Source organism: Cariama cristata, unplaced genomic scaffold, assembly GCF_000690535.1.
Source record: "Cariama cristata isolate BGI_N322 unplaced genomic scaffold, ASM69053v1 scaffold21475, whole genome shotgun sequence".
NCBI lineage: Eukaryota > Metazoa > Chordata > Aves > Cariamiformes > Cariamidae > Cariama > Cariama cristata.
In genome coordinates, this window is record NW_009616094.1 from 6,188 (window position 1) to 65,382 (window position 59,195).

The following is a 59,195-nucleotide window of genomic DNA, read 5'->3' on the forward strand; positions in this document are numbered from 1 at the left end:
CTCCGAGCCCCACAGGAACAACAGCCTGAATACACCAGCACCAATGCAAAGTTAAAACCGGAGCAAAGTCCCGAGGCAATGCTGCAGATAAAAAAAAGAAAAGACTCGAAAGGCAGAAAGAAGGGAAAAATATGTTAATGTTTATCAAAATGTGTTTTAATCATCTTTCTCTTACGGTTGGCTGTTGGAGCGAGGCCAGCCAAACTGCTCATCACTGTCATCAGAAGACCAGGAGTCACCGACTGGGTGCAAGGGCTGAGACGCAGCAAGCAGAAAAACTATTAGAAGAGATTCAGTTATAAACTCTGAAAATCAGTAACTTGGTTGCCACATTTTGGGGGAAAAAGGCATGTTGGGGGGGTGGGTGGGGGAATACCTGGCTCCTCCAGGGCTTACTTTGCAGCTCTGGGCACAGGAGCATCGTCGCTGGCTTGGCCGCTGCAGCTCTCCCCAGCCTATGCATGCTGCCAACCCGGGCAGCAGCTTTCAAAAAATGCTATTTAAAAAGGGAATTTGGCCACGGTTACTCAAGTTATGTGGCCACTGTGGAGCTTCATGCAAAATGTTTTTATAAACATTTAAACCGTTTGTAAACGAGGTTTTGTAACTTGGCAGTTGGACTCAATTTTTGTTGTTTTTCACCCAGAGCACGCTGCGGTGCTGGGAGCTGCCTTTTGTCTCCATCTCTCACACAGCATAGGCCAAGTGGGACCGTAAGCATTTTCTAGTCTGAAACTTCATAAAGGAGGAAGATGTGCACAAGCCCAATGCTGTTGTCAGTCGAATTCACATTTATTTCTTCTCTGCCCACTGTGTTTTATTAGGGATCAGGAAGCCCATTTTTTACTAAGTCAAAGAAGGCAGAAGTTTGCCAAGTAAAAGAGAGTTTCAAAGTGTTGATAACTTCTCTTTGGATTTCCTAAGAGCCTATTATAAGACAGAGCCTAAATAAAACAGAAATAAATGTTAGACCAACGTGACTCTGACAGAGAGATGCAAAGCAAAAGGACGTTTGCATTGACGAGGTTTACTAGAAATGACACCTGGGGACATGCTTCTTGGAGCTTTGCAGCAAAGGTGCTGCCTGGCCTGAAACAAAGGGCAAAATCCGCTGCTGACCGCAGACCCGCTGGGACTTTGCCCTGAGACACAACCTCAATGCAGCATCTGAAAAGGCAGGTGAAAACCAAGCGTGAGCTGCAGACCTCCAGCCCAGCAGCAGCAGCAAGCAAGCTCGCCCAGCCTGGCCCACAGGTCAGGGCCTCTGCCCTCGCCCTCGTCCCCTCTGGAAGGCTCTGGGCACCCATGGGTGCTGTGCCACGAGGCTGGCACCCCTGGGAGCTGCCTGGCTCCAACACCACCCTCCAGCAGCAGCTCAGCATCCTGCCAGCTGGCCCTCTGCTCCCATCCCTTCCCATCCTATCCCCGCAGCGGCAGTCGCCCAGGTCCTCGTTCCTCTCCCCTTTTCCCTTGGTTTAGTTCTTCACCTGCATCCTTCACACTTTCCACTCACCAGCTGCACCCAGCAGATATTCGATACATCTGAGAACAGGTCACTAAATGTTACTACTTATTACAAATACTGTAACAGAACCACTGTGAGCTAAGCTGAATGTTGCCAGTACTTTGTGATGTTCTTGGTTTTCTGTAGTACCTTGCCCAACTTTTACGTAATATTTTTGTTTTCATCCCCCACTTGTGTTTTCTTAAATTGCTGTATTGCTGTATTAGTCCACATAGCCAGGTGTGAACAGTCATGATTTCAACCAGAAACCAGGGCACACCTTCAGTCATTTATCTCACAAAATACAACGGCAAGCCCCCAGACCTAAATGCCAAATGAAGGACAGATTACAATCCCATGGTACTTTCAGAAATATATCTTTTCCTGCCACCTCCCCGAATTTGTCATGGCATTAGCATCCTCTACTTGGGTATTAAATAAAAAGAAACAGCGTTTAGGTCTTACCTGTTGCTTTGCCATCAGAAGGCAAAGCCCCTGGGGAAGGGCTCAGGAGCTTCTCGTTCTCCTCCGCCTGCTCCAAGGAGAGGTGTCTCGGGGCAAAACTTGGGATGGGGGCTCTGTGCTGTGCAGGGGCCGTGGGGGCCCATGGGGCTGCCCAGGGAGATGGTGGAGTCCCCATCCCTGGAGGTGTTTAAGAAAAGACTGCACATCGCACTTAGTGGTATGGTCTAGTTGACATGGTGGTGTTAGGGCAAAGGTTGGACTTGATGATCCCAGAGGACTCTTCCAGCCAAATTGATTCGGTGATTCTGTTTGCCCTTAGCTGGGCTGTGCTGGCACATGCTGCATCCCCTCCTGCTGCTGCATGCTGGACCAGGGCATGGCAGGTTGAGCAGAGCATGGGCTCATGGTTCAGGTCAAGGTGCAGGATGAGGCATGAGTGAAGACCAGGCAGCAGCCAAGCATCAGGGGGAGAGACCTGTGGCCCCTCCAGGTTTGGAGGAGATGATTGCAGGAGCAGCCGCAGGCTCTCACACTGGCCCAGAGGACTGGCAGGTGTAACCCCCATAACTCAGCAGGTAAGGAGGAAAAAGGGGTCACAAATAAACCCCCCAGGCTTGGGGCAGTGCCCAGAGGGGAGCAGAGCAAAACCTGCTGTAACCAGGGGCAGGAAGGAATTACACACTTACTGTGCATGCATGCTGCCACTGGCTTCATTCAAGTTCTCAAGCAGATTTAAGCAACATATTTTCTTTTAAACAACAGTCCTTTAGGGAATGATTAATGCAAAACTACCTCTTTCTTTTTATTAACTTGTAGTAGTCACAGTTAGAGATGGGGAGTACTAAATCCTGCAAAACCCATCCTGAGGTTTCAGGTGGCCATGGGGGTGCATCCCTGCAGCTGGCATGGCCTCGGCCCTTCATGCTGCCCCTGGGAGAGCTGCTGCTCTTGAGGCATTCACCCACCGGTGGGTTGGACATCTCGGGGACAGGAGACACCAGTGGGACATTGGAACCACACTGCTCCAACCCACTGTGCAATCCGGCCAGCTCCCAAGGGAGGCCAGGCTTCCCCAGGAGAAGGAGGCAGCAGATGCTGGAGATCTCGCCTCACCCCAGGGCTGCGCATCTGCCAGTGCCTGCCTGCGCGCTCTTACCCAGCGGTTAAGTGTGACTGGACTCCGCTCTTATTGTTTTATGGGCTTTCTCTGCAATAAAAAGAATTATACAGACTTTCACTGAGGGAGCTGTAATCTGCCTCAGGTCTGGATAATTACACTTTTAAGCACTGACTGCATTGAAAAAGGTGCCCACGATCTCACTTTTCATCTCTTCACAGCGCAGCAGCAATGGCTGCACTGTCCCATTCCCATTCCAGGCGCTAGGGCTCCATCCTCATGAGGGGTCGTCAGAACCTTTTACTGACCGGTGTAGGAGCAGCCCCTGGAGCCGTCGGCCGCTGCAGGACTCGGCTGGTTGCAGGGCTTTCCACAACCCTGAAAAACTCACCCCTTCAAGAATTTTTAGTGATGATCTGGAACATAACGCAGCGGCTGCTCGCTCGCTCTCTCTCAGGCAGGCTTACACCCCCCCGGCCCGTGACGCAGCCATCCAGCGACACAACCACGGCCTTAAATAGCACAACTGCCAGCACAGGAAAGAAAATGGTCGCGGCTTTTCCTCGCCCCCGCTGCTTGCCATCCCCGCTGGGAGGGGGCTGTGTGGCCACTTACCATCTGGCAGATCACTTCAATCTCATTCTCCTCTGTCCATAACATAACATTGTGCTTAACGTGCGAGAGCCGAGAACAAAAAACACTCTGGGATGCCTGTGCTGGGCTCCCCCTTGACAGACACCTCCTGGCCCCTAAATCGTCTCTGCTGTCAGTAGTTCCCCACCTGCCTGTGTTTAAGGACTCACTGAAGACTGGATGTAAAAAATGCACTAAAAGTGATCGACTGTGGCACGCATAGATCATTATTAGTTGTTAACAACAGAGTTAAACAATTAGTGAGGCCAGCCCAGGGAGGAGCTTTGATGCTTTAGTTGCTTGCAAGCGAGCAGGAAGCAGGGCTCTGTCCTCAGCTGACAGCTAAGCCCATTGGCATGGGATGGATGGTGGCCACGTGTCCCCACCCAAACGGCCGATTCTCCCAGTTTAACTCTTGTCTTGGAGGTGGATAATGAGATACTGGTCACACAGGCAGCATTTCTTTACTGAGAGGGTAGGCAAACCCTGGAACCGGCATCCTGGAGAGGTGGTCAATGCCCCAAGCCTGTCAGTGTTCAAGAGGTGTTTGGACAATGCGCTTAATACCATGCTTTAATTTTTGGTCAGCCCTGAGGTGGTCACGCAGTTGGACTAAGTCCAACTGTAGGTCCCTTCCAACTGGAATATTCTGTTCTATTCTATTTTATCCTATTCTGTCCTATCCTATCTAAGCTGAGAGATCTGAGGGCCATCATCTTTACTGCTATCACTTTTCACTTTAGAAAAAAAAGACTCACTTCTCGTAGAGCCCTTTGGCCTTCAAAAATAACAACAAGCCCCCTCACCTATTCCAGATGCTGCACCCACAAGGGCGTGCTTAGATGTGAAGACCTTCTGTAGGGCAAGGAGCCTGCTTCAGCCTCCACGCTCGGTGCCCGAGACCTTCTTCTGGGTCCTTAACAGCAAACTTTCAGGCTACACATAAAAAGCCTAACACCCCATTTCACCCCAACAACAGGCACGCTGCAGCCCCCGCACTTCCTGATACCAGCATGGACTGGCAGCAGAGAGAGGACCACCAGCAAACCACAAGTCAGCAGCATCAAGACCTCCATGCTCAGGGTTGAGCTGCTGTCAAACAGCCGTTACAGGAGATGCAGGCAACCTGTCTATACACGGGTAATAGATTATTAAAAAATGTTACCTATTTGAATTAGTACATTAGAAAGGTCCATGTAACATAGTGCCTAACAGAATATACTTGCTGAAGTATAAACTCACGTGTGAAAGGCGTTCTTCAGGAGCAAGCCCAGGCAATAGCTGGTCATTCCATCGGATCACCAATTCGTCAGTTTAACTCTTTGGAAGAGGACTAAATTAATTCAAAATACATCTTATTTCCTGCAGAAAGCTACTCAGGACAGGAGGGAAGACAGGCAGCCCCTTGCTTGCCCCCGAGAGGTGCAGATTCACAGAATATGGCTCAGTTCCCCACAGCCTGCCAGCCTCTGCTCAGCCCCTGCTCAGCCCCAGAGCACCCATCGCCGCACCACCCAAACCTTCCGCTGCTGAACAACGTGCACTCATCACAGAGGGCAAAAAAATAAAGCTAGTGTTGGTTCTGGCTTTGACACCGATGTTCCCAGTCAGGGAAGCAGGGAGCTCTGATTGCCCCAGCGCAGTTTCTGCCTAAAGAGCCGCATTTCAGCATCTCCAGGGCAATGGCGGGGGTTTAAATGGGCCATGAGGAAAACAGGCGCTGCAGGTCAAGTACACATATGTCACACAAGCCAAACTTTTTCACCATAATTTCTGGAAAAAGTAAATGCAGCACCTTACATTCGGGCCAGTGAACTAGTTAATTTGCTGTACTTGTACATCCTAATTTTAGTCACACTTGTATGGATAGCTTGTCACACTTTGGCTGCCCAGGAAAAAACATTGGTGGCATAGTTACATTGAGGAAAGGAATGAAGTCATGAGGCTTGCGGTACCTGGCACATTGGTGAAATCTCCCATGCATGTTTATTTTTGTTGATACCGTTTATTCTGTGCCAGCGACCAGGTTACACTATAAAAGTGAAACTGCTGGGAAAGAGGGCAGTTGGTGCCTTGAGCCTTCACTGGAACAAGAGGTTGAGTAATTTTCCAGAATAGAAAAGCTCTAACATGGGGTGAACAACATCGCATTGGTGCAGGGTAGGAAGGGACACGATCCCACCAGAGTTCAACAGCGGGATGGCCCGGTGGCAGGAGAGGGGAAGACTGATTGCCCTCATTTGCCCAAAACCCCAGCTGCACTGCTACGATCTACATCCACACCCGGAGCGCGGAGCTGTTAGTGCTACTCATGTAGACACAACACAAGATTGAAACCGCTCAGGGCGAACCTGTTTTTCACAATGTGTGTCAGGCATCGGAGTACACAGCTGAACATTCAGACAGAGACAGCAGACAATAAGGGCCTGCCTAGACAAAAAAGCTCTCCTGCTGTCAACCAAGGTATAAATTTATAACTCCTCACATTAGGTCAGTATGATCCATGGTGTAGAGAAAACTCCCACCTAACGGAATTGTCTGTTCTGAGCTCCCAGGGCCTGGGATACAGGCATCTTACATTTCAAACCCTGCAAGCACCTTTAAACAACTGCCTCTGTTATTTCTGTCTTATTTGCACCTCATTGACCACCTCGCATCTAAACGTGCACACCTGAAGCAGCTGCATCAGCTAAAATGGAAGAAGCATTACTCCCGCCAAGTGCAGTATCCCCTGGCAGCGGAAGCGCATAAAGGTTGTGTTCTCCGTCTTTTGGGAGGACATAATGTAGTCTGCTAACTCACTCACTTTATTTGGGCATAGGAAAACTTTTATTTACAACATGTTAATTAAAAAAATACTTGACAAAAAAGGCATACAGTATTTTATACTAAAAGAATAAAGATTTTTATTAAGCACTGTAAGTTGCATTCAATAGCCTTCAAATACACCACACCACAATCCATCTACAACCAATCAAACCCAACAGTAGTTCATTCTTGCACAATCCATGAGTTGGGGCAGAACTCCCTTCAACTTACATTAAGATACCTACTTAGCTCTTGCGGGCAGGGAATGGGGAATTACACCTCATTTCTGATCACTAATGTGTGATGAAGAGCATCAGGAGAATTATATGAAAACGAATATAAAGAAATGATTCTGATTTTGAAGTACAATAAGTTTGGAAACACTAACAAAAACATCAAAATGATACAGGTATATTTGCTTATACTAAATTCTTGATGGGAAAGTTCTCAAGAACAAGCCATTTGTTTCCTGCTACAGAAGGGGGGTACTTTTTTTTTTGAAGATCAAAGCTTTTTTTTTTTGTTTTTCACAGAATTTCATATTTGCTAATATGAAGGCATAAAACAGCAACAGAGAACAATAATGCATACAGCAATGAGTACACCAGGGTAACGTTGATATTCAAAACGGCTAGATAATTTTTTTTTTTAGGTTTTAGAATAAATGCAACAGAGGTCAATAATCACAAAATTTTAAGGTTAGAGCAAGATCAGTCAATGACTAAACATAGTTAACATCTTTTATAGGACTATTACTGATTATTAGCTTTTTGTTTTGCAAATGGGCACAGTACTTGTAAGAATGGAAGAAAGAGGACAATAACATGCATAATATTAACTACACACTTTAAAAATTATGAACCATGCAGAAGTTTAGCTCAAATAGTAGTACTAATGGTCTACGTCTGATTCAAAACCACATAGTTCATTGATCACGGATGCATGGTATTAGTCACAAAAAGTTTCAGAACACATTGTGTTTGTTTTGAAAGGTCATTTGCATCTTCTATGATTTCAAGTTTATCTCCATTTAACTTGCTTGTAAAGTATGTATGATGTATATTTAAAATCAGCAGAACTGCAATATTACTCTATAATTTTTAGTTTCGATAGTTTGCACATTTTAACACAAAAGAACCACATCAACGGTGATGAAATTTAAGAAAGAAAAAACTGTGGTTGTGCCTTTTTCCCCCCATAATTATGAAATCAAAGCCTTAAAGAAAGCTTTATTGTGACACAGTAATGCAAAATCAAATATAATGGCATACATATGGTGCCAAGTACTAAAAATTATATTTTAAGCTATATATACTTAAAGACTGCCAAAATTTGTTTTCTTTATATTTCAAAAAACAAAACTACAAGCTTTTGTCATAACCAGTTTAAACTTTATGTATACTTCATTTTAAGTGCGGGAGTCAAATGCTCTTCATTCTCTTTCTTTTTTGTTTTATTGTAGCATTTTGACTACAACTGGTTAAAACTAAAAATGTGTTGTTTAAATCTCTGACATCAAAGAGGGATCCGAATTTCCAAAGTCCTCATTTTTCTCTTACGGAAAGGAAAAAATGTACGTAACTGTAGGCTCTCTTTCTTTCCAGATATTCCTAATCCTGACCCTTCCCAACATCCTTCACCCTCTATAAAAAATAAGTTTACTCTTCTTTTTTTAAGACAGTGGCCTCAAGAGTATCATCTTTATGGCAAACACTGTCTGCATTTAGTGCATTTAAGTGAGGATTTGTATTGCACATTTTAGAGTCATTACTCAAGGCACTTTCAGACTGATTGGAAGCCCTGATGTCTCCTGTACTCCCATTCATCTGGGAAGCTGGTTTTTCCTCATTCACAACTCCATTTTCAGCCAGGGATCCATCTGAAGACACAAGTGAGGATTTAGATTCCTCTGATTTTGACTTAAGTTCTTTGGCTACTTCTTCTGCTGAAGCAGCATAAGGAGGTTTGCCCTATTTTTTAAAAAAAGAAGAAAATTACTGAAGAGCCATGGCTATATACTTACAATCTGTTACAATGACACTATTAATAGGCAGCATGCAGTGTGCAGAAGTATCACAAGCGAATATCGAATATTATGTACTGCTGAAATAAGAAGTGGCATTCAAAATAAACAGCCCAGCACAGATCAGAAAGAATTTTCAGTGTTTCTGAGTGCCTTCTAGCCATGCCTTCTGATGCTCCTGTGGTAAAATGCCCTTTCTAACTTTGATGCTTCAGTTACTGCAAAATGTAAGAGCTACGTAAACATCTGGAAACACCAAAACTGAGAATCAATATACAGCTTAACTCTGCTTCTTGGTTCATATACAGTATAATTTAATGATATGATTACATGTTATTCAAATACAAACCAAAACTTTTTTCAGACAAGTTTTTAAAGAAGTGCAAAAGTACCATGCAACATTATCTATACTAGTCTATATGCTTCAGAGATTAGGAAAGTGACTTCATACAAAAAGCATATAGTAGAATCTTACAAGACTGAGTATAGCAATAAAAAACAGATTTATGCAGCATTAGAATATATATTTAGTTCTTAATTATCTGCAACAATGAGTCTGAGCCTTCCAGAAACATAATAGGCTTTAAACAGCAAAACAAAATAAGTAGGTTGGGTTGCTAAGAAGCAACATATTTATCTGTCACACTGTCAACAAAGTACTAAGAAATGACTTAAGATATGGACATCTTATACACCTCAAACAACAGCAAACAGTTTCATAGTGTAATAATCTTAATTTTTACCCACTAGAAACAGCATGGTTAGTACTTTTCTGAATTGCTGAAAGATTTTGCAGGTGAGTAAGAACTGTTGTTCTCTAGCATCGAGATCACAAACCTTGTTATCTGGCAAAATGACAAAAAATTCTGCAGTAACATTGCACAGGTATATGACTGGCATATGAAGACAATGAATATGCATAAATATACTTCTTTAAAGGCTTTACTAAGTGTTAAATTTTAGATTAAATACATACTTTTGTTTCTTTCCAGATCAAAAATGAAAGGTCTCTTCTTGTGAAAAAAATAGGCATGTCTTCTATGTTTGATAAATACAAGTTGCTTATTTGAAGTCAGATTCTCCAACCTGTCTTCATATTGCCTCATAATGAGTATCAATAAAGCCACTGCGGGGAGGATCTTACTTGGTGTAACTACACATCTGCATCTGGCCCTGCACAGGCCCTCTTTCCTTAATTGCCAAGGTCTGTGAGACAGGGAAGTACACTGTTGCCAGTTAGTCTTAACTGGGTATCAAGATCTACTTGTTAGGCATTAAGTTTCCCAAGTTCTCACTGCCATATGCATTTTAATTCACCTTTTTTCTTTTCCTGTAAAAGGAGCATATACTGGAGCATAGTGACCTGATGACTGTAAGTTTCAATAAGCTCAGGATGAGTCAATAGGAAATGTCATTTATCCTTCTTCTCCCTATCACAGGCACAATTTTAGACCCAGATCCTTGTGATCACAAGCATTTACTGTCCAAATTACATACCATTAATAAAAATGTGAAGACCCAGACTTGCCGACTGTCTGTCAAGACTATCTACTATCCACCTACAGGTACTATCTAAACTACATTTGCATATGTAAACCTGTAGCAAGCCCGGAATATTTGGGAGCTCCTTTTCAGGGCTTCCTTTATTTCATAGGTTAAGGTACTTGGAAATTACATACTATATAATTAACATAGTAGTTTCTCTTCTATTTAAAGTAAAAGATGTAAAGCTTCAAATACATAGGTACATTTGTAGACATATATAATCTGTGTACACAGAAATATAACAAGGAAGAGGAGTGTTTGAGTTTTTACACCTAGAACACAGCAAATTTTACTTGAAGTTAATAGTTGCTTTGTTATCGACTGGAGAACATTCCTTCTCTTACTGTCTGATACCTGCAAACACACCGCTACTCTCATATACCAATGTCTCCATGACAAATTGCACATCCATCTGATATACTTCTCATGAAAGTTTTCCACCTATTTACTACCCAATCATCCATTACCATTGGGACTTGCATCAACATTCAAAACTGCAGAGCAGCAAGAACAATGGAAAAGGGAGGGAAACGTAACTCTGAAGCAATTGGCATTTAATACAAAAGAGTAGTTTGCTTCAGCCATATTTAAAAGATCCGTGGAAAAGACAAAATCCATGATCCACAGACGCTTCATACATTGTCGACAAAAATGAAACTGTTGCTCATGGGGGCAAAGACTGGTCTGTTATTTCCTAGAAGTTTAGAGTAAGTTCTCTCATTTGGAGCCATGCAGCAGCAAAGATCCTTCTACTGCTACTAAATTTTCTTCATGAGGTTGGATTGTGGTCCCAGAAAAGAAACTGGGAAAGAATGGGGGTGGGAACAGAAACAGCTGATTTGTTTCAGCTTTGTATTTTGCCCGTTTTCCTAAATTTTCTTCTACTCCCACGGCTGGTTAGAGCTGTGTAGGCACAGCCTTCATATCAAAATACATTTTTCCACGTCTGTCTTTATAACCAAAGTTTGCTTATAATTGAGATGCAACACTAGCCTGTCATCCATCACTGATAGTGTGGCTTACAGCTTCAACACGTAGGCAAGACCACTGTAAGAAACACTTTTATCTTTTAAAGTTGTGCTTGTCAATATTAGCTGGTCTGGAAGTCCATACCATACTGGCCTGTAAACTAGAGTGTTGTGAAGTCAGGCGCATGGCTTTATTACCTGAATTGCTCCCTGGCTTTTATAACCTCTCCCATAGTACCTTCCGCCTCTTCCAAACGTTCTTATCACTGGAGTGGAAATAACTCCTCTAGGACGCCTGTAAGTTTTGAGGAAAAGGAAGAAAGAAAAAAATACATAAGCTTCATTTAAAACTACTTCAAATTCTATTTTGCTGGAAGATTTTTTTTTCCTAGCTTTACTGTCTAGTGACTAACATTTACATTTCTTTAAAGAAGCAATATGCCCAACTAATTCAGAATTACAGGTTTCTAACTGCTTGCAAGTGTATGAAACCTAACAAACCTTTTGTTTTTGTGGCAATAAAATGACTATTTCCATATTTCACTTCTAGAGAAACAATAAATGAGTACTTTCAAGCTTTGCAGAAACGTATTCAAAGTGTCAAATTATCCTTACAGCGCTTTAAAAACAGAGCTCAAAATACTTTCACCTTAAAAAAACACACAAGCAATTTGAACCACTTATAAGGCCATTTCTCCCATTTAGTAACACTTTCCATGTATAAGCATGTTAGACAGATGAAATCAGATAAAAGGAAGGCAGGCAAAACACAAAATTGCTTCCATTTTGATCAGAGAATACAAAATTATTTAAGAACCTGAGGGGAAAAAAAGAGGCTTCAGCCGTATCTGACACGTAGCAATTTATCAAGTTTGGATGCTTTCAAATGGAGGCTTCCAACCAGGACAGATCAGGCAGTGGCTTTTTGATTTCATTCAATAAAGATTAGCTCAGATCAAAACAAACTTTCACCCCAGTTAAAACTATTTTAATGCCATCAATTGCAGAAACTCAACTTCCTTATCATTATGTCAAGGACTACTTCTCACCTAAAAATTCTTTTTGCTTGCTCTACCAGAAATACACGATAGCTCTACTTTTCCTCCAAATCCACTGCCTGATACCAGGAGGTCCCAGCATGAAGACTGACTCCTCTAAAGCCGGTGCAGAGCAGCCAGGGGCTGCACCCAGCCCAGTTTCTAAGTTGCGTGGGCTGCAACTGCCCAGTTTGCCGTTCTGGCAACAAGTGACAGCTGCCATTCAACTCTATCTCATTTTCCATATACCTGACAATTCCTGTATGCCAGCAAGCTCTCTGTGAGGTGTACTAAAAACCACCTCAAGAGCAGGTAAGCTTTTCTGTAGCGCTCCTACTTCCTCTGCTGCACTGCAAAAACTAAGTTATGCTGAACTGACATGGTGGAGAAAATCTGTGCCTTGCAAGTCTTTTCACACACACTGCAAATTCCCACATTGAGCAAGAAGAAATTAAATACTGGGATTTAAAAGCAACAGCAAAGAATAAAGAGGAAAGAACCTTGTTTTACATTTGAGTAACTCTCACTGCATCCTTTCCAAAGATTTTAACAGGGCTTACCTATCCCATTTGCTATTTTTTTAACAAGGTGAAAGTGTGCCCTTCAAGGAGCTGAGTAAGATTTTTCCTACTTGGAAAATTACACTAAATATATTGATGGCTCAAAGCCAATAAAAAGCAGTTGGTATAATTTTACACAGTAAGAACAACATCCAAGTTCGGTGTTGCACAGAGACATGAGACAATGGTGTAAACAAGCCTGACATGATCCCATCCCCTCTGCTGAAACACATAAAAAATGAAATAGAAGCGTGCAGGACTAGGTGATAAATCGCAGACAGTATACCATGCAGTTTCTTAGTATTGTTCTTTAGTAGGAAAAAGCATCTGCCAACAAGGACCCTAATCTTTAAAATGCCTGTCTTTAGAGAGAACACTAACATTAGTGTGTTTTCCTACTAGGTTTTATTTTTAGTATCAACTGACACAACAAACAGATAAGCTGCCTGCAGTAGTTTCCCCGCCCCTTTGACTAATTCTAGTAACATGTAAAGAATTTAACATCAGTTATAATATGATGGAGACGGGAAGATCCGGTATTGACAGTTTTCCTGTCTTTTTGAGGTGACAGCTTGCACCCAAACCTAACTGCCCAAAAATAGTACCTCCGACAGAAAAAAAAAAGTCTGATATTTTATCTTCTAACTCAAAAGCTACTATCAGAGAATACTATCGGAGTATCGGACAGGGAGGAATTCATGCAGTTCAGACTTATTCTTTCAAACTGCTGCTTCCTAGCTCAAGATGGCATAAATACACCTACTTTACTGCATTCCTTTAACACAGTTAAAGACAGACATAATACATAAATCACATTACTTTGGGACAGTCTCCTGTAATAGATACAATCTTCGTGAAAGATGGTAAGACAGTTCTGTAAGGCACAGAACAATTAAGCCTATGGAAAAAAAAATAATCTTAAAAGTAAGGGACTAGTTATTTTTGTCACAAAGTATTTATTTTTCAGAAATGCTGTGCACCTGTAATTTCAGCTGTAGTGAAATGAAGTGGAAGAACTGAAGAAATTAATATTCTTTGAAGCACATCTCCCATCATGACTGTAGCAGAGAACTATTAAACCTAGAAATGTCCTTCAGGTCTTTTCTGCTTCACAGAAGAATTACATAATGAAGTTATTAAAAAATTTATCAAACTTCTTAATAAATGTTCTACCATGACAAAGAAAGTAACCAAGTGCTGTGATGTATTTTATCGGATATAATGTATTTATTGATTTCATGTAAGATAAAGCCCGCAACTCATTTCCTCATGCAAAACAATCCAGCGTGTGTGTGTGTATATACCTATCTATATATCAGATTCGGAGTATGAATTTTATTTGCACATAAAAATGCTTATACTCATCTGAATAACTGATTAAAAACATCTTAAAATGAATGTAAATGCTTTTCTTGAATACTCAGGGGGTATAATTTACCTAATACATCCTAAAAATGTGTTGTATGCAACTTCTAATGCCTCCAACTTCTCCCCGTTTTACGTTTTCCCTAATCATTGAATTGCATATGAAAAGTACGTTCCACAAGATTGCACTTACCCTCTTGCTGGTCCTCCCACAGAAACAACCTGCAGAGGGAATGGCCCTCTACCCCCTCGTCCACGTCTGCTTCCAGCCCAATGGCCGACTACAGTGCCGGCAATTTCAAGTTTCCCTCCCTGAGAAGGAATAGGTTGGACTCCTGCACATAAAAGCAAAACCAAACCTTGATCTTCACAATCATAACATTAAAGTTACGAATGAATGGGAAACTGGTTTGCCCAGATTTTATCACATAAACAGTTTCCTCTTTTGATACTGGGAGATTATTTCTTATTTTGTGGTCTTTCAGAAGTGTTATCACTCCATGAGTCTTTCTTTTCCCCCCTTTTAAAAAATAGATATGAATTCTGAAAGGAAAAATGATCTTACATGAGTACTTCAGTTTCAGTAATTAAAAATATACTTTAGATAAGCATTGAGAAACTGAAGTGAAATCTTACAACCTATCTGAAGATTTTTTTTTTTCTGCATTCCTAAGGTGATTTTTGGAAGTTTAAAGGCACTTTCTAGTGAACACCAAGTATCAGCATAAGACATGCAGATTACAATTGCTATGAACAATCTACTAAGCAGAATTGTCTGTACTAACATGAAGTTGTTATAAAAATACAGCATTTAAACTGATTTGGGTGTAAAAGGAAGGTTAATCGTTCCCCTACCAAGAAAGCACCTAAAATTGCAATTGTCTAAAATATGAATATATGTTCTATTCAAGTTGCTCATACTTCTATACCTGTGTTTTGCCCTTAAAAAGTCAACTCTGGGGCATAACATATATTTCAAGGAATCTACATAAGTGCAACCGAGCCAGATGTTACTGGCAAGACCATCAGCACTGAACAGGTTACAAACCACAGCATTTATGCAGCTGTGATTAGTCTTCAAACATTAATATGCTAGGAACTAAACTACTTATTAAATTCAAAAAGGTTCATACTTCCCTGCGCAAATCTTTCAGCTTCAAATGCACATTGTTTACAGGGGCAACGTTATTCACACAATGAAGCATTAAAGGTATGCTCGCTCTAAGGATAAAAGCTCAGAAGCCAGAAAGAAGAGCTAAATATGTGGAAAAATTTTACCCTAAATAGGGGATTGGAATTAACAGGTTTCCACCGTCCCACCTCATACAGGAGACGAGTAACGGGCACACAGGTAGGTAAGTAAATCTCATGCCTGTGTCCACGCCAATGACAGCGAAGAACGGGTTAGCAGTAACACTGAAGCCAGTCGTTTCTAAGTTGCAATGTTTTTACAAAAAGCTCAACTGCCCCCGAATTTTAGAAAATAACTGTTAATACAGTCAAGGAAAGTTCAGCTGATTATAGGTTCCACTCTCGCACTTTGAAGCGCGGGAGACGGACCGTCCTGTTAGGTTTCACGGCTATTCTGTGTTTGGAGGAGGGTTTCTAGGCGTGAGAGAGGCTGGCACCGAGGGGGCTTGCGGCAGGGACCTGGGGAGAGCGCCTGGGAGAGCAGAGCAGACAGCAGCCTGGGCAGGCTCTAGAGAGGGAGAGCTGAGACAGTTAGGGAGAAAGGGAGACCGGCAGTCAGTAGGAAAGCCTCAGACCAAACCGTACAGTGAAGGAAGCCATTGCCAGAAGCTCTAAGAAAAGGGTTTTGGGTATAATTACCGCCCTGAAACTTGCTAGTCCTGTTGCTGTCATTGCCAGAGAAGGCTCCGGAGTGTCCTGCTGCTGCCGCCACCCGGAAGGCCCGGTAAGCGCCTGTGGCTACTGTTTCCCCATAAGGGCCTCCGAAGCCATAGACTCCTGTTAGACCCAGGGTAAAGAAAGACAGGGGAAAAGCTGTGAGGGGGCCAGGCATCCGGGAAGGCCCCTAGCAGAGATGCTGCTGCCTCCTTCCACCCTTCTGGAGTCAGCAGGGAGGACCGTGCTCCTGCAGGCTGGGCTCCTGCGGGCGATGCTGTGTGGATGCAAAGCCACCACCGCCAAGGAAGCCTTGGCCAAAGATGTCCTGCTGTCTCAGTGAGCACGGGGTCTCTTATCCAAATAGCAGGCCTTTCACCTGGGTTTGGAATGGGCATCCCAACTTGTACGGCATAATGAGCATTGTAAAGGCTTGCGACAATTATTTGGCAATGAGCTCCGACGGCTACAGTTGTGGTACCCCAAGAACGTCTTACTCCCAATGTCCAGTATTAATACACCTATGGGCCTTGGTACCAGAGAGATTCTGAGAAAGGGAATAATGCTAGAAACAGCCTGGAATGGTTATACCAGTATTTACACTCAAGGATGCCAATGGTTAAATGACTGTAGCAAAACACAGAGGGGTGGGCAGGAGGAAAGGTTGTCTTCAACCCTGACAGTTAAACTGTGTCCATTAATTTAGGCACTCTTAATAGTTATAAATGTTTTGAAGGAATGTACAGTGCAAATAAGAGTCTTTTCATATCATCCAATCCATTCCTCTTTTTTCTATTTCATACAGTAGTGGTAAAAATATTTTGATCAGGCATAGTTATTAAAAATCCCAGTGGAAATACACAGCAATACAATACGTTCCATATTGCTAGGCTATGGCTAATAAAAGCAACAAGAAAATACAGTGATTGGCACATGACAACACATGCCAACCACCTGCTTTTATGTATTTTTCCTATGAAATTGAATGGGCAAATCAGTTTGTAGTTTTGGGAATGTGAAAGGCAAGGTAATGCTTCACACCAACATGTTTTGCACCACTGTCCCCTCACTTACCAGCAAAGCCTCTCCCCCTGCCCTGAGGTGGTGGGACTGGCCCAAAGTGTCGAGGATACATAGAAGCTGGATAGAAAGGCATGGCAGGTGGAGGTGGGAAAGGGAGAGGATGGTTCTGCCTGGAGAAATTTAATCCTTCTAGGATGCTCTGACGCATCTTTTCAACCTTGGCTGCCTGCTCAGCCTATGAGTAAAGAGAAGGTCACAAAGAGATATTAAAATTCTGATTTCAATTGTATAAAGCTACATTTCCACAACAAATTCAAAGAAGAAAGCAAAATAATAGAAGAGTAGATAACCACTGCAAACAAATTCCATAAAGCTAGCTAGAAAATTACAATAAACTGTCTTCCATACCTACTAATAGTTCAACGATATTTGAATTGTTCACAAGAAAATCTTTATCTATCGGTAGAGAGATGAGAGTCTAAACACTGAGACAGTTTAGAAGTCGGTAACACAGAAACAGTTTACAAGTTAAAAAGGGTTTTCCAGAAAGGAACTGAGAAACCTCTGTCTATAGCCCCCTGAACACTGAATGCAGCCCTTTAAACAGAATAATCATCATAAACCTGAACTGCAAAACAAAGCCTATGTAAACAGGCTAAAGCATGCTTGCAAGCTAACAAGCCTGAGGGACCACAGCCATCAACAATATTTAAGCTACGATCAGTTTCCCTTGAGTCAGAAATAAGAAGAGGTAAGCTGTTTTGTTAAGATTTCATACCTCCCAAAAAGTTAAAATAAAAAAGTTTTGGTCATTCAGTAAACTGTTGATTTTTATCAGTTTCCTGTTTTTATAGTTAGATAATAACTTTGCATGATTTGGATACAACAAAGAACTAATTCATTTGTATTTTAAGATGGACAAAAGAAACATGAAAAGATTTACAGCTTAAGGACCACAAGAAGGACTTCACAGTCTGTAAAGTGTTAGAAATCACAAATTTTGTTTCACTGTAAAACCGTTGAAGCTTAGTCCTTTGCAACTGTTTTGCTAGCTTGACCCACAAAGACAGTACTTGAACAAATGAGTAGAGATAGTTTTCAACTCAGTCATTCATTACATCACAATTGCATTCAAGTTTCAGTTTCCAGAGAGAAAAAAATGAAAATAAAAATTTATGCCAGTTTACCTTTTCCAAATCTACCCAAATGCCACCTCAATCATCACGAGGTGGGAGAGTAAACAGAGGTGAAAAGTACTTATTACTTTTAAAAGAGAAATATGAGGTGAATGGCTAGAGAGATGACACGTGAAGTAACTGGCTGATAAACCAACCACATCTAACATTTCTGAAAATCTGGCACACCTGATACTCTGTCACACTTCTGAAACTACACACCTGACCATCACAGAGGTCAATGAGCGGAACTTTCTCCCGGCTTGCTTTGATGAGCTTGGTCTGGAATAATTTTCCATCAAAATACATCCATGGACAGCAGTGCTCCCATGGAATTGGCTGTCCGCAAGCATCGTTTGCAAAAAGCGCCATATCGACACCACTCATAAATAAAGCAGACAGCTGAATTCCTCGGGGATCGAGATTCTCAATCTGTTTTAAAAAAATGGTAAATTTAGTAAGATAATAATGAGATGTACTTCAAGGTTATTCCAATAGTTACATTATTTTCAAAACTCTTGAAAACAGGGTGATTTTAAAAGGTCATCCAGACTTCTCACACTTATTTGCCAATTTGACTAGAAGAATGGACCAGAATCTACCACCTGTATCTGCAAAACTGCAATACTCAGGAAGGCTGCTGTTCCCATCCATCCGCTCTAGAGGTGAGACATAAACCGAAAACACTCTATTTTCTCAACCACAAAGCACAGGAAACTATTTCTAATATTTTAATGTTTTAACTCAATTCATTATCAAAAAGTCAGTAAGAAGTTTTAAGTAAAATACTCATCTTTAATCTGTGGCATATGGTGTCTAAAACATGTAAGATGCATACACTAGCTGTATTAAGATCATTGATAAATATGCAGTACCGAGTTTTTGAAACAATGTTAAAGCATGTTATAGGAAAAAGGAAAAAGCTTTAAAGACATTTATAGGAAATTAGCAGTAGAAAATGTCATAAAAAATTTATTTCAAATAATCTTCTGAGATATTTTGTAGAAAGTTTCAGGAATGAGGTCAATGTTAGCATTTGATTTTTCTTCCCACATACCACATTTCCCTTCCAACTCCTTTATAACAGATTTTCTATTAGCTTGATTCAAGATTTTGCTGTTACAATGTTCCTCTTATTAATGAAGTAATGTTTATGCATACAACAGCTTTCTTTAAGATACAGGATAGATACACAAAGGTAGAATTAAATAGTGAATAATAGCTGGTGGTGGAAGCAAAAAGGATTTGCTTGCAGCAGACAAGCAGTCGTGCATGAACTCATCAGGTGTTCATTATAGCTGTCTTTGTCCTGTGTTTGTTCACATCTTTTTCAGCAAGGAGAGAAAGGCCACATAAATGTCTTCCTGTTGGATTTTGTTCTTTAGTATATGGGAAGAGGATTTTGTTTTTCTGTTAACTCTGCCATTATGATTGCTAACATATGAATTCCCTACTTGCTGGGTGACAATTTCAAATAGATTCTGAAGTGGATTCAGTTGTTTTCTTCCCCTTACATTTATTAGTACTTCTGTGGCTAAGCGCTGGGTTTCCACAAGCAAACTGATTTGGTTTGTAGATTGAGACTGAGAAGTCCTTGCTAGGGTGCTACAAATCCAGATTCTCTTCTCCTTGCTGATTTACCTAAAGCCAGCACGTATCCAGGCACTGCTAGGGGCAGAACTGGTCAGCAGACTTTCCTGACTTGAGCCCTACGGTACCCGAAAGACTCTCTGAAATGACTTCTTCAACACAAAGTTGAATGATGAAGTGGCAACCAGCATCTCACCTCCTTTGCTATATTGATTGTCAATGCAGACAGGAGATAAAATGGATCACTTCCAGTTGTGCATTCCCTATACATCCTAATACCTCACACAGCTTCCAGTTATCAAATACACTATTGGGCTTAAGATACATTATGTAGAAAAAAGTGTCTAAAATTATTTCCATTCAGAAAATTATTTGCTTAAAAAAAAAAAACAAACCCCACAAACTGAGTTTTACCATTTTATTCAGAGAACTTCATACTGGTTCTGAACAAGTTCTGAAGAGCAAACAAGGTAAAACCAAAAAACAAATCTTGTATATTATAGCCTAAAGGCTAGAAGAGGAAATTTCACTGTGAGCATATGAAGGTTGAACAGAGAAATCCCCCAGAGTAAGACAATGTTGCACAGATTAACAGGCATTCTGTATTTACAATAAGGATACCACATTAAACAACTCTATCAATTAGCTGGCAGTATTTATGTCATATAATTTAGAAAAAAATAGAAACTTTGAAATCTTAACTTATAAAATCCTCAAAACAATTATTTCTACAATTCTGTGAGTATTAATAAACTGTTTTCCCTTTTTTTCTCCTGCATTTTTCCATTCAAGATTATGCAAGTCTCTCTCCTTTTCTACACTTAGCTGCAAAAATCTTTTGAATGCTAAATCATGAAAAAATACCCAGGTTAGTATTTAAAAACAGCCAGAGAAGGAAGAAATCCTTTTTTTTTTTTAAAATCTTTTCAATGGAAGCACATTTTTTTCAAACTTCCAAGTGACAATTACTTAAGAAATTGTGAGAAAAGGTTCTGCAGTATAGAATATGTTTAAGATTTTAGTTATCTATCCAACCAGTGAAATAGAACCGATTATCAATCTTTGCAACACTTTAAAATGCTAAGATTAATATTTTGGAAAGTATAGGTAATTATGCAAGGCTTTTAGTGAGACAGGCACATACACACCACTTGCTACAGTTAACAATATGGATCAGCTGGGAATAAGTCTCTTAAATTATGAAAATTATAGTTAAGAATTACCTTGAGTTCCTGAAGCTGGTCAGGTTCATAGAGCTTTGGAGACAATGCTTGGGCAAGAAAAGCATCAAGTTCCTGGCGACGAAGTATACGAACCCCCGGCCACTGTACCATATACCTACAGAGGAAGCTCATAATTATTCAGAAGCTTCCTTTAACAGGTAAATCAAGTGGTATTTTACATGATCAGAAGTCACCAGAATGCAACAACAACAACAAAATCTTTTTTGTTGTCTAGACTTGAATAGTTAAAAACGCCAAAATACTAAATAGATTTGAAGTTTAAATTTGTTTAAATTCACATGGAAGAGCTACTGGCTGTGAATCAGTTGTGCAAATCCTGCTTCCAGTGAAGAAAGGGAGGATAGGCTGCCAAAACAGAATTTAAAACATAAGTGGATTCTGATACATCTAAAAAGAAAATAATATAAAGATTAATGGTCTTTATAAAAAAAGACTATAATGATAAAAGGACCTTGTGAACATGTTTTCCAGAAAACACATTACTCGGAAATTATTTAGTCAGTGAATTTTATGCTCATCAGGTCTTAATGAACAACCATTTATATATGCCACATGTCACAGCAGAGAAACATGCTGTCCAAATGAAATGAGGAGCTCTGCTTTAAGATAGCATTTGCACTATTTTTTTGTACACTTACTATTCTATAAGGAGAAAAAGAAAGGAGTTTTAGTGCTCAAAAGGCAAGACAAAGTTCAAAAGAACTGAAGAGAAGTTTACATTTATCATGCTCAAAAATGGCTTAAAATTTTTCATGTGCAACATGCTAACCTTGGATTCTGCCAGATTTATAAGCTAGTGGTATTGAAATAATCACCCCTTTCAAAAAGGTAAGTGTCTCTTAATTCTTCAGTCAATTTTCAAGCTGAAAATTAAACAGGTAAGTATTTTGGACCTTGTGACTTTCTCTTGGAAAAGCTGAAGTATCAAATTAATACTTCAACGGTTGGTTATCATCGTCTCAACCAGATGAGCAGTTTTAGCACAGGGAATCTAACACATCATAGGCAGAGTATCATTCATGTGAAATTTCCATCCTGATAAGCTGCTGTGCAGCTGTTGTCTGAAGAACTCTCTGTTTTGCTTTACAACTTCACCAACACAGCCTCCAAGACCCCAAATGTTATTGTTTAGTAAGCTGAAGCCTAGAGTATAGTAAGGGTAAACTAATTCAAATGCTACAGTGGCATCTTTGCAACACAAGATTTTTTTTCCTCTTCCCTTCAGTCCTCTAGAGACTGAAGAAAGCAATGTTGAATATACAGCATGCTTTTAAAACTCACAGCAGCAATGTTCTAAAAACAAAACAACCCCCTTCTCCTAGTGATGTTGCAAATATGAATTAATATTTTCTATACTCATGGTTTAATACAAAGTTAAGTATGTCAGAGAGATTATGCAGTAAAGCCTTTCCTTCATTCTGTTTTACCTTAAGGTAGCACTGACCTTAGTACACAACAGAGCACCATAAGATGAGTGGGCACATTAGTTGGATTGAGCATTGCTGGTGTATCTGATCTCATACAGGCCAAAAACGCCCTCATTCTTCGGTTCTTGTCTTCTACTGCTTTTCCCAGCCACAGCTTCTTCAGGTTAGGACAGGTCCATTCCCTGAATGCAAGTGCTTCCACCAGCTCAGGGGTTTGAGGAGATTTTCCTTTGTAAGCAGCCCATTCTTTAATTATCACTGGTGAAACTACAAAATGGCAACAGTTGAAAGAAAACATTCCAAGTTAAAAAACAGTTTATATTTAAAACTTCGTATGCAAGAGGTTTTGATTCAAAAAGTATCACTTTGGGACTGTAATAGATACTGTTCTGGATTACATTGCCAAATTGGTAATTTAGACTCTGTATGGACCACCTGTCAATTGTGATCACTTACAAATTATGTGCATGTAACTAAGTGTACATTAGGAATGCAACATTAATATTTTCAAATTAACATACAAGATAAAGGAACTACATACATTTTTTTAAAACAAACAGCATAATTTGAAAATGCGATTTTCCCCTAAAATATCTGTGTCATTGATCAAAAACCTACAGTGATAAATAAAAATAGTATATAAATACAAATATATTCCAAACGTAGTCTTTTAAGAACAATATGATCCTAGTGATTTTATTCAAATCAGATTTTAAACTTTGTTATACTTGTTTGTAGTTGTTCAACTACGGCAATGGAATGAGATCTCAAACATGGGTGGGTTTGGGTCTGGTTTGGTTTTTTTTTTTTTCCCTAAAAATTTTACAAAACATTACCTTACATAAGCCTTTCAATTTACTGCACTGCATTCTATTAAGAGGTTAGTATTTTCGTGTCTGCTATGCTCCCTTTCATCCACACCAAAATGAAGACTGTTCAATTCCATATTGCTGCTAAATCATCTCCCTTTTTAAGTTTGAAGGCAACCAAAACAGAACACAAGTTTTAAAAAAGAAAAAAAAAAAAAAAAGTCAAGACTGAAAAATGATAAGTTTGGCCTTGGAATGACCTGAAGTTTGACAGAGCTCAAAATTTGTTTGCACCCTTCTTAACTCAGAGCCCAGTTATGCAGTGTGGAAAGACTCAAGGAGCTTGTTAGCGAAGCTTCAGGTTACAGCCCAGAGAGATCCACTGTAGGAGCACAGACCTGCTCTTTCTGCTTGAAATCTTTGTGTTACAGATGGAGAAGAGAGTGCTGCTGGTGCCAGGCTAGCCCTTACAGCTACAAAGTCTCCTTCAGCAATCAGACATCAGCCTTACAAGTAATTTTGCAGTTAGGGGCAGGCAAACCATCGCAGAGGTGATGATAGGGAGTAAAAAAAGAACCTCCAGAACATCCCAAAGCACTCTCATGCTTTTCTGGAATAAAACTAGTCTAGCATTATAGCTACGTTTCAAAAAGCTCAGGATAAGTTTTACAAAGATAACATGCAGCAATGAAAATAAATATTCTATTTAGTTGGTAGCCTTACTACAAAATCATGTTCTATTTTGGTTGCTACCAGTTTTCATATGCCATCAAGCTATACAAGATGGGCTTTAACAGCCAGCAGAGCTACTCTGTTATTTGTGCATACTTTATCACAGCAGTTTTCGCTTCTTGTCTAGGCCTGGGAGAGTAAACATGAACAAGTAAAAGGATGTATTTCATGTCAGCTTTCAAAGACTTCTTTAATTCCTTTAGGTCTCAGAAGCAAGAGATACTTTTGGACCAAAAGTTCTTAGCTCTCTCAGCAAACAGACAAGAAACACGAGGCTACTATGCAGAACAGTTTAATCTGTTAGCAGTAAAAAAACGCCAAGCTGTTGACAATTGACATAAAATAGTTGTTTGTGTTTCAGAGTTCCTTTTTCTTTCCTCCAACCTTCTTTTGACAATGGAGGTGATATTCCTAGCTACACTCAATTTCTCGGTTTGGATGCCCCTCCAGAGGCAAGCAGATGCAAATTCTATATGCACATAACATTTAAGGGCCCTCAGATGACTATGTCCTCTACAACTCCTGTCACAGCAGACAACAGCAAGGAAATGGAGCTGAACACAACACAAATGTTTCACTATTGTTTCACTTCTACTTCCCATATAAAGACCTCAAGCATAGAAGAAGGGAATATTTTATGTCCATGTTTTCTAGCTGCAATCTTATGTTTCAACATTCAGATTTGGTTTAAAGCTTTTAATCTGGGGATAACAACTTCCATGACCCTATGAGGTTAAGGCCTCAGGAAGAGTACCTCAGTTTGCTCTCAACACATACTGTCTGCAGTAACATGCCTCCTTGTAGAGGTCACACTAGAGATCCACCCTGGCTTCAAAATTTTGCAAAGTAATGGTTATTATGGGAAAGGTAACCATGCTTCCTGCAGAATAGCTTAATATGAAGGACACTCTAGTGGACTGACAAACAGTATCCTCCCTGAATGATGGGGACAAGGAATTATAGGTGTATCAATTGACAAGTAACTGTACCACCATTCACCCAAATTTAGCATTTAACGTAACAGATGAACCAAGGACTTGCCCATATTCACTTATTTCTCAATTCTCATTTCTTACACCTTTGACAACTCTGTACTGGGACTGCTGCCAAAAAGACTGTCTTCCTCAGCTGCCGAGGATCTCTGTCCTCAGAGGAACATTTTGTGTCTTCCTCCCAGCACTTCCACTTGGAGATAAGCCATGTCTACCCTGAAGACTACATTAGCTACAATGAACACTCAGGATCAGAGTGTGTTCAGCCACATCACAGTGCTAATTATACTGGTTTTCATACTAAACTTCCTCCTGCAGCTGATCAACAGATTTGATTACTCAAAGTAGTCTAAGCAACTGCACAATATAATGACATCTGCTTTGAACATTACCCGCATGACACTTTAAGGTCAATCCAAATAAAAAGGGTCAGCATCAATCTGCATTAGGGTAACCTGCTTGATAAACATGTGAATGCTTTTACAGGCTCTAAAGTCATTAGCAACAGCATCCCGCACGCTCAAGCTGTCTGTTAGAGCCCTTGCTGCTAACTATACAGCTCAGGAGGTTTTGTATTCTCCTTGCATTTTTTTTCATGAACTGAATGTGAGGTGTGAGGTACCCAATACCACTAGGCGATGAACTAGCTAACGTGGATTAGTCAAGCCTCATTTTTAACCTTATAAGCTTTACTGACAGCACAGCTTGAGCTAAGCATGCTTGATTTTGCAAAAGGGCTGCTGCCCAAAAGGTACGGCTTTCCTTTTGGAAGAAATAGCATCAGCTGAATACATCCTTGATGGAGAACAGTACATCATAAGGTGGCTAGGCTTAAAATAAAAACCTTTGGATCCAACCAGGAGTTATGACAGCTTGCACAAGTGTGCATTTTTCTACAGAGTGGAAAGGGCATATGGTTTCATCTACAGATACGTATTTATCAGAACACGGGAAATAACCCATTTCAGAGCTTGAAAAGAAGGGCAAGCCAGACACTTGGTTTCCATCTCCTCCGAAGGAAGGGCAATGCAGCCAATCCTGTGCCCTTGGCAGCAAAAAAGCACAGTCAAGAACTTTATGATTCAGCTTTTCATATCCTCTTGGAGCAGACATGAGGACATGTACAGCAAAGGCACTACTTAGCAGACAATTATCACTGAAGAACCTCACTGACTACCTCTTCGAACAGATCTGTTGTTTTTCATTGGCTTTTCAGCTACATAAAAATAATAGTGATTCAAAAGACAGGAAGTCTTCCATTTTATGAAAGATCCATTATCCTGCTGTCTTTATATTTAGTAATAACACCAACATGTCAGTTTATTATGTATTTTTCATGCCCTCCTATAACCCTCACATGCAATATACTTGCATATTATTCATGCACAATTATTATGTTGCCAGTGTTATGGTTTGTAAAACAAAGATGACAGGATTTTAGATATTAAAGTATTCATTACCTCTCTGTATAAATCTTAAGGACAATATATGTTTCTTTAGAAATTAATTTCTTAATTCTCTTAACATTTCTTAATTCTTAAATTTTCTCTTAATTGTCTTAATTGCTGTGTTTCATAACTTACTAATTTTTGAGAGCAGAAAAAAAGTTAAGACACTAAAGGAGAATCAGCATCACTAGTTCATTATAGCCTGGGTCCTCAGAAAAGTTAGCAAGGGCTAACAAGCATGACTAACTGATTTGAGACACCTGCTCCTGCCACTTAAGACACTATTCTCTTTGCACCTTGCACAGCCTGCCCGCTACTTTGTGAGAGGTGACTAAAATAAACATGTTCCTGCAACATAGTCCTTTCAAACCACACACTTGCATCTTAGCTCAAATCCCTCTTTACTAGCACTGTTAGCTTTGCAGTGAAGCAACTAACTTTTAGGCAGATGTTCAAATTTTTTTTATTATTTTTTAAGCACATGGTCAGTCCTAAGATAGAAGTAGGTCAGTAGCTGAATGCGTCCTGCAGCAAGATTTGCTGGAGCCCCTGTAACTAAACCAAGTCAGCAGTAGCGTTCTTAGCCTCCATTGAGAATAAACCTCTGAAAAGCAGTATAAATGAAGAGAAAATAGAGATTATATAGGTTTCCCCAGTAGCCTACAGAGAACATTCCAGGTTTACGAGATCAAAACTTTCTGAAAACTGAAGCAGACCTTCAGCACTCAGCTACTTCACCACTACAAGTGCTGTAGTACACTTTTAAGGGCAGAAGCCTAACGAAGATAAATGAATGCTGCAAATAACATCACTATTTTAATCCTCAAATAACCTTGTAACCTGAAATACTACTATGTTGCATGAGTTTAAAAAATTAAAAGTTCGTGACAATATGAGTGAGTGTTGAGATATTATTCAAGCAGGGCAAATATTAAATTCCCACAAAATAACTGGCTAAGACAAAACGTTTTTCAAACATCGTTGGAAGATTATAATCTTCACTATGAATGTACAAAAACATTTCACAATTGAAAATGGAAAGAGAAAAGGGAATGAACATAAAGTTTACAACTGGTTCTTATTTTTATCCTTTTACACATGAAGACTGTGAATGATACTTTCATACATTCTAAATATCTGATTCTTAAATTTAGTCTAGCAACAGCAGACTCCTATATATAAATATTTCTGCTGCTTCTGTCATTCACTTAATGCTTTAGCATTCCTTTAACCTTTATAATGCTACTGTAAAGTTCAATCATTTCCTTGTATGCATTTCATTCTAAGAAAAATACTATAGAATGAGGAGGTTGAATTTTCTGGAATGACAGTAATTCCTGGAAGCAGAAGACTCAAAAAGACAACTTCCAGATTAATATGAAGATTAACATTCATCCCTCTGAATTAGCAAAAGGATCTTTTGACAAGTCTGTCTGCAAAAATTTAGTCTGTCTTCACCCAGGTCTACCTTTACTTACATTACATCCAACTTCTGCAATTTTTAAACCAAGTTTTTATATGCCAATACCTAAAAGATACTAGAGACTTGGAAATTTCACTGAAGTACATTTAATTACACATTTGGGAAGACAGGGTAAGTCAACATAGGCACCTCTCATTTTTGAAAAAACTATGCAAATTTGTACACATATGCACAGAACAGAAGTTTCCTATAATCAAGTTCTGCCATATACTTTGAAAATTACATCACAAACTGACATTACTTGCTGCAAGCCTGACAGCAGCTTGAGCATACATTTTAAAAAACAAACCCCAGAGCTTGCTTAGAAATGCTAGCATTTATAGTTCTTAAACTGCTACAAGAAATAAAATTTCAAATTAACAACATCTTTTTCTATTATCCATTGGCTCAAACAAGCCATAAATTCCTCCAGCATCAGCTACATCAATGAAATCTTAGAAATTATTCAAGTCATGGTACAAATGGATATAAAAACAGAGCAAAGAGAAGAGAAATAAAGAATGGATTTTACAGTACATACATTCTGGTGGAAGTCTGTTCTTTCTAAAAGCAAGTCTTTCAGTTTTCTTTCTGCTTTCTGCCAAACTAAACAGGACTCCGTAAACATACTGACGAACTGGCCTATAAAGGAGAGCAGCAGGAGGCAGGTCTTTGTTGGCTTCATCTTCTATAGAAACAGCAATTTTGATTTCACCCTTTTGCATGAAAGAGCAAAAAAATATGACATGTTATAGTGAACAGAAAGTATTTAGGTATGCGTGGTAACTCAATCCAGCTCTAAATTAACTCTCATCTAGTCAAGAAAAATGTAATTCAGTAGTAATGTGGATCTTAGGTATGTGAAGGTAACACTAGAGGACAGGATCACCTTACAATCTATCTGCTTTCCTCCAATAAGTCTCCAGGCTCTGATTATCCCTGTTGCTTTCCTCTTTCTCTTCTCCATCACACCCCCCCCTTTTTTTTTTTGTCAGGACTATCTGCAGGTGAGGATTACCTAAATACTAATCTTCAAATACAGATACTCTGAAGAGTGAAATAGTACAAACAAAAAAACAGTAATGCACTTTTAGACAGTTCAAAGCACATTTGAAGCTGAGCTAGATTTCAGACAGTGATTTTAAAAAAAGATTCATGCTGTCTAAAAACACGAGTCTAACTTTTTGGCGCAAGGATCTGAAACAGTATTGGGGACTAACTGAAAAACAACATTATGAGAAGACCTGGTCAAAAAACCATAACTGGGAATTATATAAGTAAGGTTGTTTTTGAATGTAGATAACTAAAGCTTTAGCATTTTATACTTTTTCAGAAAAAAGCATTAAAGAACCTTCCAACATTCTTTCTCAAAACAGCAGCAACATTCTATGTTTTCCGTGTCTGCACACCCAACCATGTTAAGATTTTCTTGCAAAACGACTGACTTCACTGCATTGCTCCCAAATAGCAGCCTTTATTTTCAACACTGACAAGCAAGTACTCCATTTTGCTACTTCCACTTAAAAAGACATTTAAACTGTCCCAGTAAGGAATACTGTAGGTGACATTTGGAGTGATTACATTAGGATATTGTCAGGTTTAACTCAGACAATGCTACTTTAGGTATAAGGTATGTCTAAAAGGTCTCTCTCTATACATAATAGCAACATAACTTGGAACACCTCTAGGTGCCAATTTCTGAAGAACCCCATAATTATACAACAAGGTATCTGTCAGCGTACCCATGGTATGCCTTAGGTCCCCTGCGCATGCTTGTTCAAAAGCATTTCAGATAGTGGGGAAAGAAAAAGTCTTAAATAGTACTGATTTATTTTTTATGCGGCCATCTCTAGATTGACTTTTTTCGCTCTGTTAGGAGAGGACTTCTCAAATGCAGACATTTAATTTGTTTCTTCCCATTGTGAGATATGATACACCACGTTGGGCAAGAGTGTTGATCTGCCGGAGTGTAGGAAGGCTCTACAGAGGGATCTGGACAGGCTGGATCGATGGGCCGAGGCCAACTGTATGAGATTCAACAAGGCCAAGTGCCGAGTCCTGCACTTGGGTCACAACAACCCCATGCAACGTTACAGGCTTGGGGAAGAGGGCTGGAAAGCTGACTGGTGGAGAAAGACTTGGGGGCATTGGTCGACAGCCGGCTGAACATGAGCCAGCCGTGTGCCCAGGTGGCCAAGAAGGCCAACAGGATCCTGGTTTGTATCACCAATAGCACAGCCAGCAGGACCAGGGCAGTAATGGTCCCCCTGTACTCGGCACTGGTGAGGCCACACCTCAAGTGCTGTGTTCAGTTTTGGGCCCCTCACTACAAGGAAGACCCTGAGCTGTTTGAGCATGTCCAGAGAAGGGCAATGAAGCTGGTGAAGGGCCTGGAGCACAAGTCTGATGGGGAGCGGCTGAGGGAGCTGGGGTTGTTTAGCCTGGAGAACAGGAGCTGAGGGGACACCTTATAGCTCTCTACAACGACCTGAAGGTAGATTGTAGCCAGTTGGGGGTCAGTCTCTTCTCCCAAGTAACAAGTGAAAGGACAAGAGTAAACGGTCTCACATTGCACCAGGGGAGGTTTTGATTGGATATTAGGAAAAATTTCTTCACTGACAGGCTTTTTCAGCATTTTCTTCACTGACAGGCTTGTCCAGCATTGGAACAGGCTGCCCAGGGAAGCGATGGATTCACCATCCCTGGAGGTATTTAAAAGACATGCAGACATGGCGCTTAGGGACATGGTTTAGTGGTGGACTTGGCAAGTGCTAGGTTTACAGTTGGACTCAAATGATCTTAAAGGTCTTTCCCAACCTAAATGATTCTATGATTAAACATCAAGTAGCATTTAAATGTACAAAGAATATTTGGCTGTGCAAAGCATGAAACAGAACTGGCAGCAATGGTCTTCATATATCTTTTGATTCTTCTCCACTTTTCTTTGATAAAGAGAAGTATAAAAACACGATAGCAATATAAGCTATGGTACAAAACAAACACATGGGAAATAGGAAATCCAAACCTCAACCTGAACGCAGAAACTTTTCTTTTTATGGATTTCAGATCCTCGCCTACAGTCCTTATTGTCCTGAAGTGGATTTTTAAGATGAATAGAAGTTAACAGGAATGTGGACAGTGCCATTTTGCTAGATTCTGTGGAAATATGTACATTGAATGGGCTTGATGTATGAGAACCAGTACTAAGTGTTTTGAACACTAAAGAGGAAGGAGATTAACACTGTCTCGTTCTGGGACTCATCTGTTTGCACCCTGAAGGAACAACAACTTATGTCTTTTGAGACTAGATTAAGTCAGATACAGGGTTGTGCAGGAACACCACTGCTCTGGTTCCTTCCCAGTTCAACACAAAGCAGACTTCAGCGGCTTCCAGACGCTCTGAAGCAGGTTATCACTGCCCATTTCCGTAAGAAGCTCTCCCACTGCTTTTCAAGTTGTTCTTAGCTGGCCATTCAGGTAGATTTTTTTTTTTATTGGACACACTGAGTAGACAAAGAGTTCTAGGCTGTGTGAAAATGCTTGCAGCTTACTTGGGACCTGAATGCTAGCACATAAAATAGCCAAACAAATAAAAAAGCCATCAGAAATGTTCTGCCAAACTAAAACGAACAAAAATTCAGAACACCATCAATTTCATTGATAATTACATTTTAGGATTAGACAAAAGGGATTTCTTATAACTGCTGTGTTTCTATCAGGGATGGGAGGGATCAGATTGTGACAGAAAACAATCTAAGTGTTTTTGAACACTGAAAATAGAAAAGACTTGGCACAGACACCAAAGCATATACACAGGAGTTTTTTAGATGGAAGTGGACTCTATATAAAAACACACACACACACATATATATACACACACAAACATATACATACACAGACATATACACAAGTGCGTAGAGATACAAAGATATCTACACATATTCAGGAAAAATGATTTTGTAAGTAAAAACTTCTAGTTACAGTCATCTTATATTTCTTGGAACAATGTACCAGAGCAGATCAGCGGTTAGAAAATGGGGAAAAAAAATGTTAGAAGCAGTAAAAATGGACCAAAGCTCAAAGCATTAAAAATTATCTAAATTTATGATACTCTTTAGCCAGAAATACAAGTGCAATTATCTTTACAGAATCATTATTTCACAGTACATAATTTTTAAATGTCATACCTTGGTTAGGACATGAAAGATGTAGGGATACATTAACCCCTTCTTGTGCCTATGCTCTGCCACTCTTAATACTTCAGGTGCTACAGGAGGTAATGGAGGGGTAGTAATATCCATGTGGTTTCTGGTGGGCATTGACAATAGGCATGGGATTTGTGGATTACTGGTTTGATTCCCTTTGACATCAGCTGCCTGACTTCCTGAAGAAGCACTAGAGGAACCTTCTGCCTATAACAGAACATACAAAATAAAGTGCTTTTGAATGCGTACAGAAGCATACCAGGAGATCAGCCAAGAATAACAGCAAATTTCCTTCTTCACCCACACTGAAAATAGTAAACCTTCACATCATGTTGTATCAGTATGTAGAATACATTGTCCAAAGCTGGCTAAAAGATTTTCAGAAAATGTAAACTTTCAGCCATTGTTTGCTAGCAGAAGCAAATTACTGAAAAAATAAATATTATAGTATAGCTTTAACTTACTAACTCAACAGTACTTATTATTTTTCTTTAATTTTTAATTGCACAATACAGCAGGGGGACTGCTGACCTCTTAACTAAGTACTTCCAAGATACTACCAACTAAATGGGTTAACTGACAGTCACGAAGTCTGTAATTTATCTAAACTTCCATTAACACATCCATTCTCAGTTTGCATTTCTAAATGAAGCAGGAAAAACTACATAGTTTAATTTAAAGACATTTAAAATATATAGTGTCTGAACTCAAAAGCCATGTAAATGTTTTGTTGCCTTTTTTTAAACATAAAATTCTTTTGTCTGAGAAGACTGTAAGAGAAAATGACAATATTTTCTGACTGCAAGATTAAAGTGGCATTATATTCCATTTCTAGAAATACAGTTCACAAATTTATAGGAAAAACATGGTGCATAAAAGTTCTTCCCAGTCAATAAGCCTTTTGTAAGCATTTGTCATATTTCTCACAGATGCTACCAAAAAAAGTAGAGTTCATTCCTAAAAATCCTTGTATTCAAAACTGAAAGCTGTTTTTAGCTTAAAAGTTCATACTAGTTTCATGTCTATAAACTACTATAGTAATATTAAAAACTTTTTGAGACTGAAATTTAATTTGATACAATTGTATTTTCACAATTTGTGTAGAAAATTTCACATGCTTCATAAGACTTCAAAAGCAAAGCTGAAACAGAAATGGCCAAAGCTATGAAATCCCGCACAAGTAACATAAAAAATAGGCCCAAACAAGCTCAGCTTGTTCACTTCAGCCTCTTACAAAAAATTCAAACCTGCATGTAAAAAACGAACAAAAACCTCCCCCCACAACCTCCAAGTTTTTACAGAAGGTGTGTATTAGTAAAAACATGCTCTAGTAAAATATCAAAGGGGCAATATTATTTTCAGATTACATTTTAAGCACATAATCAAAGAGTATGTTACTGATTGTATTTTAGACTGGTAATCTAGACTTCATTTTATTCACAAAAATATACAGAAGAAATGGTTAAAACCTGTAAACCAGAACATTTCTAACACAATACACTAATACAGAATGTTTTTATAAACACGTGAGCTATCTCACAGCTCTATTAAATCTGTATTACATTATCAAATATTTCTTTATTAGATTGAAGATATTTGTCCCTGTCTTCTACTTCAACAACTAAAAGCCAGTGATACTGGACCATAAAGAGAAATCTACGGAACTGCAATTACCAGGGGCACGGAGAGAAGATGACAAAAAAACCCACCCAATTGACAGCATTCTTTCCCCATTTGCCCTGCCGAGGTTCTTCCTGGATCTCCCTCAATGATATTCAAATATCTAAACAGAGGAACTACCACAGTTAAAAGATTGGTTTTTTTTTTTAGTAATATACATCCACCCAAATGAGATAAGCATAGCTTTGTCATGTATTTTCACGCAGCGAGACAACTACAAGCAAGGAATTCTGACATTTAAGTCAAGTGAAAGGAGTGTCAAGATTGCTGCTACCTGTCTGATCTATGCTAGATTTTCAGCACTTTAAATGACCTCAGAAATTCACATAGCTCATTCAGTTGAAATCTTCAGGAAATATTTCTTTTTTTTAATCATTAATATATACCTCCCTAGGAAATGAGTTCATCTACAAAATGTACTCATGATGCTCCCTGTCATGCTCAACAGATGCAACTGTCTTCTGCTACTGAAGGCTGAAGAAGTGGTTTGATATTTAAAACAAAAACAAACCAAGCAAGTAAAACTCACAAGCATTTATACATTAAATTGGATACATTTAAGTTGGACTGCATGCATACATCTATCAGAAAGTTTAATCACTGTTTATGCAGCTCTAATTCTGCGTGTACAGAGGCAGACAGACACGCCGTGCAGCATGTCCCACCCATCCATCGCCCAGCTCCAGGGAGGCACCACTGCTGCTCTGGCTGCTCCCCAGCTCTGTGGGATATTGGGCTGTGGAGCACACATGCAGGGCTACAGCTGCAACACACTGGGCTTCATACGTGGCCCGCAAAACAGAGAAGAAAGGAATGTAATAGGTCAAATTAGCATTTGCATACGGTGACTAATCCGCAGGCAGAGAGAGTTATCGTACGGGGCGTAGTCTGCAAAAATAATAACCACTGATGGATAAAATCACCAGCTTGATATTTTAAGCACAAAGCCCAAGTTTACTGGAATTTCTATGCCAAAGGTACCAGGAAAATCTTCTGTTTGTCTACAGCATAAGTAACTCGTGATTGGGTTTTTTTGACACAAAGTTAACAGTTGATGTACAGTTCCATCACAAAGACACAGAGATATTAAGTGCAAATGCTTTGAATGTTCTTTCCAAACATGGCTCAAACTTGGAGTACAGAGCATCATACTCTTAATTTGACAATGGTTTTAAATCTTGAAGAAATTTAATAGGATAATGATAAGTCTTTATCAATGGCTTAGTTATCGCATCCTTACTCAGTTAAGTAGCAATACATTCTAACTGGTCCCATGGAGCTACTTTAATATGTATTATGTGAAATTCATACCAGGCAGTTATAAAGGACTTTTATTCCTCAGTTGAGCTCTAATACACCTATAATGGTCTGTGGCTAACACTGAAAGGTGTGTTAGAGCTGTTTTCACTACACTGCAGGTTATATGACATGGACTCTGAACCCACGGACACTTAGACTGCTATACTCCTTAGTTAAAATCAAAATAATGCACTACTGTAAGCACAGATAGAAATATCTAAGGGTGAGATTGTTAGCTAAGGAGTAAACAAGTTTATTAGTTTCTTTCTATTTTATATCTAGTCTGTTCTAACAAATCCTATTTAATTTTCATTTTTATTTATACGTTACATTATTCCTTGGAAAACTCACTGTACTTTAAAGCTGTTTTGTAATTCACAAAAATGTGTAAAAGTTTACAGTAAATCCTACAGATCAATCTTAAAAATTCTATTCAGAGTTTGCTGTAAAGCTTTAATACAAAATAAAAAATTGTGATGTTTGGAACTTAAAGAATTACCTTTGTTTGGTCTCCCAGCTCTCCACGAGTTTGACTTTCTGACTGGGTTCCTGTTTTTTCCCAGCCTATTTTGTTCCCACTGACATGGCTGAAGGACAACATAAAGAAAAGCATCTTATTAAAGTGCTGTTTAAGATACAATGGGATAAATCCTTGGTGACTGTTATTGGAACTATGGGCCAAAGACTCTGATTTTAAGGGACGTTATGTACTAGAAACGTCAATTTGTAGAAGTCTTGAAGAGACTTCAATACTGACATTTATTCATTTACACTATGTCAACATTTGGATTGTATTTAAAAGCTGTATATTACAATGACTAAATAATGTTCATGCAAGAAAAATTCTTGATTGAACTTTAAATATTTGTCGCTATGCCAAGTAATTTCCCTCAATTAGAACACTATTCCTCTAAACTGTGATATAAAAGACACTGTCTAGGTTTCAGTTTCCAAATTTATTCAAAATTTATTGCATAAAATTCACAAGGCAACATTATCAAAAATGCTGGAAAAATCTGATACTGTTTTTTGTAAAGCAGGTACATTTCCAGTTCTACACTGCATGGAAGCCACACAAACTTACTTGATTTACTAAGCAAAACACATGATAAAATTTAGAGTTGATAGACTGCATCAACAAAGCAAAGTCCAAGCCATCATGCATAATTGTAGACACATTCAGAACTTAATATCCACTAGTAACATACTTACACTATTATACACAACCCCAAACTTTTAGAGGCAATCACAGACCTGCTAAAGCCCCAGGCTTTGATTCTCACACAGTAAGACACTACACCTAACAAGACAAAGGTAAACACAAACTGCCTCTGTTCAAATTTCCTTTTTGTAGGTCAGGAAGCAGTAATTAAATGAAAGTCTGCACAACTTTATTGCCAAGGACAGACATATGATCTAGTGGAAGTCAGAAACACTTCTGCAGTAAACAAGGTGCATTAGTAGAACAGAGCAAAGACAACTTCACTGCTGCTTTGTTCCACGCCGGAGCCTGTCAAGGAGGTCCCTTAAGTCACCTTCCTAAATGCTGAATTTCTGACATTCACATCAAGTTTGTTTGCAAAGCCACATTATTCCAAAATGTAAGAAGCGTAACCACTACAAATTCAGTGAAGTTTCATAGTTTTTAGTTACTGAAATTTTAATGAATTATACTGTGAAGTAGGAATACTTCTTTTGTACAAGTAAAGAACTTGAAAGCTTTGTGACATTTACCAAAATCTCACTCTCTCCTCCTTTCAATAAAACCTAAGGGCAGAAGTGAAAAAACACCCAATGTTATTTGGTTTTGGATTTCTGTTTGTTAAGGAACAAGGTGACTAGAGTGAACCATGGATGTGTTTGCAGTCATAGTGATCTAAAACTATTTTTTTCAAGGTCTATCGCATCACTAATTTGCAGATTTCTTACTTTCAGGATAGTGATGAATGACGTAACAGAAGCTGAGTTAGAAAATATCCTCATGAAAAACTTACTTCACTGCACCTCCATTGCCTTCATCATTGTCGGAGGACGAAGATGTAGAAGAGGCAGGAAAATAGGTTGAATCCACATGATTAGGGCTCCCGCTCTGAGCTGGATTTATTGGAGAAGATCGTTCATACAATGGTGTATGTTTTCCTTCGTGAGGAATGTTACTGTAGTTGTTCTGCTCAGAAAGACTTTTTCCACCTGTTTCCAAGGTGATGGCTGGCTCAGAGAGACTATATGGGTATGGACCCTGACCTTGGGCCCCACCCTGACTGGACATCTGCTGGGCCTAAAATAGAGTGATCTTTTTTAAGTAAAGGTAACAAAAAGGCTTTTCTTCTAAAACAAAATCCATTATTTAATCAAGTGGCATCTTCCAAATGTACGCAATAAATTTCAGCCATCTTGGACATCCACAAAAATTGTTCTACCAGAGTCTGCAGCATCACTATAGTTCCAGACTTAAAATTCAATCAGTGAACACCGATGCTAAAGTAGTTAGATATACCTTTCCCACTCAGATTTTAATTTGTTGAGCACAGCAGGTTTCTCCCAGGGAGAAGGGCAGAGGGCTCTATACTTACCACAGGTTTTGCTTGTAGTGAGGTCTGTGGAATGTTAAGCATCTGAGAAGGAACATATGGTGGCACTATCCCAGGCATACCAAACTGATTTGGTCTGGCTGCTGTATTGCAAATGGAGAGGAGGAGAAAAAAAGAATTAAAAACCAACCAAACAAGAAAAAACCCCAAACACTCATGAAAACGCTCACCATTTGACACAAATGTTACCCTTTTCATCCTTTTGCTTCTATGGTTTATTTGTTCTTATTCTGTTAGCGTTACTGTTTTCTAGTATGCCTTTAAGTCAGTTTTATTCATTTTTGCCTTTTAATAAAAATACTTTGTAGCTTGTGAAGTCTATTTTACTTGCCTCACCTTCTCTCAGTTCTTTTTATCTCTCATTACTGCACATTTCTATTCTACCTGGGAATCAAAGGAAGCTTAAAAGAAAAAAAGCCCAAGAGGTGTCATAATCAGGAAAACAGGAAAAACAATGTCACACACATACATAATGCTGGCACTTTCCATCATTTCAACGTTTGACCTAGAGTAGCCTTAATGCCCTTTAATGCAGGTCTTTGAATGTGCATAAAGACACCCCACCACTCAAAAAAGAGAAGGAAAAATCTGTATCTGTATACCAGTATGGTAACTGAAAATCTTTAGAAAATTTCAGCTCAAATTATGTTTAAGCGTTAAGAACAAGGTATGTGTAGTAAATCCTGTGATCATACAGTTAACTTGTAAGCCTTGAGAATAATCTGCAATGCCAGAACAATTAGTGGCTGCAATTTAAGCAGGTATGTTACGACACCAAAAAAATCAAAGACTATAAAGGGATTTCTGAAACATGTCAGGTAAGTCCAGTGAGAAACAGGAAACGTGTTTAATGGAATCAAAATAGAACCTGTCTTCATGATTGGAACTGGTCACCAGCTTTCAGGTGTTTACAGCACCATACTCTCAAGTGTCCTAATGCTAGAACCAATGCAGCAATAGCCAAGAGGAAAATCAGTCCAGGTCTTTCTCCTCTTTTTGGGGAAAGAACACAACCTTTGCACATATCCTATGAAAGCCTTCTTTTGAAACCTCATGTTTGAAGGTCAGTCAAAATTGCCAAAGAATATAAACAATTTTATAAGATCCTGCTAACAACACTGGTTTTGATTTAGGGTTATCCCATAGTTTAGTTAAAATTAAAAGCCTAATTTCTTTAATTACTTACCTAGGTAATGTGGTGGATGAAATGGCATAGGTTTATTAGTTGCTGAGTAATAAGCAACCGCTCTCTTAAATCGAGTAACTTTGTCATCTGTTCTAGACTAAAAAAAAAAAAAAAAAAAAAAAAAAAAAAAAAAAGAGAGAGATCTGTCAGGGGCAAATCCAGGCATCTCATCTATAGGTCAGCATTGTACAGTAGTTAAAGGATACCATATCACATACAGTATTAATGCCTGTGGAGCCTTGAGGACTATAGCACTACTCCAGCACAAGAAATATTATGATATTGATCTTTGAGGTCTCTTCCAATCATAATGATTCTATGATTCTATGTCAATCCATGTAAGGATAAAGCTTGAAAATGTTATCTTCATGTACCACTGATTCTCAAGGACAGCGCACAAAGCCAGACTACAAAACCTCTTTTGTTATCAAGAATTTAACTTTAAAGCACTGAGGGTAAATGCAGTATTTGTACTTTCCGAAAGTGTGGAAAAGTGAAATTAGGTATCTAAGACACTGCATGTGCCAACAGGGTCCTATTATCAACTGACACAAAACATTGTTTTTATAGAATGCAATTCTTCAATACAAATGTATAGCACTATTGGTTTTAAAAAGAACCCCAAACCACTATTTTGCTTTATACTTTACCTGTGAATGCTGAAAAACATCTTTTGCTATGGCATCCAAATCAGTGGTGTCCTGAATATTACGGACGTAGTCAGCTACGGCTTTGATCACTACGTCACAAGGTGGTAAAACTAACTGGTGAGCACGTACCTATGCAAACAAACATACAAGCTGGTATGAAATAACAGGGTAGCCCAAGATACCTCAGTTACACAGCAGAGAATTAAACTTTTTATTTACTGAAAATATATTCAACAAATCCCATGTTGCCTGATTTAGTATCTAAATATTTTTGGGCTTTCCACCTTGTTTTTAAGACTTCACCTTAAACAATGATTCATGTTTTTAATCTACAGTGTATTTTTACATATACATATATATATACACATGAAATTTCACCTCTATGTAAATATTTGCTGGTTAAATATCAGCTCCAACAATAAACAAGGTCAACGATGCTAATTATTTCACTGCTTTCTAGTTGGACATTTCCTCTAGTGCAAAATGCTTTATCTAGTGTGGATACATCCATATTTGAGAGAGAGAGAGAGAGATATGTGCCAGAAAATATTTTATTTTGACACAGTTTATACTCTGAATGTAAAGTGGTACCAGAACTGATGAAAGAAATCCACTGGGAACAGGAAGATCTCTATGTACACAGAAAAGGGAGGATTTCAAAAACAAATGGAGAAAAGGAGTATCTCAAGGAAACTTATTTTCAAGATCCTACAGAAATTGATCTAAAAATTATTATTTGAAGATTACATAGCTTAGTAATTACTGTTTTCAAATTTTGTATATTTCATTATCTGTAGTAGAATATACTCATACAGCTTCACATTATATATAACATCTCAGGCAACAAATTATTCTTATTTCTTTTATATCATACATTGACAAAGAATGATGTATGAATTTCTCTTGTTGCTATGTCAGCACAGTTACTTTCTCTTTCAGGCCTTTCAATATCAACATGGTTATAGGGCTGGTTACTCTTTTTGCAGACACAGAGGAAATTCTTAATATAATTCCATGGATAAAATAGTTTCAATATTCTGACATTAAAATAATTGACGTTTCACCATCCAATGAAGGGTATGTCTGGCCTCCCATATTCGCCAACTATTTAAAACGGACAAAAAACATGCGCTTCAACGTGTGCTAAAAATTTCCCTCAAGTTTATGACCTTAACCCACACAGACCATAGATTCGTCTACAAATCAGAGTCCACCATACAGTCTACTCAAGATGTTAGGAAAACGATGAATTCCCATTGATTCACTGGTCACTGACTCAAGTCATGGGTTTGAAAAGATAAGAATCACTTTGGACTTTGTAGCAAAAGACCTCTCTTTGTAGTAAGAAGAAAGAGCTGGAAGAACTTTGTGGGATGATGTCCAAAGCCCCTAGAGAGGAAGCTCCTGCAGCTCAGCGACTGGCAGCTGCAGATGGATGTGCTGTACCAGGAAGTTCTAGACTCAGTTCTCTGGTCTGATCCCTTCTTGTATCCACAAGGATAAAGGAGGGGAATTGGATAGTCCTGGAAACCCTGGACTTCCACCTCAACATTCTCAACAGGCTCCTCCTGAAAATAAACTGAGGATTATTCAGCATATGATTATGGGAATTACTGCCCTTACATGCCCTGCGCGATCCTCTATGGGGTATAGAAACTTCAGGTCAAGCAACCACCATGGACCACTGCAAAATTAAAAACTGTGAGCAGTACTCTAGCTTGGTCTGAAGAACTACTCAACCCCAGGCAGTTTCTGTCACTTTCCCTCTGTGCTGCACAATGCGTGCACTCAGAGGGGCAGGAAAGAGGTCCCCAACTACCTGTCCTAAATTTTAGAGAATGTCTGAGGAATTTCTAAAAAGTCTGTCTGGAACCTCTGTACAATTCTAGAGCACTCCATTGGTGCCCATATGAGCAGCTAGGTTTTAACTTTTAACATATTTTAATACGCCTATTAGCAAAATTCAGTAATTCAAGACTTGAGAGATCATCATTATTATTTAACAGCTCTATTTCTTCAGATATGAGAAAATGTGAAAAATCTTTAGGTTTGCATTCTACACAGAGGTGTCATACTTTACCAGAAAATACTTCAATTCAGCCTTGTCAGAAACGTTTATGCAAAATTCTAATTAATGCTTCATTAGTTTTATCTTTGCAACTTCAAAATCTGTACCATAATCCCTTTTTATTTTATATGGAGTCTACCATATGTAACTGTTTTCTTTCCTGCCCTTATTTGATCCACTTATTATGCAGTTTCTTCTTCATATTTAGACCATGGAATTTTTGCCCAGATTCCCCACTTTTGTTAATTTCCTTCTCCTAATGTCTACTTTTTACCAATGTCAGGATACTCATTCTATACCTGGTCATTCTCTACCAGACATGAACTCCACATTTTATGAGCCTAAATTAAGAACAGTTTTGTTTAGTGTAGTCAGTGACATGGTAATTATTTCTATTTCAGATATTAAATACTAAATTTTCAGTAGTGTGCATTCTCAATACATACAACAATACTAAATACAGATCACATTCATGTGTAAGCTTACAGTCACAAATATTGATGATAAAATTTTGCACCCAATCTGCAAGCAGAAGCAATAGATTTTCTTCTCGCTGGCAATCTAAGTAATTTTATGAACACCTACCATTTTATTTGTATGTGTAACAATTATACATCTCTAAAGCGGCTGAATCATAACATGGCTGTGTCATGTTAGATGTGCTTTCGGCAGAGTCCCTTGGAGAAACCCTGCATCACTACTTAAGTGTTTCTGCAATCTCTGCTTGAAAATTCAGTGGATGAAAGGAGTAAGCAATCTATCATTAGTTTTATGTGATCTCCAAGATAGTAATATTTAATAAACTGTAAGCAGCTAGCATCAAGAGAAGACATCACATCACTCCACCACCAACATTCAGCTCAGACCCTAGAAGTATGAAGCTCAAGCGAGACACATTAAGGGCTTACTATGCGTATCTCCCCCAGTTTAGCTGCTTTTAAACAAACAGCCTAAAGACTTCACTGGAGCATATTCTTAATTCCTGAAGTGAGACCTTCTGAAAGTATGTATTACAGATTTAGAGACACTTCAGGTATTTGGATTTCATTTTCTTTTATTTTGTTTCAAAGACATCCAGTCCAGATGTGAGAACACCCTCAAAACTAAAAATGTCATGACCTACACAGAAGCCAGAAATGAAAAGTGGAGAAACAAGATCTACCTTCCTGATATTAAAGAAGAAAATATTTCTATTCATTTTAGAACTTTCCAGAAATCCAAAATTGTAGATTTTGTACTGAATCATAAATCACATTTCTAATACTGTGTGCTTTAAAATACAGGCTAAGTCTTACTATGTGTTAGGTATGGGAAAAATTAAGACTTAACAGCAAAAGTTACAGAAAACAGGTTCATGGTTCAAACTTACTTTTAGTTGCATACAAAGCACTTCAGAGCAAAATCAGCATCCTATTTTACCATTATAAGAGATAATGGTAAAGAGATTTCTTCCTAGAAGCTACTTTTTTCCTTATCCTCTACAGAAGAGTTTCAGGCAAGCAACAGCATGGAAAATCAATTTTGGAAAGGCAAGCATGGAGGAGGATCACATACTTGGAGGTGATCAGGTTAGAAAGCATGATGTCTGAAAACGGCACTGTTTCTCTACTAGTTGTAAAAGGACTACTTCAATTTCATGACAGACCACAAATCACAAGCAACCTATTAATGCACTCTGAAAAGATTAAGTGAGGAAAGGAAATTAATTCTACATAGGTATTTGTCCAAGTGAGAGGCAGAAAACAACATTACAAACTCAGAAGCTACAAGAGAAAAATGTCTTGGTTTTGACAAAATAAACTTGCAAAAATGCTTCATTGAAAGAGAATAGACTCACATATGCGTAACTCCATGGGATTATCAGGATACTGTAGAAGGTACCTAAGCTACACTTGGGAAAATCTCCCCGATTCTGGGACAACTTCAGTAGCCCACTGTCTCCAGGAAGTGAAGCCTTTAAAAGCTAATCAACACAAGTACCAGCATTTACTGTTATGCCTGCTGGAAACAGATAATCAGTTTCACTTTATTTTCAAACCATTAAAAAAGAGACCTTGAACATTCAGTTACTGTAAGATGACACACAGGGAACTTTTTTCTTTTCACTGGCAAGAGAAAAGGCGGAAGATATGAAGAATACTACAATAAATTGCCTTAGTTTTGTTATTTTTGTCTAGTACTTTCTATTAGAGATAGCATCCAAACTGTTTGGATCTTCTATCAGCCTTTGAATGTTAAAAACATTTAATCTCACGAGCTTGTAGTGCATCTGATCTAATGACAAGCTTTCTGAAGAGCCAAGAAGTTCCCTGGATGACTTAAACCCTCTCAAACCAGCAAAGCTCAGCTTTTACCTGAAAATCAGGTTATTCAATTAGAAATTCTCTCTCCTCCTCCTTCCCTCCTGGCTGGGAAACTGACCTCTTTCTACTTCTGCATGTCTTGATAGTAACAAGAATACACACAACATGGAGAACATTTGCTAACAATTTATACACTGAGGACTCTGAGAAAACCCAATCTAAACAGAGGAATAAAAATGTCATCAGAAATAAAAGGGGAGAGCAGAAACACAAGCCAAAGATGTGATACAGGTAGACTTCATATGAGACAACCTGTACGACAAACCTGCACACTACCACAAACTCAAGGGCTGGGCTGCCATCCAGAAAGCCCTAGACAAGCTAGAGGAATGAGCCAATGGGAACCTGAAGAAATTCAACACCCACAAAAGCAAAGTCTTGCACCCGGGCAGGAATAATGCCTGGCTACTCTGCAGGCTGGAGTTGTGCCAGAAAGGACCTGAGGCTCTTGGAAGACAGCAAACGGTACATGAGCCAGCAGGCTGCCCTGGCAGCAGAGAAGGGCAGCTGCACCCTGCACTGTGGAGCAGGAGCATAGCCAGCAGATTGAGGGATCTTGCTCCCCAGCACTTGTTAGATCACCTCTAGAGTACTGCATTCAGTTTTGGGCTCAAGCCAGATGCCAAAAAAGTTGAGCTGGTTCTGCAGAATGCCATCAAGATGGTTAAGGAGCTGGAGCACTTGCTCTATGAGAAAATGCTGAAGGAATGGGCCTTATTCAGCCTGGCAAAGACAAGGCTTTGGAGATACCTAACAGCAGCCTTCCAATACCTACAAAAAGGTTATCAAACACATGGAGCGAGGCTCTTCACAGTGGTGCACTGTGGAAGAACGAGAGACAACAGACATAGCCTGAAAGAAGATGGGTTCAGACTGTCTGCAAGGCAAAACATTTTTACCATTGGGTCTGTCAAACCATGGAGCAGGCTGCCCAGACAGGTTGTGCAGTCTCCAACCTTAGAGATTTTCAAGACTAGTCTAGGCAAAGCCCTGAGCAACCTGTTCTGACCTCAAGCTGACCATGCTTTCAGCAGGCTGGACTACACGATTTCCTGAGGTCTTGTCTCACCTGCATCATCCTATGAGGTCCCTTACTATTAAAAAAACAAAACAAAACAAAACACCAACCAAAAACCAGACACTTACTTTAAGCATATTTCAAGAGTACCACCTTTGTTATCTGGGCAGCAGCAAATTACCTAAGCACCTACTTAGCGTATTAGTCTCCCTCTGGCAGACACCCTCTGAAGTCAATAAACAGAGAAAGACAGGAATTTCCTAGAGCAATTCAGAGACGGAGCCTAACCTGCATATTTTGGATTGCTTTCTGGAAGCATCTCTCTTTGCCTCTCTACTGAGAAGAAACCACCAAGGAGATTAAGTTTCCCTGCATACTATTCTTTTTCAAAAAGGGAGACTGCATTAAGACTTGTTTCTAAGGTTACCTGGTGAATAGATTTAGCACTTCTTCAGTGGTACGTGCTTCAAAATAGGTACTAATTCATTCCAGAGATAAGAAACTGCCCTCCTAATATCATTCTGATGGTATTATACATTGATCTTGAAGCTCCATACTGTAATAAACTTTCCCAGAATGAGAACCAAATTGTCTTTGTCTTAAAGATAAATCCCAAAGCACACAAATAAAAACTAGGATAATACTAGTTTCCAAACAAGGTCTAACGGCCAAATGATTTCTCAGGAAGTCTATCAACTCCTTTCTTGTTTCAACTTCTGATTCAGGTGGTCATTTCAGTGAACTCTGCTCTCGGGTAATAGGATGCAAGTACAGGTCTACACATTTATTTGGATACATTATCTGTTTAGTCAGGGACATTTAGACAGACAAGATCCTGACTCAGAACAGCCTGCAGTATCAGTTTTTGATTCTTTTTCCCTTTTGCAGCAACAGCAATTCAAATCTCTTCATTTAAATTTGTCCATGGAATTTTAACAGTTTTGCTGAGCTGAGGGTCATTGTTGGTGTCTTCTGAAAGGCACAGCTTTTTATCCAGCATGTGAAGATGTTGTCCTGACTGTTAGGTTCACTTCCTTCTAGATGTGAAATATGGATTCTTCACTCAGGTTTCTATTTCCCTTCCTTCTTCGCATTTCTACTCAGCTGTTCCTAGGTGATCACACCTCCCTCATGTCCCTCTTTAAAACAGAGGTACAGGTTCCTCAGTTTTGCTTTTTTTCACCTCACTATGTGGATCTCTGAGCAGATACACCAATTTTCTATCAGTAAAGACTAGTAGTTAGTTACACTTTTTAATTGGTGAACTAGCAAAGCTTCCCCCATAGGAAGAGTAACCATTTTGCTACATCATAATAAAAGATTGAGAAAGAATGCAGAAAATAAATTGTACATTATTAATGGTCCTAGTTCTCACTGAAAAGCAACAAATTCAGGCCATTGGGAACTGTATCTCTTAGCTTTGATGCTCCAGATCATACTGTCTTAGATACAAATGATTGAAATCTTTACACAATAAGAAAAAGTTTTCTAAACCCTGAGTTGAATGAAGTGTGGAACTAGAGCCCACGGTTCCCAAGTATGGAGAATACTCAATAGTAACTCTAAATAGATGCCACATAGCAAAGTGTGCAAGTACAGCCCAGGGATCGCATCCCGGGCAACCACAACAACTTCATCCCCCATTTCTAGTTTTCATGACAGCTTGCACTTTTTGTAACTGTTCTGAAACGACTTCTTGCTGTCAAGCTTGTGGCCAATATAAACGTGTTTTTAGCTTTTTTAAGCATTCATAAAATTTACAATACTGCTTTCTGCACATCTACAATCAACAGAAGAGGTGTCTACACAGAGCTGTAATGACATCATTGACTACTGAAACAAGTTACAATTTCAACCATGAGCACTGTTGAAACTGAGACTTAAAAAAAAAAACAAAAACAAAAACCAAAAAACCAACAGTAAGTTGTTCATGACCAGTAACTAATGAAGATTGGTTTCCTGTAGACTTTTGTCCTTGTTGTTTTAGCCCTTCTTCTTTCTCTCCCTTTGCCATCATTATCAGCCAGGAGACAGAAATGCTGCGGTTAGTTTGGGGATATGTGCTTTACAACTGGCCAGCAAGCTGCTGTGAAATTAAACAAATCATGTATTGTGCTAGCCTTTTCCCTCAGTAAGGGCACTAATGTGCATCTTTTTCACTGATAACAGTGTATCGGTTTTAAGGGAGCCTGTAATAGCCAAATGGGAACCGCTTTCAAATCTGATTAAGGTTGGCCAACAGACTAAATACAGGGAGGATTGCCTAAAACAGCCCAGTGACACTCTAAGGAAACAAGTTTCATTTCCTTAGGATGCCACCTACAAAGCCCAATTGGTGTTTCCACTGAAAATGTAAATGTGGAAGCAAAGATGACAAATATCTAATTTTCATGCTAGTTAAGTAATTCAGTATATATTTAGAAGGGTTTTCAGAAGGTCTAGGTGTCTGTAGTCGTATTCTGAACTGGCTGTAAAACAAGTCTACTCAGCCCAAAACACAGAAAAGTATTCTGAACATCAGAAAGTTTATCAACCACTTTGAGAGAAGTCTCACATTTTAACCTTTTTAGTCAAAAAAGAAAATACAGGTACTCTTTCAGTCTTTCATTTTTTCATCTCAAGTTTTACAAGGAAATAGCAAATATGCATGCATATTTTGTTTTGCCACTACAATGTGCCAACACTTACCTTTCTAAACACAGGAGCGGCAGCAAAATAGGGGATGAGCGTAACATCAAATTGTCACAGCTGTTCACTAAGCAATGCACGTGCAAACCTTAAAAACTCTGCTGAAAATCTTGAATCTGTTTTTAAATTCTACCTTCAGCAAAATAAGTTACAATTTTTCAATGCTTAATAAACTTCTGGAACAGCACGGGAAAAAAACCCACCTATTTTTGCTGTAGATACAACAAAACAGTCTTACAGAATTTACAAAAAAGCAAATTGGTTTGCTGCATGGTACACCTTAGGAGAAAGGGAGGAGAAAGGGAAAAAAAAGATATGTTTATTGTGGCAGAGAGAAAGAAAGATCACTATTATCCTATTCTCTAATGTGTCCAGTTTCCCTTTTATACCTATCTACTTGGCAGATGCACAAAGTAGGTGTGATGAAGCAGCAGAACAGACATACTGTAAACTAAGAGTATCAGACACAAGTTACTTGTCTCAAAAAAAAAATCTAATGAAGGCCACGCTAGCTTTCTTGTGCAACCTATTCTCTAACATATTTACACTTTAAGAATTACAGAAAATTATTACACACAAACTCAGATCGGTAGAAAATAAAACAATATGGTAGGAAGATATCCAGCTAGTTATTTTTGACAGCTGAAGAACATGACTAAACAAAAAATTCTCCTCTCAAAAAAACAGAAGAGAGGAAGAAGCTACATTCTCAAAGCCAAACCACACTGAAGCTATATGGCTCATGTAGCTGAAGGGCACCAAGGGGGATCACAAAGGCTAAGTTTAGCCTTGTAAGGCTAATCGCCCCAGGTATCCTCTGCAGTCAACAGAAGGGACCAGGACACCAGAGGGTGACTGAGAACAAGAGCCTTGCATAGCTGCTGTGAATTAACCTATTACACTGCTCTGATTAACCGTTATGATTCAATTTAATTGCTTGTAGTTACATTAAATTTGTACCTTAAGTGAAGCTAGTGGATGTTCTGGACCAAGTAAACTCCAATGAAAGGAAGCCAAATCTTCATCAGGTAGAATATGATTACCTAGAACATAATGCAGAACTTTATAAGTACACCATAAAACGTTACACACCATTTCTACATACAGCAAAACAGATTTGGAATCAGTCCTCAATTCTGGATCAACGGGATAAACAAAGTGAGATTAAACTTGCAGATATCTTTCTGTTACTCCAGAAAAACCTAATTAGCACGCTGCTGCAAGATACACTTCCCTCTATTTGAGGAGCACTCTTCCATGCAACCCAGCTCACTGACAGAAGCAACAGAGCCAGTCACAACACATGGTATCAACCTCAACCTGGCATGTCCTAGGAGGCAATCCTCAACAGGATTTCGTCATGCAGGTGCAACAGTGTAAAAGCACCCTCTATTGCTCTCCGACACAATCTGGTAAACCTTTCCTGCATCCCAGCACGTGCTGTTACTGATCCACACCAGAGCTACCTCTGGAATCTGCACTCTGCTCCATCATGCAGTGCAGGTCAAGCAGCAAGCCCCCAGGCAGATTTATCTAATCCTCAGGAACATGGGCAGTTCCGATGACACTTAGCAGGTTCCCAGTTCCTGAGGTTTCTTTCGCTGACCTGACTAGCTCAGACAGGTCACTGGGTTGGCAGCAAAGTAACTGAGAATCTACATAGTAGTTTCAATGAATAGAGGTATGGACAAATTATGGACAATTACTAATGGAAGATTACTCAATTTTTATCCCCCCTCCCCCAAGTATGTCACGCTCGGGAAAAAACCTAAAAAATTCTTACTAGGAAATATTTCAAACATTGATTTAATCAAAGGCTAACTAATCAACCACGGAGAGAGTTCAGTGTCTGTGTATCCAAACTTTACGAAGTGCTAAACACAATGTATTACTATACTTCTGGTAGGAAATGTAAGGATATTTTCAATATCTGATTTTATAGAGCAGCAGCTTAGCAGTGAATGCATAGTTCTCATTGCTGTTAATATATTTACAGCTTTTTTTTTTCTTTTTATATTTCACAGTTCAGACAACATCTTGAACTCTCACCTACTCATAAAGAACATGACAAGATTCTTTGAATATGACAAAAATCATTTACACTCTTAATATTTTGAAAATAACTTAGTTTGCTTTTAATGCTCTTTAACCTGTGAAAACCAAGAAAGCTGTCCATTGCCTGGTGACTAGTAGATGCTCTCTTCAGAGAGGGAAGTCTTCATGTCCAATCAATACTTCACTTACTGCTGAGATCTCCAGCAAGGAGAAATTATAATCTTTATTCATGAGGAGCTAAACTTCAAACTCACATCAGAAAGATTCAACAAGTTTATATAAACAGCCACATTCTTACTAATCTAATCAAGGTAGGATTAGACAGCCTTTATAATGCAGGTCTGAAAAAATCAGTTACAGCCAGACCACTAGACAGTTTTGTGATAACTAACAATAACTCCTGCAGATACTAATATTTACCTTTTAAAATAGTCAGGGCTTCTCTCCCTTCCACCAAAACCTCAATCTTGTTTGGTCTCCCATCTGTCATTTCAGTTAATTCCATCCCCCTGAACACACATATAAAACAGTCTGACCACTTGATCAATTCTTGCCACATACCAAATTGTAGAATTTAGGATGTTGAAGTGCAGCAGTGTCTTCTGTAGTCCAAATAAGAAGTGATGCATGTACTTACCTTGCGTAGTTCTAAAATTTTACTGAGAAACGGAATGAGACTACATAACTAAACACGTTACAAAGTACCATCACAGTGGGAAAGAGATCAACGTTACATAAGCAACCTCTATTTCTTGACCTGGCTGAACAACCTCAACATATATTGATTTTTCCCATTTTAATGGCTTATTATAATGTACGCCTTAGGTTTTTTTTAAAGCAATTAGACACTAACTGAAGCCACTGCCCTTTCTAAAGAGTTCACTAAATTATAGCCCTATACCTCACACTGTGTTTGTTTTTCTACTCCTGAAGCTTGGGTTTGGTTTTGTTTTGTTTTTTTAATCATTCTGAAGTATTTAAGTCAAAATTAACAAAAGAACCTGAATCAACTCCCTGTTTACATCAACAGCAATTAGGACATAACTTTTTAAGAGCACACTCTTGGAGGACACAGTATCTTGGCCACATTTTAACTACCCAGGACAAAGATACTCCTTATATTATAAAGCTAGAACTACAAAACCCTTCTGCATGAAAAGCTGTAAGAAGGAAAAAGCTATAAAACAAACCAACCAACCACAGTGTATACAAAACCTTTTCAGAAAGTAATCTTTAAAAATTTGCCTAGTTGGTACAGTCAGAAAAATACTTTGCTGGAATACTTCAATAGAGGCTTTATCCTTAAACATAACTTAATCCCAAATAATATTCCATTGAGTACGTTTTTTTAATTGACCAGCTAGGCGTCTTTCCTCAGGCCCCTCCAACTGCTGAATGTTTGGCTGAATCATTCAAGATTTTTGACCCTTGAAGATAATGACAAGAAAGTATCTGAAAACAAAGAAATCTGAGTCTTCCACATACAGGGAAACAGATTTGCAGACCTAAAGCTGAATACTGATAAAGCTATTGTGATAGTTTGGGCCTGCTGTAATTGTAAACATTAAACCAGTAGCTTAACTGTAATTATTTCAGAATACATTAATTTATCCATAAACAAAGTACTAGCATGGGGAGTTACACTGATGTACCCAGAAAAGAAGAGCAATCTAACAGATTCATATGCCCTCCCATGTAATCAAGCACTCACTTATTCTTTCCCATTGTGATTTTTTTATTCTACTTATCAGGTTCAAAAGAGAGCCAAAGAAGCCACAGGAGCAAGGGCAGAATAATCTGTGAAGCCAGACAAGCCTTCAGATATTAAACAAAAAAATAAAAATTTAGATCTAAATCCGCTATCCTGCTTTAAACACATGCCACACAAGCAATTATATGCCTACATGCATTTAGTATTTAATTTAAAAAACAGAAGCTACTCCATTCCTAAGGTTGCAAAAGTTAAACGTTGCCAGTACTTTAACTCAAACAGTATCTGTTTGTTGTAAGCTTATATAACCATTGGTTATATCACCAAATACCCAGGTTTCCTAATATTCACTGATATTAAAAAAAAACCAAACAAACAACAAAATCACCCTCATAGCAGGAAGACTTCCAAAGTATCTTCTGTTCTAAATTTGACTTCCATAAACTTTACTGTATTCTCCTTACTCATACTGAATGCACACACAAAAGACATGCAAAAGAATACACAGAACTAAACTTGTAGCTGAACTGGCTTTTTTAAGCCTTTGTACCAATTTAGGGGGGAAAAAAGCTACAAAATATCTCTCTAGTAATCATGTGAGATGACCTCAAGTTTTTCTCCTAAGAGCAAGCTGAAAAATAATTTGTCCTGTAAGGTATCGAAAGAGAAAAATATTCACAAGCTTCTTGCATAAAATTGCAAAACCTTCAGAAAATTTACCAGACTATTTTTCACCTACCATTTAATATAACCAAGCAATGCCTCAACTGGCCATGCAGCTGTAATTCTGTGACAAGTTAAAACAATGTCATTCACATGTACTTCACATTAATTCCATAAACCGTATCTGCAACTGTGAAACTGCTTTTCAAGCAGTAATTCTTACTCACTGAATTGGCATGCAACAACTTATTTATAGACTCCGAAACAAAGCCTAGCAATAGTAGTCTGTCATGCAATTTACACAGAGTTTTTGTTTTAACTTGCATCTTAGCCAAGCATCTGCCATTCCTCCATACAGCCATGGAGGCAGGTAACCATTCTGAACATGAAAAAAAAATACACTAACAAAAAGCAACTTCAACTAGCCAAATACTTCTGGCTTTCTACTGTAAGATGCATTGGATCTTTCCTTCCTAACATGGAAGGTACCTGTCTGGACTAGAAACAATTTAATATTAAAAACTACTAAAATATTAATATGCTAAAGCAGTAACACATAGCCTCTCTCATTCACAGCTTTCAAATGAGAAGTTTTATTCTTCTATCATGTACCCATTCTAAAAAACAAAGTCAGTGAGAAAAGAAAAAGAAAATCCAGTTTTCTTAATTTGTTCACTCAGTACAAGATCAAGAACATGGCTGCTCCATGCTTATTTACCCCAAAAGTTAGAATGTGGTTCTAAAGAGACCTTATACATTGGAGTCAGCTTTATCAGTAATTAATTCACTCTTCCATCTAAGAGAGTATGACAGCTATTCTCTACCACTGCTGTGGAAACAAGAGTGTGTTAAAATTGCTCCATTTAAGCAGAGATGTGAAACGGAAGTCCTTCCTGCCTATGCTGCTTAAGGATACTATACCATTTAGCATTAGAAGCAGGAGCGTTAAGAAACTATCCAAACAAAACTAATGGAATGGTAAGATGCTGGTCACCTGTGCTTTCAGAAATGTGGAGTTCCACTCAATTATATAGTATAATATATTTCTGGTGCAGCTGACGTGCTGTCATATTTGTCCAATATTCACTTCTGAAGGGAAAAAAAGCCCCTGCAATCCAAACACCTTCACTCCATCTATGTTATTTTTAGGCAGAATAAAAAACAGGACAGAAGTTATGCCTTCCCAGCCTGGAAAGCGTATTGTTAAAAGTAGACCTCATATAGTATATAAGACCAAAACTAGTAGAACCACAATTGTCCCGATTCCCCCCCACCCACTGAGAACATTTTGGCTAGGCAGAGCTTTGCAGAATTCTTACTTTCTACTCTTCTTTCCAGATAGCCACAATTTGCATTGCTTGCAAGTGTCTACAAATTAGCCATGTCTGGCCTCATAAAAACGCATCCGGCCCACCTCAAGTATAGTAGGAATGTCTGAAACAAAGGGATGGCTTTCCCTATGTGCTTTGTGAAATTATACACACATATTTTAAAACAGTTAATAGAAACTGAAATCATAAGTCTGACTAGCAGCATCAAGTTCTTTTATTACTTCACTTACCTAAAAGAGCAGCAAAAATAGGAAAGCGATTTGGATTCAGGTCCAGTTGCTTGGCAACTTCATGCATTAGGTATTGGCTTGTTGTGAGACTTTTCCCATTACGGCTCAGTTTTAGGGCATGGGCACTGAAATAGTAAGGGATGTTGCACAATGCATAATCGGAGTCATATGCAACCAAACCATGGAAACCTTTTTCTCTGCAGAAAGCAATTACTTCTTGATGATGATCCTCAATGCTCTGTGCAACCTATAGTGGAAGACAGAGTAATTAGCTACAGTGTTAAATTGCAGTACTGATTTATCACATGTATTACAATATATTGGGTCTTTCTGAAACTACATACATGCATTTGAAACACTTGCAGTATATTTAAAGTAATTTTAAAAAAATCCAATGACACAGCATATAAAGACAAGATGTAAGAGCGCTCAGAAACTACAATACAAAGTTCTGGAAGCCTACACACTGAAGTGGCCTTATGTATTACTGAACTCATCTGAAGTAACTGTTTATTAACAAAAACACTCAAATTCTAAACATATTGTCACATCAATGTCTGTATTAACTCATGGGAAAAATCTTAAGGCTGTGGATACTTAAGCAGTTCAGCAAGCCAAGATGCTCTCTTAAAAAGCAATCACAGGATCACTCTTAAAGTTTTGCAGCCCTGTTTTAAAAGAAACAAACATAACCCTAGAGGAACAGAGGTAACTTTCTTGACCTTTCAAATGTCTACCTTGCTGTATTAAGCCAAATTGTTTCCTCTTCCCGCTTGCAGCCTATTCATTTATGCACAGTTGCCTCTGATGGTGCAAACTGCTTGAAGTTTACAGCCCAAACTTCACCTCTCAACTCACGTTGCCTAGCGAAGTACGTATTTTAGGCTATGGCAATCAGATGACTAGAACAGACATGTTGTGCAGGGGAGACATGGGCCAATTCCTAACACTGGAAATAAAAAAGCAACCCTTTCTTATCAAGAAGATTACACTCAAACAAAAAGCCCCAAGATGACAGGTTAGTACCTACAGTCCTGCATTTCTACACACTATCAGGAACTGTTACAACTACAGTTTGTATACAAGTACACAAAAATAAAGCAAGTCGAGTGCTTTGATGCTTAATGTTTTTACCATCTACATACATGATAAAAATTCAGGGATTCAGAAAACATCACAGAAGTTGGGTGTTGGTATAACCTACCCTTACCAAGTACATAATTTTAACAACAATGTAGATAGTAAGCTATCCCAAAATAGACTAGTACAAAACTATTAGCTTCAGTCTCCACAGTACGCATGAATAACTACAGTGTTAGTACCAGTGATGCTATTTATTTCCTCTGCAGCCGAAGCCCTGCAGAACATGAGCGAGGGTCCTACACCTCTACAGCCCACTCCAATGGTCCCGCAGTCATCTACCTCTCAGCAAAGAGTTTTTGTTCAACAGCAAGTTTACAGTGATCTGTCCTTTTCTACTCCTGCCTTACACTTTCTGACCCTGACATTGAATTACTGTCTCCCAGTGAGGCATGTAAAATTTGGCTTTTCCGATGTAGTTTCACGAGATGTTCCCTCTCAAGCAAAATCCTGAGCAGCTGAACAGCCAGCATCTCACTCTCTGAGATATTCCTACAATCAATAAACAGCTCCCTAAGCTCGCTCTACTCCTAATGCTACCACCTTATAGTCTTAAGAAAACGTTACCTCTTCAGAATCGTGCTTGATGGACTGTATCAGAGTGTTTTTGAAATTTACTTTTGTTTGTGAGAACAAACAATTATACTAGTTTCTAACAATTATACTGTCACCTAGCATAATGTGTGCCTGCTGTACACAGAATTGGAAGAAACTGTAAACATCTTTGGAAAAATCTGAAGATACCAGATTTACACAGTTACTAACTCAAGGAGGGCAATTTAAGCTTTGTCAACCCCCCCCCCCCCAAACTTTACATGTTTTAAATTAGGAAAATCCCCCCAGTGTTTCTTTTTATTAAGGGTAGGTAGATTTAAATTATGTACATATATCTAAAATCGGCATCTTTGCATGTATGACAATCACAGATCATCTGTAACAAACAACGTAAAAACTCTTTTTGCAGCACTAGGTGTGACATAGGTGTGCAGATAATACAAGAGGAAACACTGTGTGCAGCACGCTCTGATCTCCTATAAACTAGTTCCTCTACCTTCATAGCCTCCAGTTCCCTCCCTCCCCATTTTATAGAGCCATCTGACACAGCAAGCTATGAGCACGGAACTGCAGTATATAATCCACATTCAAATAACTGAACTGTCACAGAGAAAAGAGCTGTATTTACCAAGGTACAGTTAACGCGCAACATAAAACTCTAACAAGATGAGAGTCAGAGAAATAGCTTACAGCTCTCACAAAAGGAGAGAGTCCGAAGATGCTACTATACCCAGGCGACGTGCACACTTCAAAATCGACCCAGGGAGAGGGGACGCGGGGGAAATCACAGCCAGGAGTTCAGAACAATTTTCAAGTCTAAATCTTGTGTAAACATTAATGGTGCTGGATCAGAAAGAGAGAATCCTGACCGAGTAAAGAGGCATATGCACGTGTAGATACCGAGAACAAAACAAAGTCTCACCAAAGTATTAAAGATGTTAAGATCTCTGCTGCTTAAATATTTAAATTTTAGAAAACCTGCTTTGCATAAAAGTTTCTTTTAAGAATCAAACCCCCACTCCCCTAAACAGAAAAATACCAGGTCACAATCAAGATATGAACCCGCAGGATATTTGTTGTAACTTGGAGGAACCTGTTAGTTTTACATCCTGAAAAACTGAAAACATCTGCATGTGATTTATAACTGTTCTGGATGGAAAAGAGAAACATTACTCTTTTTCTCCCCTCTAATTACCAAAATAGATTAAATTCATAGCCAGTTCCTAGTTCTGCATAGAAGCCTTCTACTCAAATGTTTCCTGAAAACACAAAAAACAGTTTCATATTTAAAGATAATCAGTATTCTCAAACCCAACTTCTCAACACAAAGTGAGAAAACACTAGAATTTGGCAACTGCCTTATGCATATATAAATTAAAAAAAAAAAAAAAATCACCCCATACATGCAAATAGAAATCACACCTTCAAGATGCATTTGCTCTTTGCCCTCCAGCAGGGTTGCTAGAAAGTGAGCATGAGGGAGAACATGAATAAAACTGGAGGAAAATTTAGAGAAAGATAGATATATGTAATAAAACATATTTAGAAAAATAATAAATTGTGTAAGAAAAGCAGAAAAGGAATCTGATTTAAGTTCAGCAGTATCTTTGATGTGTATAATGCACATTACCACTATAACCATGAAATATACTTCCTAACCTGAAAATGAATCAATTAAAAACAGAGCTATCCACAGTTTCTCAACAGATGAAGCATCAAATGGGAATTGCTGACCAGTTCAGAGAACCAGTGCAGTTTGGACATGCACAGTGGTAGCTCAATGATATGAATGTTCCTAACAGCAACAAACTCTCTCTCCCCCCCTCTGCCCACTATTTGTTAAGGAGCACTTGCCAACTCCCAGTGCTAACCTAAAGCAGACAAATATCCACCCCTCAAATCTTCCCCATCAAAACTGTGGGGGTTTTGTATTTGGCTGTTCGTTTGGTTTGGTTTTTTCCCAAATGATAGAGAAGTGACTCAGTATGACGTGTCTTCTCACTCCTAAAACTGTTTCCAGAGATTAAGGCCTATTACTGAGAAACCGTAAAGGAGCTAATGCTGCAGCTAAGCTTGAAAGTAAACAAAGTGCTACAGGTGACACTGTTGTCAAATGCGGCAACTTTATTCAGAGGTAATGTACTTCAACAGAAACGAATCAGGTCTGAGATAGAATGCATTTAAAAGACTAACAACTAGTCCAACATGCCACAAGACTAATACCAAAATCCTATCGATATCAAAACAGCTGGCTTCCTGTTGTGTACTAGGCATTTCAACATTGCATCAAAAAAAGGATCCAGTTTAACACATTAAAAGAAAAAAAATTTTCTTATTTTACCCCATTCATTGCTTTTACTAATGATGTCTAAGTATCAATAACAAATTAAAGAAGATCTATAATGCACCCGCAACCAGATGAAGATAAATACCTTCATTGCACGATCACTAAAACTTTTTGTTTAAAGAATACAAGTATTTCCCAGCTACAAAAAAAAAAAAAAAAAAAGAAGTTCAAGTGAGAGGATGTTTTTGCTATCATTCAAATTCCCACCATCATTCATATCCAAAACACATATACGATATTGCTTCTATGCTGACCAAGAAAACGCATTACTATAGCGGACATGGCCATAACCTCTTCACTTTAACCAAGAGCCAAGCCCAAGACATCGCATTCAGCAGAGCTCGACGTGCCCTGCAAGAATGAGATTCACCTCCGCTTCCAGTGTGTTCCTCAACTTCATCCAGCCCAGTGGCCCCAGCCACACTTGGCCCCGGTGGGCCAGTCCCCGCTGGGGCCAAGCGTGGCCGGGGCCACCACAGAGTGGGACTTCTACTGCCAACCAGGCTGGCTTCACACCAGCCCGGCAAGCAGGGAGCTGAAGAGAACATATTCCTCCGAGGGTGGGTCTAGCCCAGCAAGCAGGACACTAACAGGGAGCAACAGGAACTCTTGCCCCGTTGGCAGAACTAGGAGAAACTTCACCCAAAGTCACCTTTTGAGTGAGCTGCTTCTTCGAGAGAGTCATCTTTACTCCAGCACTGCAACCCAGCTGGAATTGTTCTAATCTGACGAAAGGGCAGTACAAAAGCCAGATAACATTAAGCTGCTGCTAGTGATCGAGCGTACAACTCTAAAGGTTGCGTAATATTTTTCTACACACAAAAGTAATTTATGATAATAAAGCCTATGAGTATGCACTTCACTCCCGCTGCTCTTCCCTCCCTAGCGGGGAAGCAAGCAAGCAACTCTTAAAATTGCAGCTTCATCCCAGGGCTTGTTTTTCTAGCATCTTGTGTTTCAATATACACAATCGCTTGGCTTAACACAAATCATCATAAATCACGAATGCTGTACAGAGAGATGCGACATGTTAATATTCCACAACCTTTGAAACTGTAGCCTTGGTGCCAGTGCAAGATCACCACAGACCCCAGCTCCCACCTGAAGTGTTGTTTATGTCATTGGAAAACAGAGGCTGCCTCTTAAAATAAGAACTTTAAATGAAGAACTGTCATATTGGTGCTCCTGACCCCACAAACTGGAAGTGTTTGCCGTTAGGGAGTAAGGAATTAATTATTCTACACTCAATCAAAGCCCGTTAATACATTCGGGCAATGCTGAGCAAAACCCTCACCTTCATAAACATGAAACTCAAACCTCTGTATTTTGGAGTAAGCGATTCAAGTTTAAACACCTCGCCTCAGTAGGGAACTTGTTGCAGATCCACCGGGCGATATAACTAAACTGTTTTGGGTTTTGTTTTTTTTTAGTTCTTCTTAATAATTAATTAGATTACGATGCTTTCAGCCAGCCACTCTCACCTGCAGTACCAAACTCCTAGCCTCACCACCCTTCCAAGCGGAGGGTCGGGGGGGGGCCGTGGGCAAGAAGGGACATTTTGAGTCAACGGAGCGGCGGCCCCGAAAGAACATGGAGGCAAAAACCTCCCTGCTGCTGGGCCTGGCTTCGCAGCCAGGGGAATC

At 39.0% G+C, this 59,195-nt stretch overlaps 1 protein-coding gene across 2 annotated transcripts; it reads right to left on the reverse strand.

Annotated features, from left to right (window-relative positions):
• Window positions 1–6,529: 6,529 nt before the first annotated feature.
• On the reverse strand, window positions 6,530–53,769 carry FAM120A (family with sequence similarity 120A). 2 transcript variants are annotated; one of them, XM_009700069.1, is made up of 17 exons: window positions 53,511–53,769; window positions 48,481–48,563; window positions 39,384–39,512; window positions 38,734–38,830; window positions 37,530–37,630; window positions 36,951–37,234; window positions 35,456–35,543; window positions 31,960–32,184; window positions 28,314–28,488; window positions 22,347–22,596; window positions 20,882–20,996; window positions 18,291–18,500; window positions 16,945–17,128; window positions 15,856–15,993; window positions 14,219–14,360; window positions 11,262–11,358; window positions 6,530–8,497 (listed from the first exon to the last, which is right to left on the reverse strand). In XM_009700069.1, exons 1-17 carry the CDS (start codon window positions 53,575–53,577, stop codon window positions 8,186–8,188), a joined length of 2,697 nt encoding a protein of 898 aa, XP_009698371.1. In that variant the 5' UTR covers window positions 53,578–53,769; the 3' UTR covers window positions 6,530–8,185. The 2 variants fall into 2 exon arrangements, with proteins under 2 accessions (XP_009698371.1, XP_009698372.1); XM_009700070.1 differs by having other exon boundaries at window positions 37,530–37,627; window positions 53,511–53,751.
• Window positions 53,770–59,195: the final 5,426 nt, after the last annotated feature.

Coding starts and splice junctions, on each gene's coding strand:
- FAM120A (XM_009700069.1), bottom strand. CDS start 53,577: ATGCATGAAGTTGCCAAGCAACTGGACCTGAATCCAAATCGCTTTCCT. Junction 35,544..36,950: donor GGCAATGGAGGTGCAGTGAA/GTAAGTTTTTCA, acceptor GTTGTCCTTCAG/CCATGTCAGTGGGAACAAAA. Junction 11,359..14,218: donor GTGGGAGGACCAGCAAGAGG/GTAAGTGCAATC, acceptor CAAAACTTACAG/GCGTCCTAGAGGAGTTATTT.